Here is a 72,089-nt window from a genome sequence, read left to right as displayed (position 1 = left end):
AGAGGGTTTGGACCCTATAGGAACATCATCAAACATAGGACCTCTAGGTATGTTTCCAAATCCATGTTTGGTAATTCATTTTTTTGGCATGCTTTCTTTAGTGCTCTTTGTTGACTATCTTGTTCTACTCTACTGAGGCTTTCAATAGATGAAAAACAATCAAGTTTGTGCATATATTTCTTTGATAAATATGTGCACATCATAACCTCCAAAAGACGCACGTTGCAAAAAAAAGGTGACTCAGCGATTCGGGACCACTTTACACACTTCGGGCCAATTATATGACATGAGGTCAATCTAGTACAGTTGAACTCAAGTTGCCTTGGAGATATGCAGCCCTCAATGGAATCCTCTTGTCCTACTCATGTGTCTTTATCATACATATACCAACAGAGGGAAGAAGGATTCAAAAAAAATCTATATAAATAGGCAATGGGAGAACCAATTTATGAGACATTATTATGATGGGCAATTTGTTGTTTCAGAAAACCACCATTGCATTGTTGAAGCCAAAGAAGTGAAGACCACTAGCATGTTGGTCATATTGCTTCTAAGCAACCCATCATCTTAGTGACAAGATAGGAATCCACCATTGGATACTCTTCACACTTCTTTCAGAGATAGGCGAAATTTGCAAAGAGACTGAGGAAAAAAACCCCCTTGCTAAGGATTTTTGATCTCCATAGATCAAAGAATTCTCTTCAAGTGTCTAAGATTCATCTATTGTATTCAACCTCTACTGCCAGCAATCAATAAAGGGATATTTTTCCATATATTATTGATGTGTTTGCTCCATTTGAGCATTATTTTGTTTACCTCTTTCTTTAGTTTATGTTCATGTATGGATTGTTTCCACTATTTACAATATTGTGTTTATTTAATTCTGTCCACTAACAACACCAATTTTGACTGTGATCCTTTGTAGGGAACAATCCACTGCTAATGGGGTGTCTTTTGGTACACTTGTGCTCCAAAAACACTACAACAGGAATGACAACCATACTAATCTCTTTTCATTAATCTAGAGATTGTTTTTGCAGGACCTCCTCTCTGCACCACCATCCTACAAGGTGTTCTTCACATCTTTGGATATTTTACAAACCCCTAAGAACTATTTTGAGCCAGTGGAAGTGAAAAATTTTCCGATCTTTGTCGCCCATGTGAATTTTCCTCTAAAAAACATGAGTGTGCACCTGTTTCTATAAAAACCACAAGCGCATGTTCATGTCTGAAAAACCGCATGGTAAACATAGAGCAAGTAAAAGCCTTGTATTTTTCATTTTTCTTAAGTGAGTGGCAGCCTTTAGTGAATTTCCTTCACCTCTGCTTTTAGTAATTTCTATTTAGTACCCCTGGTTGCTTGACGAAGCATAATTTTTCAAGAAATTAGAGTTTATTTTTTATGTATTTGAAAAATTCCCACATAACTTAATTAGGGAGGAAAGTAAGTGGTCAAAATCCACATATGTTTTCAAACTACTTTTCTTAAATTTTCTCCAAATCACAAACCTTAATTAGGGAAGAAAGTAAGTGGCCCATTATCCACAAATATTACTACTAACCAAAGCATTTTATGGGACTAGGAGCAAATGTTACTAGAGAAAGTAAGTAATCTCTACTTTCTATGTGTCTCTTAGACGAAACTAGGATTGCATATGAAAACCTTCTCGAAGAAATTTGAATTTCCATCTCCCTTATTAAACTCCACATAGTTTATCATGAAAAAAGTAAGTGACCCATAATCCACAAATATATTTCTTTTTTCCATGTAAGGAACAATCAACACTCAGCATCATTAGAAGGATATTGAAAAAGATCAACTCATATCCACATCTTATCACATTTTGTATGTTCACTTGCATCACCCACTAAGCCTTCATATGCTTTGTAATCAAGAAAGCCTCCATTTTTTTGAATCTTTGGGTACTTAGTCTATTTTGTCTTACAAAATCTCTCCATAAGTGAATTAAGAGTCCTTAAAAACAACCATAACTTGAACTAATTAAATTTCCCCACAAGGGACACCAAAAAGTTTATAGTTCAGGTTACGACTATTGGGGGTAGGCATCCCCTAAGATGCCATGGCCATGTTACACCATTGAAGCATAGTTGATGACTTTCTAAGGAGCTTAAAATCATTTAATAATCCCATGGAAAGAATACCCAAGCATGGAAGAGACCCGATTCAGAGGGGATTCGGCTTAAGTCCCATGAATGTGGTACTCTTTGGGGCTACAGGGCCCATCTAGTGCTCGATGTTGGTAACTAACTACCAAGAACCTAAAGACTTGAATGCTCACATGGGATGAATGATCTGAAAATGAGATCTTAGATTACTTTTAAGGTATTATAGACTCATGTGCATGGATTTGCCTATATTATTTGGTGCAAAGGATTGATAAGATTGTGAATAATATAGACAGTGAGCAGTTAGAGAAAAATAATAGACAAAACAAACATAAACACAACAAGTTTAATATGGAGTTCACCCAAAACTCTTGGGCTACATGTCTTGGTCCAACCTTCAGCGGTGACCTCTCTATTATGTCTTCAAGAGCAGAGTTTTACAAAAATGAGCTCAAATTGAGTATCAACACACAAATACAAAACAACAGGAGTTGCTTGAATCCCTCAAGCCCTTCATAGTACACAGACTCGTTCCTTCACTCTCTTTCTCTATCTTTTCTCTATCTCAATACTGCCTCCCCTCTGTCTCTATCAGTCTGTGGCTTTAAAGCCAATCGGCATTGTCTATTTGTTTCCCCTTCTCGGGCTCCCTAGCTCCCAGCCTCTGTCCACTCGAATACCCTTTTGAGCATTAGCAATCATGGCATAACGTCTTCAGGGAAGGTGGCCACCTATTCTACAACGGAAGGGACCATCGGGCCTTTGAAATCCCCAAAAATAGTGTTCTTTGTTTACACAGAGAAACACTGTAAAACACGGGAAAAATCTGCCAAATCATTGTTCATCGCACTTCAAGTATTATGAATTCCAACCCATATTCCATCGGATCCAGCTTTAAATCGCAATCGCATGTCGCAAATGCCCGTCCCGTGGTTTCCCTTTGTATTTGGAAAAATACATTAAAACACTGAAAATATCGCAAAATGGCTTTATGGCAGACTTAAAATGCTATATATTTTCACCTATAAGTTCTATCGGGTCTGCTTCATTACATCTGGCGCATTTCCTTTGTATTTTGCTTATTTAATGAAAATGTGAAATACAAAGGAAAATGTCATTTTCCGGATCTCAAAATATATACAATATCATCTATAACTCCATCGGGTCTGGCTATCACAAGTCATATGTATATTGGCCCCCACTCCGTTGTACTACTCCGACGTGATATTGTGATGTGACAAATCACAATCGCATATCGCATAAGCCCCGGGCCATTGGTAAGTTCTCCTGTATGTTTCTCCAACACGATATTGCAAGTTAACCTGGGTCGTCGATCTGCGCACTTGATCGATGGTCCTCATTGGCCGCACTGATCGCTGTTGCAATATTTATGTGGCAGCCTCTGATGGCCTCCGATAGCCTCTGCTGATTGCGATATGCCGATCGGATCTAGACCATTGATCAGCCAGATCCGACAACTCTTGTGCATCACTGTCTAAGCCTCCAATAGGCTCTATTTCTGTCGTTTCCTTGTTTTTTTCACTCTCGATAATGTAATCCGCCATTTTTAAAGGTTCTTCTTATGCAATAGTTTTGGATGTTTGAAGACATAGAGGGTGTTTAGGATCTATTTTGGATCATGCCTTCCCACTGAAAAAGATTTTGGACCACCAGAAGATGGTTTTCAATCATCGATCAAGTGAGGATACAGCTTCCTCACTTGTCCAATTTCCATCCATCATGCAACTACTTGGTTTTGAACCTTTGAGTCCAATTATGAGGTACTCAATATCGCCTTTACACGTAGTTCTCACCTTCCTATCCAGAACTGTATCTTCCTACAACTCGTTGAGATATTCAGGAAACAGATCATCAATAGAAGGCAACTGACTTTGCTCTTTGGGATCTTCAATTAATGAAGGTTCAAACAGTCTCAAATTTTCTGCATTAACCACTCAATAGATGTGCATGTAAGCTGGCAGATTAAGGTGAAAATTGTTCTCACCAATTTTCTCAAGTATCTTGAAAGGCCCATACCTTATTGGCTTTAGCTCCTTACCTTCACCTTGCATTCTGTCTTTGCTGATGTACAACTAGACTTGATGACCAACTTGGAAGCTATGCTCAATACAATGCTTGTCATGCCTTGCCTTATACTTGGCCTAGCTTCTTTCCAGCTGTTCCTGCACTCCTTGGTGAATTTCTTGGATTTTTTCAATGAACTTGGTTTCTTTGTCCACATCACTGTGTCCATTAACTACTATGTCTTTTCCAAAGACAAAATCCAATGGAGACTTTGGTGTAAAACCAAAACAAGTCGCAAAAGGAGATCTTTGTGTAGAAGAGTGTTTAGCATGGTTGTAAGCATGCTACACATAACACAAATGTTCATCCCAAAGCTTGGGAAGCTTGCTACAATAGCCTCTGAGCAACTGGATTACTGTCGTATTAACCACCTCTGTTTGACCATCTATTTATGGACGAAAGGATTTTCTCTTCTTTAGTCTGGTGTCCATTAATTCCCACAGACTTGACCAAAAACTTCCCAACAAATCGGGAATCTCGATCAGATACAATGGAAGTGGGTAACCCAAAATGAACCTAGACATGCTAAAAGAAAAACTTCGTTGTTTGTTTAGTTGTAATCTGCTTATTACAAGGTATTAAAATACACATTTTGCTAAACCTGTCCACAATAACATATAAATAGTCATGACCTTTTATAGATTCTGGCAATCCCCTAACAAATTCCATGGAAACACTTTCCCAAGGACGAGAAGGAACTGGGAGTGGAGTGTACAAGCCTAATTTTCTATTGCTGGACTTGCTTTTAGCACACATGGTACACCCTTTAATATATCTAGAAAATGTTTCATGCATTCTTGGCCAATAGCAGAACCTTTGCAGTTGTGCAGTTGTTTTACTTACACCAAAATGACCTGATATTAGAGAAGTATGTGCTTCTCGGATTATGTTAACTCTTTCAGTTTGAGGAATGCATAACTTTCCCAAATGATATAAGAGTTGGTCCTTAACATGATAATCCAATTCTTCTACTTGTTTGCCATGACTTAAAGTTGCATATACATATTTAAAATCTACATCTTGAGCATATTGATCAATGTAGCTTTCATGCAATACTGAGTTATGCTTAAGTATAGTAGATGCATTTATAATTGGTCTTGACAACATATCTACAACTTTATTGTGTATGCCCTTCTTATATCTGATGACTAGATGAAACTGCTATAAAAAACCCATCCACCTATAGTGTCTTGATCGTTGCAATTTAGTTTGAGAGTGCAAATTGAAGTGGTTGATGATTTATATGTGTAATTGTTTGTTTTCCCATTAGGTAATGTAGCATATGGGTTTACCGTGTTGCATCTAAAATTATCCCATGGCATAGCCACTGGCATCTATTTCAATCTTAAATGGTCGTTGAAGATCTGGCAGTGCTAGTACTGGTGTTTTACTAATTTTTTCTTTCAAAGTGTCGAAGGCTTTCTGTTGTTTGCTTCCCCACTGAAACACCTTGTTCAATCCTGTTAAAGCATGTAAGGGAGTTTCAATCAAGGAAAAGTTAGCAATAAAATTTCTCCAATATTGTGCTGCTCCTAGGAAGCTCCTAACTCCTGTAGCAGATTTGGGTTTAGGCCAGTTCACAATTACTTCAACCTTAGAGGGTGCTATCATCAATTCACCACCCCCTACAATATGACCCAAATAATTTAAAGATGTTTTTCCAAATTCACATTTTGATAACTTAACATAGAGATTTTCTCTTTTCAAAACATTTAGAGTCTACTTTACATGCTTCAAATGTTCTTCCCATGTTTTACTGAAAGCAAGAGTGTCATCTAAATATACAATTACAAAATCGTCAATAAAAAGTCGGAGTACATCATTTATAACTCTCATAAAAGTGGCAGGAGCATTAGTTAAGCCAAATGGCATAACTAGCCATTCATACAACCCTTGCTTTGTTTTGAAAGCAATCTTCCATGCATCTTATTCTGCTACTCTGACTTGATGATAGCCACTACGCAAGTCCAACTTGGAAAAGTAAATTTCTTCTTTCTGCTGCTCTAATAGATCATCAATGCGAGGAAGAGGATAACGATTCTTGATTGTTATTTTATTCAGTGCTCTGTAATCAATGCACATCCTCCACGAACCATCTTTCTTCCTCACCAACACAATTGGAGATCTGCATCATGATGTGCTTGGTCCTAGGAACCCTTTCTCAAGCAGCTCCTGTGCCTACTTCCTGATCTCTGCATTCTCTAAAGCAGATAACCTGTACATTCCAATGTTAGGCAATGGAGCATCTTGCTGCAAATGAATATCATGTACTATTTCCCTTTTGGGTGGCAGACCTTTAGGTTCTTGAAATAGGATATCATATTCTAAAACAACTTTTTCTAAATCAGCTTTTTGTTTAGCATCACAGCCCTCAAATACATTGGTTTTATCAGGGTTCTTTTCCTTTACAACCATTAGTAAAAATTTCTTGCATGAATTTACAATTCTTTTCATCTGCCCTGAATTTATGAGAGAGTAATTATTTTTGAGTTGATGAGCTCTTACAATATATTCTATTCCATCTTTAGAGAGTTGATACTTATTTTCAGCTCTATAGAAAATGGATTTTCTATCATACAAGTAATGACTTCCTAAAACAATTCCACATATATCTAAGGGAACTATATCTTACTCAACCTCATCTACAAATGTTGACCCAATAGCAAACCTAAGTTTACGTTGTCTATTCACTTGTAGCTTTTCTTTATCACATACCCAACCTAACGGATATGGCTTCTTGTGAGGTTTGGTTAGTAATCTCAACTTCTTTACAATTGTTTTAGAAATCAAGTTTACTTGTGATCCATTATAAAATAAAGTATCAAACTTTTGATGCTTGGAAATAACTCTAATATGAAAAATCTCATGCCTTTTCCTCTCATTTTCTTCATTATCAATAGTTTTTGCAGAATTACTAGTAGATGCTTCAGAATTTTTACCTTTTATATCTGTGGTTGGGATTGTTGTTTCATCACTTGAGTCTAACCCCAAATCTTCCTAAATAGCAGCAACAATCTTCTTCTTCTTTCCATCGAACTTCTTGGGTTTCAACTCCGGATGCAACGACTAGCAATGTGCATCATCATGTCCATCCTTCTTGTAGTGAGTGCATGAAGGTTTGTCTTTCTGTACAGTGTTTGCCTTCCTCTCTTTCCATTTCTTCTTCTTCTTTTCCTTGTTCTTGTTTGCAGTGGGTTTTGATGATCCCCCAATCTCTGGGTTCACATTATTGCCTCTAGCCTCTAGATGTGTAGCCTGAATGGATACCTCATCTATGCTAGTGGGGTTAAACATGAGAATGGTGTGCCTCAAATAGCTATGCAGACCACCTATATACTTCAACAAAGTTTCAGGTGAGTCTAGAGAAATGCCTAGAGTTAAAGTTCTTTTTTTAAATTCCTGGGTATAGATTTGTACACTTTGCCCCATTAATTGGCGAAGAGTCTTCCAACTCATCATTTTTTGCTCCATATAAGCTAGTGGATAGAATTGTTTTTTAATGGTAGAAACAAATTCACTCCAGGTAGAAAGAATTTTACCATGTTTCTTCAAATCAGCTTGTGTCCTACCTTCCCACCACACTAGGGTAGTTCCTCCAAGGCGAAGACTGGCCAACTGAATATTTCTCCTTTTTGAATCGATGTTCTACACCCTGCAATATACATCAATCTATATAATCCAGTTATCTAGATTTTCTCCATTTAATTCTCCATCATATATTGGCAAATCAAATTTTACATCTAATTTAATCATAGAGGTTTTCTTCCTTTTCTTATCAGGGCTAGGAGATAAGGATGATGGAGGAGATGGTGGAGGAGATGATGGAGGAATCTTTTCCCCTTTCCCTTTGCCCTCTAGGGCATCTAGATAAGGTTCCCCTGCTCCTTCATCTTGTTTGGGTGTTGAAGTGGTTTCACCTCGACCCTTCTTGAATTCTCGATACATCTCTTCTACCATGGCTCTCATGGTCATGAAACTGTCCATGAATTGAGATTCTGATTCCAATGGGACTTGTTCTACCATTTTCCTCCTAGGATAGACTCTTCTAATTTATGGATTACCCTCAATGAGTTCTCCTTCTCCTAATTTGAGCTTTGACCTAGTTAGCATTCAACAATCCAGCACAAGCTTGTATAACCTTAGCAAACCTAAAGCTCTGATACCACTTGATCTAAAAATGAGATCATAGATTACTTTTAAGGTATTACAGACTCCTGTGCATGGATTTTCCTATATTATTTGGTACAATGGATCGATAAGATTGTGAATAATATAGAAATTGAGTAGTTAGAGAAACATAATAGACAAAACACACATAAACACAGCAAGTTTAATATGGAGTTCACCCAAAACTCTTGGGCTACGTCTCCTGGTCCAACCTTCAGTGGTGACCTCTCTATTATGTCTTCAAGAGCAGAGTTTTACAAAAATGAGCTCAAATTGAGTCTCAACACACAGATACAAAACATCAGGAGTTTTTCTTGAATCCCTCAAGCCCTTCAGAGTACACAGACTCGTTCTCTCACTCTCTATCTTTGTCTTTGCTCTGTCTCAGTACTTCCTCCCCTCCGTCTCTGTCAGCCTGTGGCTTTAAATCCAATCACATTATCTGTTTGTTTCCCCTTCCCGAGCTCTCTAGCTCCCGGCCTCTGTCCTCCTGAATCCCCTTCTGAGCATTAGAAATCATGGCATAACGTCTTCCGGGAAGGTGGCCACCTGTTCTGCAATGGAAGGGACCATTGGGCCTTTGAAATCCCCAAAAATAGTGTTCTTTGTTTACATAGAGAAACACTGTAAAACATGGGAAAATTTCACCAAATCATTGTTCATCGAACTTCAAGTATTATGAATTCTACCCTATATTCCATTGGATCCACCTTTAAATTGCTATCACATGTCGCAAATGCCCATTCCATGGTTTCCATTTGTATTTGGAAAAATACATTAAATCACTGAAAATATCGTAAAATGGCTTTATGGCAGACTTGAAATGCTATATATTTTCATCTATAAGTTCTATCGTGTCCACTTCATTGCATCGAGCGCATTTACTTTGCATTTCGTTTATTTAACGAAAATTTGAAATACAAAGGAAAATGTCATATTCCGGATCTCAAAATATATAAAATATCATCTATAACTCCATCGGGTCCGGGTATCGCAAGTCATATGTATATCGACCCTCGCTCTGTTCTACTGCTCCGACGCGATATTGTGATGCAACAAATCACAATCTCATATCGCATAAGCCTCGGGCCACTGGTAAGCACTCCCGTGTGTTTCTCTGACGCAATATCACGAGTTAACCCGGGCCGTCAATCTATGCACTTGATTGACGGTCCTCATTGACCACATTGATCGTTGTCACAATATTTATGTGGCAGCCTTAGATAGCCTCTGATAGCCTCCACTGATTGCGATATGCCGATCGGATCTGGACCGTTGATTGACCAGATTCGACAGCTCCTGTGCATCACTGTCCAAGCCTCTGATAGGCTCTATTTCTGCTGTTTCCTTGTGTTTTTCACTCCCAATAGTGTAATACTCCATTTTTAAAGCTTCTTCTTATGCGATAGTTTTGGATGTTTGAAGACTTAGAGGGTGTTTAGGATCTATTTTGGATCAATGAAGGTACTTAGTGACAAAATATAGGGAATCCTTTCCCTATAGGTGACAGTGCAAGAGACACTTAATCCTTATTACCATTACCTTAGTTGATTATTCTTCTTCTAGAAGGTGTCGCTAGTTCTTTCAGGACATTGCTCCAGGACCCACCAGAAGATATCTCCACAAGACCTAGTTACTTTGAGAGTGAACATGATGATTTCTACATAGGACTTTTTATCATATGCAATAAACAAAAACCTTTTTCTTTTCTGCTTGATCACATAGTTTGAATTAAAGGAAAATAAATCATTTATATTTTCTCTTTGTTTTATGTATGTGATCCAATTGCATTATCTCCTTCCCTCACCATACATAAAGTAGCACACACTCTAAATCGACACAATAGGGGACTCCACGGCTCACTGTCGATCTAGACATTTTTTAAACCTCCCCCCATTGCCGGGAGGCGTGCCAGGACTCCCACCATTTAGGCGGAGAGGACGTCACTCAGCCATAATTATTGGTTCTTTGTTTATTGGTGTGTTGGGATAGGGTCCCTAGGGTTAGTTTTGGGGTTAGCTAACCAAATTTTTGTATAACTTTTTGTAAAAGATGTAAAGTCTCCGTGAAAATTGGATGTGTAGTGTGCAAGTAGATAGGAGTCAAAGGGGTCTTAGCCTCTTGTTTGGATAAGTAAATAGGTCGGTTTAGAGACTCACCCATGGTCCATGGACCATGGTATTGTATTGAGAATGCTATATATTTGAGTCATAGAGAGTCTAGAAGAAGTAACTAAGTAACATAAGTCAAGATAGAGACTATTTTGGGAAAGTGTGAAGGCAAGAAGGCTTTGCTTCCTACACTTAGGCGAAAGGGGAAGACTCCTGCAGCTGACTATGCAGACCCTTGCAGCTAAGTGCACAGGGTGAAAGAGTCTGTAATTTGAATGTTGAAGATCAATAAAGGCTGATATTGAAGAATTATCTTGCAATCTGAGCATTACTGTTGATTATGTTTAAGTTATGCTTTGTTGCTTTATAATATGTTTTGTATGGAATAATGAATAAATGTTGCAAGAAACTGCTAAGCTATCTTATTTTTGCATAAATGAAGTAATTATCTTTGTTCACGAAGTTAAGGGTTAATTCTGTTATGATTTCTGATGAATTGGGTAGATCTGTGTGAAGACAAATCTATGGTTATTTATTGATGCGCGAAAGTAGATAATTCTCTTGTTTAGGGTCCACAAAGACCGATTGTAGACCTTTGCAAAGGTCTAGAATCCGTTTTACCCTAGTTACAGTAACAAGCCCTAGAAGGATATCGATCTGCACGAAGCCAAATATGAACTCTCAGAGCTTAGGAACCACTTATCACATGTCCATGGAAGCAGAAACCTAGTTCTAGCATCCCCCAATATTGCTTCGGGTGAGACTGCATCCTACACTATGCAAGTTGTTGCTAAAAGGCCATTAGTTATTGTTTTGTTGGTTGGCGTGAACAACTCTAAACTTGGATCAGACCCCCTTAAGCCAACATGGTGCATATTTTCTCAGAACTCCTCCTCGGAAAAGTACACCCTTCACCACTCAAGAAGGATCCCCACAACCTGCCCCCTTTGGGAGCACACACAACTCTCCTTCGAACACTCCCCAAGATACCCATCGAGGTAATTCTACCATGACATCCCCACAGAGGACTCTGTTGCATATAGTTGTCCAGAATCGGCTTTTGATGGCAGGTACTGCAAAGATCCCATTTGGAGCCTCGCTAAACCTACCATATTTAAGTAATCTAACCAATGACCCGATCACCCATGGCCAAAATTGGCCAGATATTCCCACCAAGCTCCCTTAATACATTCCAAAGCTCGAGGGAAAATAGGGTAAAGACCGAGGAATCCATTTTATGACATTTCAGTTGTGTTTTTTGTCTAATAGTATCATAGAAGATACTATTAGATTATCACTATTTCAATGCACTTGAACTGGGCCCACTGCGAAATGGTATGTGGACCAGCCCTTTGCATCGCACGGGAACTTTAGCTCATTAGCTACTGCTTTCCTCACCTTCTTCCAACTCCCAGTCCACCATGATTTGGGTCTAGAAATCCTCACCAACTTCAAACAAACACCCGCTACTCACATCTTAGACCATCTCCATGAATGGCAAAAACGTCATAGCCTATGCAAAACCCAATTTGAAGATAAAGTCCTCCTGGACATATTCCTGAGATCCCTCATATCTGAAATATCTAAGGACGTGGCAAATTCATCCCCGCAAACTGAGGAAGAAGCCATTAGTGAATCCTACCAGCGGGAGCTTATCTATACCCAGTATGGGTACATTTATCATGTTCTTCCAAACACCCCATGCCCGAAAAATTATAAAGAGATCCCAGGTGCATCCAACAGTGTTGACAGATTAATTGGGTCCCTACCCCAAAATCACCACAACAACAACTACCAAAACCCTGGGTATTCATTTAGTGACCAAGCATATGATGCTAGCTATAACAAACCCCCATTGCAACATTCAGGGTACTACAATGGTCAACCCGCATCTATGTAGAATATAGCCAACAGGGTTAACCAATATGAGCCCCCACAAGAAAGCTCGTATCCTCCAAATAATATGTATGCTCCCACGAGTCATTACGTTAACCAGGGATAAGGAAACTAATATTTTCCTTTCCCAGCACAACAACAGAACATCCTGCCAATGCACAATAATGCACCAGTGAATCTAGTGTAAACCTCTCTCGCTTCCCATTGAATTCAATTAATCCTTCCAAGGCTACTAAGACAAAATCAAAAAGAAAGAAAAATTGAGAACCTTAGTGGACAGGTAGCAATCAGTAGCAACCACCAACGGCACCAAGAAGGGATAACCCCAACCAGAACCAAAACCAGGGTATGACCAACAATAATGCATAGAAACATGGCAAGAACACTAGTCTATGGAATAATCATACATGTGTTATCTGTGGAGAGTATGGTCATTATACCCACCATTGTCCTCAACTTCTTGACTTAAAACGGATAAAAGACAGTAGGGGGCAAGGCGGTCAACAGGTTGTCGTGATGTTGGACCCTTCTTCCATTAAGGAGTCATTAACACCCACCAACAAACTCCCCAAACTCATCCATCTTGAGGGAACCTCCATAACACTCCTAATCATGATATTTTCATGACGGGGGAATATATCCTTTTGTAAATAAGGAATCGAAGTTATGAAGCTTCCCCAAATCCAAATCCATCCACCTCGGCTATGGAAATACCTATAGGGTCATTGACCATCCCTAGACCTTCACTATCAGCTATGTTAGCGCTTGAAGTCCTATAAATGTGCCCAACCCAACAGAAGGCCATACTTTCCACTCTAGGTGCAATCAACCCATCAAATTCCCACCTCATGGTCTTTGACTTGGACAAAGATACTCCATGGCTACCCTCAGATATCACTTTCCAAATCCCTATCTTAGTCTAGAATATCAACATCCATCATTACATCATTGATGAAGGGGCTTCCACATGCATCATGTCCAAATCCATTTGGAAGAAATTAGGATCCCTTAAACTTAAGCCTTCTGACATAACACTTAGAGCATATGTTAGACTCGTTTTAGCCCATGTCAATTTATACCTTAGTGTGCCAGTTAATTTGGTTGGAAAACCTATGTTAATAGACATTGAAGTACTTGATGCCCAGTTGGATTACAACATCTTAATAGGCCAAAGCTATGTGTACAAAATGCTCACAGTCACCCTATCAGTGTTCAGAATAATGATGTTCCCCCACGGTGGGAAGATAATTACCATTGATCAACTCACATACTATGAGAACACAACCTTACCCACACTAGATGGCGTGTTTCCCTTAGTATCATCTTCCCATGAGGTTATCACTACTTACACTGATGGGATGGGGTCAGTGGGCTTAAGTTTTGCTCAAAATTTTGGTTAATTGTTGTATAAAATGTAAATTCTCCATGAAATGTGGAAGTGGAGCACAAAGATGGTATGAGTCAAATGGGCTTTAGTCCCTATTGTAGGGAAAACCCAACATCCCCCATTATTTCAAATAATGGGGACTCTTTCCATTTATTTTTGACTAAGCATCTTTTATGATTTTCATTTAAGTTAATTGTGTTACAATTGTATCATTTTTTCATTTCCGTTAAATTTCTATTTTGATTATTTCATTGAATCTGACTTTTCACAAGCTTTCCATCAATACTTGTTTCGACTCATTTGATTAACTAGTTTGTAAATGGCACTCCTTTGAAGTTTCATCATTTTCTCGCCTCTACTAAAAATGTAAATAAATGTATAATATTTCGATTTTTCATAGCTAATTAAGTTCAATGGTCATTCATTGTAAATATTAAATCTTATTTAGTTTTTACTAATATTCTTTCATTCTTTCACTAACGGTCCTACAAAATGACCGAGCTAAATCATACAACAGCTAAAATCGTGTTTCAGAATCTTGGTAATTTACTCCAATTTATTATTTTAAAATAAGTTGCCAAGACCATATTCTCAAAATTGAAAAGAGGCTATAGTCCAATTTGTAGGATTATTAATTCCACGTGTGCCCCACTTCATATCACTTCCTTCCTTCCAAAATCCTGATGTAAGAAATAAATGCAATCAAAAATTGTGATTTTAAAATTGCAATCAACAATTTGCGATGTGATATTGCGATTGCGATACATCGCAAACCGCATATCGTAAATAAAATTGTTTTTTTTCATGTGCTTGTATTAAACCATCTGATATGCAATTTGGAAAAAATGCGGAGGGTTAAGAAATTTTAATATAAAGTTTTTGGTTTTTCCTTATGCCTCCCATACGTCCACCTCACTCACCCTCACGTCACCCCACCTGACACTCCACTCACCTTCGTTACCTTATCCCTCCATTCCCCATTTCATGTATGGTTCATATAATGTTAAGATGATTTGTAATTAATATAATTAATATATTATATTATTGTTATAATATATTATATTTTAATTATAATATTATATTATAATATTAATATAATTATATTATATTTTAATTAAAATTAAAATTTATTAATTAAATTTTGTAACTTAGACTGTGCTTCTACGTGCACCCTGTATGCAGGTGTCCTACCCATCATTAATTCATAACTCCGACAATTGCACTCATCATGACCCACTAATTGACAAAAGTTGTAGAAGAGCTATTGCGATGTCTGTATGAATTTCTACAGCAAATGGCAATTGTATGTCGCATGTTTCCCAGCCTCAGAGGCATTGGTCCCCCTACTGCAACATAATCTGTCCAAAGTGGACAGTGATCTTTGTCATGCCCTTGGCTTTTGCACTTTAGGGACCAAACTTCTTCGCGCGCCTTAGGTCGAGCTGTTCAATCTTTCTTCAAAGTTTACATTTTGAGGCAAAGGTTCTGCAATTGCACATGAATCTGCTGAATCCCCAGATTACCATCTTGCATTGGTGTCTCGTGCAATCTCGTCATGATTTCCAGAGCTTCCGCCTGGGTCCCAATCTTCTATTGTGATAGCACAACCCTTAGATGAGGCAGGAGTGAAGCCAAAAACCATTTGCGGTGCTACCGATCAGTCAGATTCATGTTAGCCTCATGGATCGTACACTTCAATCTCAGATCCAAATCCCTGGGTGTCTCACCAGGCTTCGTCATGATATCTTTGAATCCCACAATTGATTGCGCTTCAGATTTAGGTCTACTGAATTACTTATTTAGCGCAGTCTAGATATCTGCCAATGTGGACATCGGATTATCAGTGCAATACTTAATGTACCATGTTAGTGCGTAGTCTTGCAAAGCACTAACCAACATTGCTTTCTTAGTTTTATCATCTATGATACCTTGAGCTTCCCATATAGCATTCGCGATGAACCAAAATTGGTTTGGATCTTCATTTCCTATTTCCTTGAACATAGGTAGTTTTACGAAGTTCGCCATATTGAACGGTGGCAGAGGTGGCGGTGGTGTGGGCGAGGGTGTAAGCGGTGGAGGTGAAGATGGAGGCGATGTGGGTGGATGAGGTATTCGCAGGAACCCTTTTTTTATTAACTGAACAGTGTTCTATAGAGAAGATTGTGTTTCTCCCTCGCCGTCACTGAGAGGAGTTTCAATCAGCGAGCTATATTCAGGGATTTTTCTTCCTCCATCCCAGAATGTCCTTCCACTTCGCGTAGCCCCAAACATCAAGGTAACTGCATAACCTGTTTTTCACACAATAACATCTTAATCCAAGTATTTAAAGACCTTAAATACTTACCTCGTGGTCCTTTGAAGAAGTGCCACTCTGCTTCGCTATAACTGACTGAAGTATCGACCACGAACTCTGTCACAAATCCTCATATGATATGATCGAGCCAATGATCGATAGTGTGCGCGATCTTATCTTTAGAGGCTTCCAATCTCCACACTAACTATGGGGTCTAGAAAATCAGACAGTCAAGCCTCCACCTCCCTTAGCCGTCTTCCAACTTCGCGATCCACTCGTATAATTCAACCGAGAAGGGACATAAGAATATTTCATGTATCTCTGTGTACAAATATCTGTCCAACCATTGTTCTTTCATCAATCTTGGATTTATGTTTACTTGCACCGCGAATTTGTGGATCTTTCTGTCCAACCAGTCTTTAATCTCCTTAGTTGGATTCCAATGATGTGACATCACACATCTCATTATGCAGATCTTGGTCACGGCAACGAAACCATTTTCTGGCTTGATGGGCCCCAACCTAGGTTCAGCATTAAGTAGCCAGGAAAATCCCTATACTACTAGCCCTTTCAGCATCAATCCGCGAAGCATGCACTCAACTCTCACCCGAAGCGGTATGGGGGGTTGCAGGAACCAAGTTTATACACCTTGAGATGGTAGCGATGTTGCTTTTAGACCTTCACTCTACCTTATCCTAGATCGATAAGCCCTTTAGGGCTTATCAATGAACTTCTCTTATTTTTCCTTGAAGCCTTCATGAAAGTCTCTGATCATACTTCGTAGACCATAAATAGCCAATTCAGACGCTTACGTGCCTCTATAATTATCCTTACTTCTATGTCTACCCAGATTATCTTAAGTATTGATTAACTTTAACATGCATTATGGTTATCTTCATGTAAACAGATATTCCTACTTGTGTTCATATGACAAAGTAAAATACATAGATTTGCACATCAATATAACATTAATTCATAAACTCAGTATTCAACATAACATAATCACAACATTCATAACAAAAGTACAATAACTCATACATAGATATCTCCTTGAAAATTCTCTTTATTGATGGTTCAGAACTCCAGTACAGGCTCTAACTTTTATGTGCACACAATTGTAGGGGTCCACACACTCAGCTACGGAATTCTACCCTAGGCCTCTATGCACTCAGCTGCAGAGCTTCTTCCTACGCTAAGACTCTTTGCTCTTAGCTCTCACAGACTCAAACACTTACTTAGAACTCTACCAAAAACTTACCTTAGACTCTTATAAGACTCCCCTTTTATACATTCCCATGGCCCATAGACTAAGGGAAGATCTCATCAAGCTGACACGAACTATCTAAACTAAGGGAAAAAACCCTTTTTGACTGTTTATATCTTCGTGCTCCGTGACCAAAAAATGTGGAGACTTTATATTCTTTACACAAAACTTTGGCCTTTAGCCCCAAAACGTGGGCTTTTAACCCCAAAATTGACCCCAGGAGATCCGTTCCCCATAGTCATATTTTAAGTCATTTGGAGATTGAGATAAGGTAACTAGACCTAGTTAAACCAGTCAGAGCCACCATACCAAACAAAAAAGGAGATTCTTTCAAGGTCCAAACCGGGTGGTCATCCCCCAATGTTGTTGCAACGAATTTCAAGGCTTCAACATTTTTGGCGCTAGCAGGACAACCTGAAACTTGTTTTCTGTTAGAGTATTTTTATTCTAACATTTTATTTATCATGATGGCGCCTCTTAAACTTCCAATTTGGAGTTGTATCCATGGACGTGCATCTTCCAATACTCCACCTGAAGTGGTAAGACTCTTGTCTCAGGTAAAGTTTAATGGTAAGAGCAATATTTATGCATTTAATCATTCTTTACAAATCATTCAGAAATTTTCAAATTCTACTTTTCAAGGAATTGATGAAGGTATTTTATGCAACATTTTTACTCTTACATTCTTGGCAAAAGCTAGAAGATGGTGTCAATTGCTTCTAGTTCCCTCAATTCATAGCTGGGATCAATTTTTTACAATGTTCCTTTGTAAATTTGATGACTATAACTACGAACAAGCGTGTGACACTTTTGAAGATTTACGAAGGTTTGAAAATGAGTCTTTGATTGATTTTACCATTCGATTTCGTTTAAATTGTTTGAAATTTAAAATTGAAGAAACACCTACAGAAGATGAATTATTAGATTGCTATGAACATATTTTCTCTCTTCCACCCATTCATAATCCATGTGAATTATTCCAATCTTTGCTCAAACTCCTTCCAATTACATTGAGAATTCCAATATGAAGATGCAAACAAATGATCATGAAATGGCCTCTATTATGTACAATAAATTCCTTCATTTAGTGCACACTTCCTACGGTATTGATATTGATTTGGATGCATCTTCACATGTTAGTGAATCTCAATCACAAAGCTTGGAAAATTTTACTATTCCATTGCAAGAAGATACCAGCAATAACCGTGAAGAAAATATCGCTTCGAAATCTAAAAATTAGTATGTGTTAAATTCAGAAAATCAGAACATAAATCAGCAAGTACAAGCAGCAACCAAAGTTTCCAATAACACGCAGCCTTCTATACAAATTCATGAATTGTTTTATGATGAACAACTGCCAAATTCAGGACAGCAAAACAACATTCTTCAAGAAAGCACAAGTACACCAATGAATGCTCTCAAATCTGAAATTTGCAATGAGAAGAATGCACAAGAGTTCTCAAATAGAGACATTTTTAAATCCATTACTTCTAATTCTCATTTTTCCATTTATCCTGATATTTTTTCTTATAGAAATTTGTCCCCTCTTAAAATTAATGATATTCTTGAAAACAAAGAGGTTGATCTTAATGAATTGCCTATTATTTTTTATCAAGATAGAGAATTAATTATTGATCATTCTTTTGGCATTAATGAACATGTACTTTATATTCCTTCTTGTTTTGATACATTCGATAAGATCGAAGGGAATTCTAATGAATGTTGTGAGGTCATTTATGATAGTTAATTTGACATTGAGGACATTGATTTTTATACTTCATTATTGAATCTTCATAATCAAATTCTAATCAAATGTGAAAATGAAGAACACTCTAATTCAGAAATTGTTTCAAATAGTTCTCATTTTGAAATAATTAATCATACTCATGATTTCAGCATTCAAGAAAGTATTTCAATCTATGATCTATATGGCAATCAAGATCTCATTCCTATTCATAGTCATGATTCTCTTTCTAATTCACAAGTTGGTATTAGAAATAATCTGAATTCTATTATTCTGACCAAGTCTTGTCAAAAGGAAAATGTATTAAATCAATCCCAATTGTGTTGTTACAATAATTGTAACACTAGTGTAAACTATGATTTGATTTTACTATTTTTCCTTCACTTATTTTTAACTTCAGATTTATTTTATGTTTTTAATTTTTGATTTTTAGATAATTTGGGCTGGCATATTGAGCAGCTCAGTATTGAACACTTAATTGATGTGTTTTCTGAATGGGAAAATGAAGTTTCAGATTCTAATCGTGAACATCAAGAGCCATTTCTCTTCCAATTTCAGCTGATGTTCATTTCTTATTGATTACTTCTACCTTCTCAAAGGCAGTGTCAACAAGAGAGTGCATTTTGACAATATTACCAACAATTTAATTCAATTAATAATCTTCCACTGTATATAATAGATTTTCATCCATTTTTCAGAGACCCCTTTGAAAAATATTTGGAAAGTTTTCCTTCACAGAAGATTGTTAATAGTTTAACACTTGTACATAACACTAACAAATTTATGAAGGCCATTGTATCTAAAATCTTATTCTCACGATCTGGCCTGTCATATTCTCTTTTTAACATCTCCCAATCAATAATGTAATCCATCCATATTTCTATGATCCAATTGAAATTCAACTCGAAAGGACATTTCAAGAGAAGGTAATTGTAAATAATATATTAGCAATAACTGTACATTCTACTTTCAAGTTTATTTTCCATAGTTTAATTTTATTTGTATTTTTGTTACTAATGATTGATCTGTACATACATGTAGGAATTAAAATGAGAGAGTGGTTATATTGAAAGTATGACTATACCTAGTCATGTTTCCTTAATTATGTTAGAAGTAGGAATAGATTAGATTTAGATTAGATTTATTTTCTCTTAGCACCTATTTCATATTTCAATAAAGCAACTAATGAATCTGACTTCTTATGGGCATTCCCTTTCATTTTTGGAAAAGTAGCTGAGAATATTTTAGAAGCTCTTAGATCATACGCATTTGTGAAAAGCACTTGATTATTTTATTTTGCAAAAATTTCATCACGATGATCATACATGAATAAATTCCAAGAATTTGCTGCAACTTAACAATTTTGGATTCGTCTTCATTGCTTTGATTTTGGAGACTTGAAATAAGCAGGAAACTATTTTAAATCTATAGCATGCTCAGGAAAGTATTAGTTGTTTTGTCAAAATTTGAGGATTCATTAATTTTCCTTATATATTTCATTAAAATTATGTTTAGAGCTTTTATCGGGAAATTCACCTTCCATCATTATAATATCACAACTCTCCTCATGAGAAAGTCATAATAACATCTTCCTTTGATCAAATAATCTGATGGCTAATCAAGTTATTGAATGGAGTTTTTATAGAAAGGAAAATTTGAGTTGGGCACTTCTATTTTTGGATACTTTAAAATGCCCCAATCTCGTCGTATTGTCATATATCATTATCAGATCATCCTAATGTTGAGACATTTTATAAAGCATCAATTGAAGTATTGCAATATCCACCCAATTCCGGACCCAACGTGGCATTTAAATTTAGTTTTAAAAGATATCGCATCCATTTATAAATCAAAATTTTAGTTTAAGCACATGTTTTAAAAAGTTCTGATGTCCTAGACCCGATATGGCATTTAAATTCAGTTTTAAAAGATATCGCATTTGCTCATAAAATCACAATTTCGATTGGGACATACATTTAAAAGTTCTAATATCCCGGATCTGATATGAGATTGAATTTATTTAATAAAATGATCAGGTCCATTCCATATTACATATCAGTGTATCAACGATATTACATCCTGCATTCAAAATCTTCTGATTGTCGATTTCTTATAAAACTCAAAGTCAGTCCCATTAGTGAGCCATGTCATTTATCGTAATCCTATTATCACAAGAATCATATCGGAATTTCATTTTGTTAATAATTATGATCGTCGATATGACTATTCTCTGATATAGCAATCACTCCATCATAATTTCTCATTACATATGCTCATATCGCAAACTTGCCTCACAATACTTATATCACATCGCAAAACTCAAATCACATATTGTCTTGACATCCTCCGATGCGATAAACTCCGATATATGCCTCTCTACCAATGACTTTTAACTATTATATAACATTCAATCACATATCAACAAAGGTGAATCTCGCAGTTTGAAGTTATGCATGGCAGAAAAACTTGTGATGCAAAAAATTTGATAAGACATTGTGTTGTATAAAATATTTTAAGGCACTCTTGGGCAACCACTATGGTAATGAAGCAATTGATAACAAAATTGCAACATGGTTAAATCATTTTTATTTCTCTTATATTTGAGTTTTAGATATATCACTCTATATTTAATATATGAAATTCAAGACCTCCCCATCTACACATCTGTATTTCATTATCTTGGATTTGGTCTTAATTATGAAATATTTATGAAAATCATGGAGTTGATATGAAACTTATAATATTATGAGAACATTCATCACTACAATTCATTAAAAAACATCCTTTCATTCTCATCTCTGATGAATTCAGTTCACTTCATATTCCTGGAACATGAAACATTGTTTTCTTCTAGTTTGTTGCTTGTTTTAGTTTAGATTTAATAAGTGATGATTGTGGGTCAATAAGATTTTAGTCAATTCAACTTCTTCATCCTTTTAATTCTAATTAAAGGAAGAAGTTATCTTTTGTTGGAGAAAATGATACCTCTCAGGTAAGATTGAACGCAATTCTCCAAATGGTAAGTTCCATGTGCCCACTTTCATTTATTTACTTTTGGTTTCAGTTTTGTTTTTAATTTTTGTTGATATAAAACTCTATTTTTCAACTCCTCATAAAACTTCTCACATTTCCACTAGATCAGATTTGGAATTCAGTCTCCTTTTCTTAGTAATGATCCTCATCGAACCATCTACACTAGGGAGTTGTTGAACCTTTAGATTGTTTCTTTAAGCATTTATTTTGTTAGAAAATGGTTAAGATGATGCTTTGAAACAAAACAATTGACACCAGACAAGAATTTTTTTGTTGTCGCTGAATTTTATCATCACTTTTATCGCAATCCAAAATGCTTATAACTCTACAAGATAAAATTTATCTAAATCTCAACAAAAGAAGGAACATTCACATGATTATTTTCTTTTACTTTGCCTCATTGAGACATTGATATAAATTGTCTTGTTGGATTTTATCTTTTAAAAAATTGGATTTTTCTTTTACTTTTCACCTTCTTCATTTTCATTTTTGATTGATGACTTATTTTCTTACTTTAGCTTAGGAACCCTTTTTCTTTTCTTTTTAGTTTTTCTTTCATTTTGGTGACTCTACCATGGTATATGTGAAAAGACCTTTCTTGTTCAACAACAGTTGACATACAGGGAGAAATCTTAACTCTGCCTATATTAGTGAATTTCATTTATCATTAAAGGCATATCCTTATGGAACCATAATTACTCTTGCTTTAAATATTTTCATGGAGAAACACACATCCTTACAAAGTGATTGGGTTTAATTTTTCAAGGAAAGAATTGATTTGAGTTTAACACAATGAATCCCTCCCACCCCTCCACATAAAAGCCTCTAATTCATAGCTATAGGGAAAGAATTTGGAGAAAAATTTATGAAAGTATTATGTCCATTAAACATAAATCTCTATTACCATCTCACCTCTTTCACTCAAATACATCATAAACTAAAAGCTTGCAAAATGCACTTATCAAAAGAGTGATTAAAGAGGAAGCATGTGAAATACAAGTAAACTTGTCAGGGTCTATGAATGCCCGATAGTAGCAGGACTAGGATTGTATGGCATAAAAGACAACTTCATCTGGGTATTGTTTAGGCTTGATGGCCGTGAAGAGATGTCAGATACAATCATAAAATGAATATATGCTTTATCAAAAACTCCTATCTGTATCTTCTTCTATTTTTCATACGAGGTAGTTTTAAAATAAAGTTTCCCAAATTTGGATTAATGAATTTTACTTGACTTTGTTTTAAGTACTTCTCTTTACAAACTCATATTGCTTAATCTATTTAAGTGGGACCTATGGAAATGTTCTACTGTTAGATGATTTCGTGGTTTCCATTATTTTTAACCTTTGGGAAAATTAAAGTTCATTATCTTTAGCCAAATATAACTGGTTCTTCCCAGTGTGTCACCATTGTTTTAGGGAAAAACCAACACCCCATATTATTTCAAATAATGGGGACCCTTTCCATTTATTTTTGGCTAAGCATCTTTTATGATTTTTATTTCAGTTAATTGTCTTGCAATTTTATCATTTTTTCATTTTCGTTGAATTTTTGTTTTGATTGTTTCATTGAATCTGACTTTTCACAAGCTTTCCATTAATACATGTTTGACTCATTTGATGAACCTGTTTGTAAATGGCACTCCCATGAAGTTTGATCGTTTTCTTGCCTAGACTAAAAATGTAAATAAATGTATAATATTTTGAGTTTTTATAGCTAATTTAGCTTTTACTAATATTCTTTCATTTTTTTCACTAACGGTCCTACAAAATGAGCTAGCTAAATCATACAATGGATGAAATTGTGTTTCAGAATCTTGTTAAATTACTTGAAAATTTATTATTTAAAAACAAGTTGCCAAGACCAGATTCTCAAAATTGCAAACTCGCTATAGTCCAATTTGTAGGATTATTAATTCCATGTGGGCCCCACTTCATATCACTTCTTTCCTTTGAAAATCTCGATCTAAGAAAGAAATGTGATAAAATATTGTGATTTTAAAATTGTGATCAATAATTTCTGTTGTGATATTGTGATTGCGATACATCGCATATTGCAAATAAAATTGTTTGTTTTTATGTGTTTGTATAAAACCATCCAATATGCGATTTGGAAAAAATAGGAGGGTTAAGAAAGTTTAATATAAAGTTTTTTGTTTCACCTTATGCCTCCTGTAACTCCACCTCACTCACCCTCACGTTACCCCACCTGACACTCCACTCACCTCCATTACCTTATCTTCCCCATTTCACATATGGTTCATATAATGTTAATATGATTTGTAATTAATAATTAATATATTATATTATATTTTAATTATAATATTATATTACAATTTTAATATAATTTGTTAATAATATTCATATAATATAATTATATTTTAATTAAAATTTTAATTTATTAATTAAATTTTGTAACTTAATTAATTTTTCAATTAAATTAGCATTAATTAAATAATAACTTTAACTTAATTTAGGATTAAAATTTAATAATAAAAAAATTCAAAATTTTAGCCCAAGCAATAGAATTTCCAGAATTCTAGCAATTTTAATATACCAACTTCAGAAGCTCATAAGTGGAGTTTTACTTCGCCAAATGAGGCCCATGATGGCTCATTGGAAAGATAAGATTGTTTAGAATATTTTTGAAGTTGTTTCATTTCCATATTTGATCATATATTAGGTATAAGATCTAAAAGAAGATCAGGCTCCAAATTTTTTAAAACAAAATCAATTTTCTGAGTATTATTTTCTACATTCTCATTTGCAGATTCATTCACCTATGTTCTCCTTGGAAAACTAAATCCTCACAACGATCAATATAAAGCTATGATTTCTTTCTAAATTGTTTTTTAATTGAATTTGATTGGATTTCTTTTAATTCCAGATTTAGCATTTTGATTTTATTTTTCATTTTAATTTAGTTTTGATTTGTTTTTGTACAAAAGTAATTGAAGGTATAAGGAAAAAAAGATCTCAGTCAATGAGAATGCTCCAACAATTGAAAAATGGAATTTTGAGCCAATAAAAATTGATTGACATATTTCTTATTCAACAAACTTTCTTGTTAAGAATTTTTTTGTAAATATTGTAAAAAGTATATTGTAGAATGTAATTGGAGGGTTTCTCTCTTCTGTAATTTAGAATTCTAAAAGAACTACTATAATAGGGATTTAGAGTTGTAGGTGAGAGGAGAGAAAATCTCAGATCTGGGGATTATTGAGGATTTTTCTTTTGCATTTTGAATTATGTATGGAGAACAAAGTTTGCACTACTGCAACTCTTGTTGTAACAACAAAAGTTCAAAGATTGTAGAGGACTATTGGAGACCAGAGCTAGAGAAATGGATTCAATAAATTGGTATTTCTAATACTACTATTTTAAATAATAGTTTCATTTTATTCATATTTGTGCACTATTGTCGGGATGAGTAATTTTTCTTAATCATATGTTATTATTTATCTCTTCTCTTATGGTTTGAATTCTGATTTTTGAGTAACTATTTACTCAGAAATATGTCTTTTAATACTGGTTTAACAAATAGTGATATGGTGTGAACTACTTCCTCATATTAGTGTTTAATTATTCGAATTACTGATCAAACAATCAACATCATTTGTGAACTTCTTCCTAAATGTTGTTGGTTTATTACTTCAGTTAAGTGGTATTTGAATAGAATATGTTTTGGTATAAATAACGTTAGTTAATTGAAATACTGCATTAGCTTGATATTCATTATAAGCCAGACATACTGAAATCCCAACCATTTAAATATCTTTTTCTCAGTTGGGGTAGATCTATATCTTCTTAATTAAGATAGGATTGGGATTTAGTTTCTTTTTCTTACATTATAGAATAAGCTTTCATTTAGATTTAATTTTACATTCTTATAATTCCTCTTCCCAAAGAGGCATACCTTAATTGGGGCTTGGATTAACCCAGATCAGCTTAAGGATCATTTTCTTGCCTGATCAGCAAGAGGGCTGATCTAATGTCTCTTCCCCATTGATGGATGAAATTCATATTTTAAGCCATTTGGAGATTGAGAGAAGGTAACTGGATCTAGTTAAACTAGCCAAAGCCACCATACCAAACGGAAAAGGAGTTGCTTTCAAGGTCCGGATCGGGTGGTCATCCCCCAATGTTGTTGTAGCAAATTTTGAGGCTTGAATAGTCCCTTAGGTGGGTAAGTGATAGGAAGGTTTTGAGACCTTCCCATGGCTCATGGACCATGGTATTGTAAGCACATTATTATATATAGATTAGTCATAGTGAGTCTAAGAGATATCAATAGGATAAGAAATTTTGTAAGGGCAGGTAAGCTAAGGCAGGAAATGTTTGTTTCTTGTACTTAGTTGAAAGGGGAAGGCTCCTACAGCTGAGTGCGTGGAGACCTTGGCAAATCACAAGCTGAGTGTGCAGGCCCCTAGAGCCGAGTGCACAGGGAAAAGAAGTCTGTACTTGAACAATTATACATAATAAAGACAGTTTTGAACCAATTTGGATGCATTTGTGTATTATATCTTATTTCTACAAGTATCTATAATTTCACTTTGTGTTAATATTATCTAAATTAATGCTTATATGGTGTCTGAAAATAGTAGATCAATAATCTTTATGCATGTTATGAATGATTAAGGGCCTTCGTGAAGATCTAGAAGTTGTTTAAGCACAATTACAGTAATTGTCTATTCGGAAGGGTTAAGGGTTCGCGAAGATAGATATAAACCATAGGACTATAGAAACCTATCATACACGCCTCTCGATGCAGAAACTTGGTTCTGTTATCCCCCAATACTACTTCGAGTGAAATTGTAGCCTTCACTATGCAAGTTGTTGCTGAAAGGGCCAACAGTTAGGATTTTGTTGGTTGGCATAGATAACGCTGAACATGGGTCAAAACTCATCAAGCCAACAAATGGTTTCATTGTTGGGGCTGGGATATGTCTGAGGAATATGTGATGTCGAATAATTGGTTCACTACCAAGAAAGAAATTGAGAAGTGGATTGACTGAAAGCTGAACACTTTTGCAGCACAGGAGAACATAAATTTGCACTTATCCAAGGAAGATTGGCCGCATAAATACATGTACATGGACAAGCTTGAAGCCTTCTTCTGTTTCTTTCCTTGTGATTTTCTGAAGTGGTTTTCTAGGTTAGTGGATAGTCAGGGTATGTGGAAGTTTGGCAGCCCTATTGTGCAGACCCCTGAACTGGTAAAACACTTGGAAGCTTCAGAAAATAACATCGCGCGAGTCGTTGATCATTGGATTGATCGTATCTTAGGAGGATTCATCACTAAACTTGCGATCAATACGACCATCAGCTATAGTGAAGCAGAGCACAGATTCTTCAAAGGACTAAGAGGTAAGTACTTAAAATCTCTAAAGACCTGGATTAAGATGTTGTTGTGTGAAAAACGGGTTATTCCATTACATTGATGTTTGGGACTACGCGAAGTGAAAAACCCTTTAGAAGGAATGAAGAATCAAGCTCTAAATACAGTCTATTGTTAGGATCTTCTAATAGTGACGACGAAGGAACTATTCTGAGAACACCACGAAGTGCACTGCAAATAGTAAGCCAGGGTATCCCGGGGATACCCCATCCATCCACTCCACCGCCACCTCCACCTCCACCTCTGCATCAACCATTCAACATGGTGAACACAATGAATATGTTGATCTTTAAAGGGGTGGGAAGCAAGGACCCTGAGAAATTCTGGTTCATCGCAGATGCTGTGTGGAAGGAACAACATATTACTGATGATAATATGAAGAAAGCACAGCTAGTCACAATGGTGTAGGACAAGAAACTGACTTGGTATATCAAGTGCTATATGGATCAACCTGGTGCGACGATGGCGGAGACTCAGCAAGCAATGAACAATGAGTTTAAAATGCCTAAGTCTCAGGCATAGTCCGTAACGAAGTTTAAGGAAATACAATAGAGGATAAAAGAGTCTGTGTGGGACTTTGATTAGAGGTTCAAATACCTAATCTGGCAGGCTAATATGAAAATCATGGATGATTAAGAAGGAGACTGGTATATTGCTTCACTATTGCCTCATCTGAGATTATCATTATCACGACATAAAATAGGAATGCAAGCAGAAGATGTGGAGATCGCGATGAGGTTGGAAGCCTCACCAGTGCAAGATACGAATGTTGGAGTACAATAGATCTAGTTGCACTTGGAAATCCTACACATGGAGTTCCAGATCTTGAAGACAGGAAAGGAAGCTCAGCCTGAGATGCACGTGGAAGTTTGGTGCATAAAATGTAAAGATAAGGGACATGGTAAGGATCACTATCCTATTTATTAGAATTACCTATTTGGAGGAGTTCATGTTCCTTTGAAGCCTGTGAACATTGAAGGATTGAGCACAGGAGTACCCTTATGGTACACTATGTGCCAAATAGCTGGGAAGCATGCAATTGACCATTGTCACCTCTTGCAAAATTTTGTACAGACTCTACAACAATTTTTTTGTACCTTCTGTAAATCAATTGGGCATGATGAGAAAAAATGTTGAAGCTACGAACTAATGATGGATCGGACCCATATGTATCAGATGCATGCAAAAAATAATCCTTAGGATCAGGGCACAGGTGCAGCGCGCGGAGGATTCGAGGGCCATGGAAGAGGAAGAGGTGGAGGGGTTGGAAGAGGTCGTGGACAAGTTATTTTCCACAACTATGGAGAAGTAGAATATTTTTTGGGTGACTGTTAGAAACCAACACATCCAGCCTGTTAGTAATGTAGATAGTTTGACCATGTGATATAGGATTGCTCAGTGCTGATAGCTAAAATGTAGGAGAAAAAAATCAACAACCCATGCAAAATATACAGATGATGAGGGTGGAGCCTCACAGAGAGGACCATAGCATCAATGTCGTGATTTGAAGTGGTATTGCCATGGGAGACAATAAAGGAAAGAATCCAAAAACCAAAGGCTGGGTGCACAAGATTGCCAAAAAAGAAGTCGGATTCGATCTCAACAAGCCTAAAGAAACTTTTATGGAGGCCAAGAAACGTCGGGAAGTCAAGAGAAAATGGCTAGAAACAATGAATCACAGGACATGGATCCCTCTCTATTGGCTACTTTCCTAAAAAACTGTATGAAGTTGTTGCAGGATAGGAAGGCATTGGAAGGGCTCTAGGAGCTAATTGACAACTATAAAGGTAAAATGAAGACTCCTCCCAAATAGCACACTGTGAGAAAATTGGGTAAACATAAGAAGCGAACAGGGCGCGAAATGAAGCTAACTGCGCAGATTGGAGAGTATGAGATGGATCAAGTCATCCAGGATCGGGGATCTAATGTGAATGTGCTACCAAGGCAGACTTGGAAAAGGATGGGGAGACGTGCACTACAATGGTCTCATATACAATTATGCATGGCCAATCAGCAAAATATCATTCCTATGGGGCACCTGTATGAGGGTAAAAATAGACATTGAGGGAGAAAGTGCTCTGGCTGACTTTGAAGTAATTGAAATAGTAGATGACAACAATCTTTACCCTACACTATTAAGAATTGATTGGGACTTCGATAGGGATGTAGTAATTAATCTGAAAAAACCAAAGAATGACAATTGAAAGGAAGGAACTCTGGGTTATTGTCCTGTTGGATTCCATGGAAGGAGTGCGCTACTCTCAACCAGTCTATGACTATGAAGAAGAAGGCGATTTGGATCAAATATACAAGATCATTGTGTGCAATGAAGATTGGATCAATCCCACTGTAGATGGGTGAATTACATAAGATAAATATAGCTCATGCACCTTGGATTCAAAGGAAGAACTCAAGCATTGGCAGAATAGGTTGCACAAAGTTTCAACGCTACACTGCAATATGATGACAAAATCGCTTCGATGTGTATCCATAGAGGTAAGAAATAATCCTCATTATGATGGCTTAGATGATGTTAGTTTGTTTCTAGATAAGTTTGAAAGGGAGGTGCTATAAGAGCATCAATTCCAAGTGCTTGATCTGGTGTTGCATGCTACACCTTCCCATTGGTGGGGTACACATAAGAGTAGCTTTGTTGACTGGAAAGAATACAAGCAAATGATGAAGCTAAGGTTCAGGTATGCGAATACCTACCTCACATAGAAATATTTAGGCAAGGAAAATCTACGTGAACATTTGGTGCCATAGATTAAAGCTTGGGGGGACGACCCTCAATTGGAATGGATACATATATTTTTTCACACCCTATATACTATTTTGATGAACTGGTACTTGGAAATGGAGCTATGCCATGGGATGATGGAGTGGAATATCCTGAGGGAAAGTCTCTTGTTAACTTTCAGCTTTGAGGATGGATTTGTGTGCATTGATGAAGTGCTCAAGGAAATTAACGCAACAATATTCAGAATTCCTGAGGAGCCGGTAGAATGGGTTCAACCAAACAAATGTGCCATGCGCTAGAATGCTACAACATGACTGCAGAATAAGAAGAGGATCCAATAAATATAAACATTCCAGAGTCTGAGGGACAGAGCGAGGTTAGAGGGCCCAAACCAGTAAACCCTGATATAACGGAACCTTTGAAGACAAGGTAACTGAACATTGGATCCGACGCGCAGCCTAAGTTTGCAAAGATAATCGATTATTGGGATGAAGATACAATTGATAAGGTTGCAGAACTACTGCACGAATGCCAGGATTTGTTTCCTACCAACTTCTTAGACTTGAAAGGAATAGTAGAGGATCTAGGTGTAATGAAGATCACTCTAATACCTAATGCAGAGCCTATGAAACATAGACTCTACCAGCTAAATCCCAAATATAAGGAGAAGGTGCACAAAGAGCTGGAAAAAATGCTAGAGGCTAGAATCATTGAGCCGGTGGAAGAATCTGATAGGGTGAGCCCTATGGTTGTTCAGGAGAAGAAGCAACAATATGAAATTAGGATATGCATAGATTTGATAAATCTCAATGATGCATGCCTTCATGACCCATTTCCAATTGCATTTATGGATGAAGTTTTGGAGAATGTTGGCAGGCATGAAGCATATTCGTTCACTGAGGGATTCTTAGGGTACCATCAGATTAATATCACACCATAGGATCGCATCAAGGCTACCTTCGTGATGGAGTGGGGATGCTTCCAGTACACAGTGATACCATTTGGGCTGAAGAATGCGTCTGCGGTCTTGTCAAGGGTCGTAATTGCAGTTTTTAAGGGATTCATCCATAAATTCTTAGAAGTCTATTTTGATGATTGGACTATGTTTTGGTTGGTAAAGAGCCACGTTGCAAGTTTGTGCCTTATGTTGGATACTTTTCACAGATACTAGATTTCCCTAAATTTGAAGAAATGTATCTTTTGTGTGCCCTATGGGATATTTCTAGGCCATGTGGTCTGCAAGTAGGGATTAATGGTAGACCCTATGAAGATAGTTGTTATTTTCAAGTTAGAGGCTCCAAAGAATGTAAAGCAATTGCGCACAACATTGGGCCACAGTAGATACTATAGGAATTTTATCAAAGCTTATGCGCACATAGCTGTGCAAGTGGAGAAATTACTAAAGAAGGACATGAAATTCTGCTGGGATGAGGAGTGTTAGAACAATTTGGATGTTTTAAAGGAAAAGATGGTGACTACACCCATTTTGGTGTTCCCAAATTGGTAGAATGAATTTCATGTTCATGTGGATGCCTTCTGGATTGCATTAGGTGTGGTATTGATCTAGCCAGGTAAAGATGATATTGATCACCCTATAGCATTTGCAAGTAGGAAGCTGACAAAGGTAAAGAAGAACTACTCGACAACAAAGCAAGAAGAGTTGGCAATGGTCTATGTACTACAAAAATTTCAGACATTACCTGTTAGGCACACACTTCAAAATGTATACAGATCACTCCGCTCTCAAGTACCTAGTCAACAAGCCTGTGTTAGGGGGGAAGATTTGTCAGTGGTTGTTTCTCTTTCAAGAATACAATTTTGAGGTGATTGTGAAGCCTAGAAGATTGAATGTGGGATAAGATCACTTGTCCAGAATTGAGACAGGCTAAGAGCCCACTAGTTTAGAAGAAGGGTTGTTAGATGTGCAACTCTTTGTTGTACGTTTCACAGATGATCACTTTGTTGACATAATCCAATTTTTAACCTTTGGCATAGTCTCGGAGGGATATTCTACACAACATAAAAAGGAATTGGTGGTCCACACGACTGATTTTTTTGTGATCACTAGAAACTTGTATAAGATGGGCTACAAAGTTCCTTTTCAAATTTGTCTTGACTTACTTTGGGTGTCCTAAGATACTGATGAGCGATAGGGGTATGCATTTCTTAAATGAGACAATTGTCACAATCCTTGAATAATTCCAGGTTTAACATCAGAAGAGTACGCCCTATCATCCTCAAGATAAATGTATTGTTGAAGCATTCAATAAGATCTTGGAGAGAATGTTTATGAAGGTTCGCAACGCGAAAAGGAATGATTGGGATGTATGCATACCAGCAGTCCTATGGGCATATAGGACAATGTGTAAAATGTTGACAGGCCAAACTTCATTCAAGTTGGTATATGGGATAGAGGTTGTGATGCCCATGAAGTATATTGTTCCAGGTCTACAGATTGCATCGCTGACTGATATGGTTGATCGCGAGACTATGGAGGAATGCCTTGCACATCTAATGGAATTAGAGGAAGATCAGTTTTTAGCAAGATTTCACCAATAGGTGCAAAAGGAGTGCGAGAAGGCATGGAAAGATCGACACATAAAGAATTGCACCTTTCAGGTGAACGATTTTGTTTGGTTATATGACAGCAAGTTTATGAAATTTCCCAGGATGTTTCAATTGCATTGGCTGGGACCCTATGTAGTCAAGGACATTACAGATGGTGGTGTAGTTTAGCTCATGAAGCTGAATGGAGAATTGTTTCCGGGAAAAGTCAATAGTAGTCGATTGAAGTTGTACAAAGCTGATCCTGCCCCTGCGTAATGACTACATGATGGCGGGATAGTCTTAGTACTCCAGGAAGCTACAAGGAAGTACGGGACTATAAGCTACACTACACGAGAATTCGAAAGACAAAGTAAGGGGGGTGCGCAATGGAAGCAAGAGAAGTGCTAGGAGGAGTTGTGCCATGAATGTTGGTTCCACACAGCGAGGTTGAAAAGTAGCCATTGGATGCACTATAGATGATTGGATGGCTAAATTTTCATTAGGAGGAGAAGGGGAGGCTGCATTTATGGTGAAAATATTTGGAAATATGCTACGAAAGATGCATTAATGACCGAAAATTGGAGGGAATGTTTGGATTCAAATTCGAAAACTCCTATAAATCTGGCATCCTACCCTGTGTTAGAGCATTTCTCTTTAAAAATCGATTGTGAGCTATATAGCCTTGTGTTACGCCATGAGCTGAAGTCTATGAACGAGCCTAATTGCTCACCCCCATAGTTAGCTAATGTATTCGAAAATTTATGTAAGGCCTTCCTGGAAGAAATGGCTGAAACTCGCCCCACAACCAAAGCCACAATTTCTGAATCCTTAACCACTGAAGCTGTAACCACTAAAGTTCTGCCCCCTATTCCAATGGTATCGAGGTCTCCCAGGCCTAATTCGTCTACCATTGAGAAGAAACAAAAGATTTTGTAGCAAGTTCCAGTGAGACACTCACCGCAGAAAAACCCCAATAAGGTTCGTGAAAAGGGGAAAATGGATAAGTCACAATAGCCACATGAGCCCCTTGATCTTGATGAAGAAGAGCTTCATTGAGGAATCGAGGAGATGGAAGTTGAAGAGGGTGAGCTTATGACACAACTCTCGAAGTATATTGCACAGTAAAAAGGAAAAGTGGAGGTGTGGAAAGACCTAGATTCTCCCAAATTTATGGTCTCTACAACACTACTACTAGAGAGGACGGTATTTGAAGGCACGTTATGAGGACACATTCCCCCACTCAAGTTGGAGGATCGAGACTTGGCAGATCATCAGAGGTTCCCACATCTTGCGTGGAACATGTATTTGGTGAATATTTATTATGATGAGATAGGAGTAACACGACCGGAGCCAATGAAGTGGGTCACGGGGGTTGAGAAAGCAAGCCCGCTGAGTATGCTCTGCATGCAACATTTCAGCAGAACCAACATCAACACAGTCTGTTTTCGAGAACTTCTCACCTTGGTGCATGATGGGTATCTCTGGTTGGGATAAACCATCCTTATTACAGATATGCTGATCCTTTGGATCACTATGTTGCCCCATCAAGGGGGGGATCCAGAAGAGGCATTTGGAGGAAAAACCAAAGAAAAACAACTCGCAGACCAGATGAAGAGTGAGTTCGTCTTGTTGGAGAAGTCACAAATATATTCCATCCACTCCATTATAGAAAAGGTGGTATAGTTTTCCGCATAGATCTTGGCCTATAAGATCATGTGGAAGTGTCATGCGGATGAGGTTCCAGCGCCATTAATTTCATTAGTTGCACAATGTGCTAAGGGCGTGCAATACAACTGGGCATAGTAGCTTTGCAAGGTGTTTTTGGCAAATTGTCGGGAGGCCGAAGACAAGCGAAATTCATTTCATTATGATTGGATGCTACCATTGATTGTGCTAGTCGTGTGGAGGTTGCTAGAAGATAGTCAATTCCCTTCACAAGAACCTAATTTACCAAAAGCTGTGAAGTTCGCTTCACTGTGGGTGACAAAGGACCCCGTGCGGGTCATGGAGACTAAAATTTTTTCGGTGTTGGTCATTATGGATCTCCGCATGGTGGTAAGCCAAACGCTGAGGCTCTCACTAACTCTATATGAATAAATGGAAGCTTATGCAGAGTTCAATGCAGACTTTCACAATGTGTTTATCCATGCGAGATGTGATCCGAAGAAAAAAAGGTACAAGTTACCCTACATGGTGAGTGAGGTAGATGTGCAGGAGGTCATTGGGAAATGGCCAGGGGAGTGGCTGAACCCCTCAAACGCTTGTGCAGGTACAAGCAAGGTCAAGGAAAGCTCCTCTGCGTAGGCAATAGTAACACAAAATCAAAAGGAGGTTGACCTGGCTACAACTCAAGAGAAATCTACACAGTAGAAGAAGGAAGTTGCTACAAGGTAGCTACTATTAAGGAAGCTGCTAAGAAAGAGCGGGTCGCCAAGGAGACTATTATCGACATTGAGGAGTCTGCTTTTCAGCACATCGAGGACCAGGAGGAGTCTAACGTTGAAGGATGTGGGGGCGTAGAGTAGGTCACCCCCTTTAGAGTATAGAAGCACTCCAAGGAGACAACTTTAGGACCTTGGAAGAAATAGAAGTCTGATAGGCATACGCATGTTAATGCACTGGTCCTCATTAAGGGGAACTTAGACGAAAGCTGGGATAATGTCCACAAAATTACAACAAAACTATGGACGTAGTTCGAGCAGCAGTACCAACAGGCATTGGGCAATCTGCAAAAGGACCTACTCAATATGCAGATTCAAACGGGGCGGCTGAAAGCGAGCGTGGGCCAAGCGAGCAGGATTTAGGCAAGCTTGTAGCAAGTGAGTGTGACTGTGCTAGATATAGATCAAACTCTGGATCTCAGAGTCATTCAATTTCCAGAGGGGTCCCTGCATGCAAAATTAGGGGAAGTAAACACCTAGCTATCACAGCTCAAAGATTCAATTTTCAATCTCGTGGAACTCCCTATCTAGACCCTCCATAAATTACACCAAGGAGTATCCGACGAGCTATGGGTTAGGGAGTAGCGCGCGCTGCTGGTGATCAGCTAGGTAAAGACTAACAATGAGTAGATATTTGTAGAAAAGGCATAGGTACTGAAGGAGAAGGAAGAAATGGCCATGCACAGCCAGAACATGGAAGCAGCAATTACACAGGCTTGTAATATGCTGCGAGAGTTCCACATTCCTGAAGATGCAGAGTTAGTAGCAAATATTCAAAAGTTGGCTACAATGGTCAAGAAACCAAAGGATGAAATTGGTCAAGTCCGATTTGAACTTTAGCTGCAGATCTCAAAGTTGCAATTGAAGTTGCATCCGACCACTCCGCTAGAAGTCTGGGAGCAGTGCGGAGTAGCGATTAAGAAGGGGATGGCCACATTAGACACAACAGTCAAGGACTGAACCAACTTATTTGAGTAGGCCATGGAACATTGGACATATCTTCAAGAGGACCCCACTCTATAGAAGATTGGTACTGATATTAGGGAGAAGCAGTAGTATTTTGATGAAATGCGGTTGGCTGTGCGCACTTTGGTGCTAGTCCAGCGCTTCCCATGACTACAATAAGGAAAATAGTTGCGGACAGAGATTAAAGAGTTTCATCGTAAATATTCCATCTTGAGGTCCAGAACATAGCCATGGATAGAGGAAGCAAGCCATCTTTCTCTATCAGTTCAAAACAAGTTGAAATCGATCCAATAAACACACAAAACAATGGTCCTCACGATGGAAGGCCCTACTACAGAGAATCTAGTCAAAGACGTACAACATGCCACTTTGCAGGATACTGTTGATTTTTAGGCTCTAAATATTGAGCTACATGAACTACAGAACAATATTGCAGTTCCAATCGAGCGACGGGACAGCAAGTCACCCAATTTGTGTTGGGGGCTTGTTGGGATGGGGTCCCTGGGGTTAAGTTTTGGTCAAATGTTGGGCTAATATTTGTATGTAAAGTCTTCACAAAATGTGTAAGTGGAGCACAAATATGGCATGAGTTGAAGGGGCTTTAGTCCCTTAGGTGGGTAAGTGATAGGAATGTTTTAAGACCCACCCATGGTCCACGACCATGGTATTATAAACAAAATGCTATATATTTATGAGTCATAATGAGTCTAAGAGATGTCAATTGGATAAGAAATTTTGTAACGGAAAGTAAGTCTGCAAGATCAGTGCCTGGGCCCTTGCAGCTGAGTGCGCAGGGAAAATAAGTCTGTACTTGGATGATTATACTTAATAAAGATAGTTTTGCGCCAATTTGGATGCGTTTGTGTATTATCTCTTATTTCTGCAAGTATCTATAATTTTTCTCTATGTTAAACTTATCTGAATTAATGCCTATCTGGTATGCGGAAATAGTAGATCGGTAATCTTTATGCATGTTATGAATGATTAAGATCCTTCGCGAAGATCTAGAAGTTGTTTAAGAACAATTATAGTAATTGTTTGTTGGGACGACTAAGGGTTCGCGAAGATAGATCTAAGCCCTAAGACTACAGAAAACTATCACACAGGCCTCTGGATGCATAAATCTAGTTCTGTCATCCCCCAATGCTACTTTGGGTGATACTGCAACCTGCGCTACGTAGGTTGTTGCCAAAAGGGCCAGTAGTTAGGGTTTTGTTGGTTGGTGTAGATAACGTTGAACCTGGAACAGACCGCATCAAGCCAACATACAGTAAACTCATCCCAGGCCATTTTAAGCCATCAATCCTCTTAGGAACATTCCCAGGAGAACCTCCTGTAAGACAAGAACTTGTCCCAAATATTGGAGCACCTGTGTGCATGATGACTTCGTCAAACACCACCCAAAACCTGGAACTAGTTTCGGATACCACACCCACTGCAACTGATAATGTCATTACTTTACCTCTCTCCATTATGAGAACCCCCTTTTTATGCCCCCCATCTAAGTTTTTCTTGCACCAAGCCATGGTAACTATTACAATACCAAATATGTCTCTCGCGATACCAATTTGGTACCTTGTCCCCATGATCATGTCGGCTGAGACAGGACACATTTCAGTAGGAAATATCCTTGTACCTCCACCTCAGGAAATGACCCTTACTCAACTTTGTGCTACACCTACACCAACGGAATTGTAAAAAAGGAGAGTCCTCAAACTTATCCAGGGCCCTGCAACCCTGTGCATTATCTAAAGAATTTGGGCACCCAACTGACATATGCCATGAATTAGATGAGTTAGAAACTCTCATGAATTCCACCAAAACATCGGCAACCATATCTCCACCAAAATGATAAAAAACCATACCTTTTCATAACAAAGAAATCTGTACCATCCATGCGTGAGCTATATGCGAAAAACATGGGCATTATACTCATTATTGTCTTGATATCTCTCGATACTGAGAAACATTAAACACACTCATTCAAACCAACATGAATGATACAATAGCACCAACCAACCCTCAAATGGACAATAAATTCCAAAACATCCTCTACATTCAAGAAGAGGTAGCTTCATGCTCTAAAAAACCTGCCTACAACACACGAAAGAAGCATAAGCAGCAACATTCATCCTCTACTTTACCATGTGCTATGTGTGATGAACCTACACATCTAGTGAACCTCTACCCTAGATTATGGACACATTACCAAAACCACTTACCTATCTAGGTTTCTCAAAAAAGAAAACCTACATGCCAACAACATATATGCATGATATACGAGGAAAACCATCATACGAAGAGGTGCTCACACCTTCCAGTTTCGTACGTAAATTTGAACGGAAACTCTAATCTGTTTGACTCAGATAAGAAGTTCGTAGAACCCACTCCCCCACCTGGTGAAGAAGGACCCTTAGATATCTTATGTGTATTTGAGCAAAAAGGTGGCCCGCAAAAGTAGACCCCCATCATTTCATCTCCCATCACCATCACCAGGCCAAATCAAGCCAAAAGCAACCCAAAACAACCTGGAAAAGAAAATCGCCCATCACATGCACCCTATTTCATAAACCCAATAATTTGATCAATAAATGTCATGAAATAACTAGGTTCAATGACATTTTCTTCTTACTGGCCCACATCCCCCACAAGTACCTCTCCAACCAAGAAAAAATCACATGATGTTATTGTCGCATATGATCTCAATTCCACCACACAAGGAATTGTCAGTACCTTCCATGGTTACATGCACCAAGAGCAGTACTAAAACCAATCTGTACCAACCAACCACACCGTACCAAGTCCGCGACTCAAAGATAGATACCCCCACAGGATATTATGTCATGCAACAACAACAAGGCATCAACATCCCATACAAGAAGTAGTACTGCCTCTCATACAATATATTGAGTTAGTACCGAACCACTATAGGTAAACTCTACCAAAGCTTCTCATAGCACAAGTGATACCTCTATAACACATGCCTTTCCAAAAAAACCATCCTTGGTAAAAGAGGCTAAAGGCCCTGTTCGATCGCCACATCACCCCTTAGATATTCACTGAGGGGGAGTTAGTCCTCCATTACGATGTCATCCAAGAAAAAATAGGACCTAGAAAGTTTGAAACCATTTGGAAGGGCCCATACATCATTAATAATTTCCTCTACAAGGGGGCATACATACTATCCCAGCCCGACAGGACTTGGCTAAAAATTCTCGCCAATGGTCTCTACCTCAAGAAATTTCATTCATAAAATGCTAGAGTAAACATGTATGTACAATGAATTATTACTTATTATGGTCAACTCATCATGCATTTATTCTAAGAAAACCATCCTCTCATCGCATGCCAATAGATGGATCTTCCTCCAATGTATCACCAGAGGTTCGTTGATGGTGCATCTCGATGGTCACAAAATCACGCTACTGTAGCATGGGCCATATACTCTCCTAACCAGACACCTCAACTCTTCAATGGACCTTTTATCGGGTCATCCACCAATAGTCAAGTAGAATATGACATTGTCATAGGCCTCTTGGTTGATACCCACCACCTAGGTATCCATCTCATGCATGTATTTCTTGATTCCCAGCTCATAGTATCGTAGTTAAACAAGACTTTTCATGTCCATGATCCATGTAAATTTCAGAAGTATCTGCATGCACAAAGGTTAGCTAGATATTTTGATCAAATCACATGTACACATATACCAAGAGATCAAAATCATATAGATGATCACATCGCTAATAAATTCTTAGACTGGCATGCATCACATATATATAACCATCAAGATACATAAAACATCAACATAAGATACATCTAGAAACATAAATGCAGAAATACACCAAAAGTATAAACACATGTATCACATCATGAGAGCCACCAAAAAATGATCTCATATATACATCAAAAAATATATTAGCATGAAATAACTAGCCCATGACCAAGAGGAATAAGCCAGCAAAATACAGGGGAGAATCCTCATAAATGGTTGCTTTCCCTGGTACATACATCATCTCGAAAAAAATAAAAAATAAACAACAAGTCTTCCTAGGGCCCTGGTGGCCCAATCTCTACATCCGGAGAAAAAATAGGACAAAAAGTAGTTGTATCCATAGCAATACAATGCAAAATCGGCCGATGTGCTTGCTCCATGGACATCGTAATCTCAACCAAAACCTCTGGTAGGTTGGCCCATCCATCAAAGGGAAACCGTCTGGTCAGGGACTTAACTAATCCACAAGAATCATGGTAACTTTGTAACTTGACCACAACAGCTCCTAATTGTGACTTGCATCATCACCATTCATAAGCAATCTAGCTACATCCTTGTCTGTCGCTACCCCTCAAGATAGCCCACCAATCTCAAACCCACACTGCTATGTTGGGCACTTTGCACCTCCCCGAGGAACAATCAGTGGCCTCGCCACCCTCAGTTTCTATGGAATAGGGGCAACCCATGCAACACCCAAGTTCCTCAGATCGTGGCCTACCAAATAGGCTAATGGACACCCCCGCGGCCCCACATCTGCAAGTAAACAAAGAATAGTTTCAAAATCATAGTATATGAAAAACAATGAGAAAATACATGAAAGCACATATATGTATACAAGTTTAGAAACAAAAAATATACCTGTTAGTCCCCAGGCAGCACTTGGAGGAAGCCCCTATTGGGATGGGGTCCCTGGGGTTAAATTTTTCCAAATTTTGTAAGTCCTTTTTGTAAAGATGTAAAGTCTCTATGTTTTTTGGAAGAGGGGCGTGAAGATAGTAAGAGTCAATGGGGCTTTAGTCCCTTAGGTGGTTAGGTGATAAGAATGTTTTGAGACTTTCCCATGGTGTGTGGAGCATGGTATTTTAAAATCAAAGGCTATAAATAGAAGAGTCATAGTGAGCAAGCTAAGGCAGGTAAAGTTTGTTTCCTATACTTAGGCAAAGGGGAAGGCTCCTATAGATGAGAGCGTAGATACCTTGGTAAGTCCGCATGTTGAGTGTGCATGCCCCTGCAGCTTAGTGCACAGGGAAAGAGATTATGTACTTGAACGAATTCATCTAATAAAGATAGCTTTGATCCAATACTTGTGCATCTGTGCATTTATTCTTACTTTTGCAGTTTTCTGTATTTTCGCTTTGTATCACAATTTATATGAATGAATGCTTATCTTATATGTGAAAGTGGAAGATCAGTATAATTTATACATGTTATGAATGTTGCATGACCTTCACGAAGGTATAGATACCGTTTAAGTGAATTACTCTAATTATCTGTCTCGATAAGGTTAGGGTTCACGAAGACAGAATTGAGCCCTAAGAGCCATAGGAAACTATCACACAAGCCTCTGGATGTAAAAACCTAGCTCTATCATCCCCCAATACTACTTCGAGTGATACTGTAGTTTGTTTCTGAAAGGGCCAACAGTTTAGGGTTTTGTTGGCTGGCGCAATTAACTTTGAACCTGGGTCAGGCCCCAACAATCCAACAAATGATTCCATTGCTGGGACCAAGATCTTGCTAAGGGATATGTGTTAAGAGGTTCCCAAGTAAGAAAGAAATTGAAAAGTGGCTTGATCAGAAGTTGCACATGTTTTCTGCTCATGGGAATAGAAATATGCACTTGTCGAGGGAAGAGTGGTTGAATAGATACCTATTCACAAACAAACACGAAATATTCTTCTGCTTTATCCCCAATGAATTTTAATGAGTGGTTGTCCAAATTAGCGGATAGTCAGGGTACATGGAAGCTTGACAACCCTATTGTGTGGACCAACTAGTAAAGTGCTTGGAGGCTTCAGAAAATAACATCGCGTGGGTCGTTGATCATTGGATCGATAGTTTTCTGGGAGGATTCATTACTGAGTTCGAGATTGACACATCCACTAGCTACAGTGAAGCAAAGCATGGGTTCTTCAAAGGACCAAGAGGTAAGTACCTAAATCTCTTAAGACCTGGATTAAAATTCTATTGTGCAAAAAGTGGGTTATGCCTTAAAATTGATTTTTGGGACTACGCGAAGTGGGAGAGAATTCAGAAGAAATGAAGAATCAGGCTTTGAATACAGTCTGCTCTTAGGATCTTATGATAATGATGACGAGGGTAATATTCTGAGAACACCATGAAGCACACTACAGATCGTAATTTGGCGTATCATAGGGATACCTGATCCATCTAATCCTCCTCTGCCTCCACCTCTACCTCCACCTCTGCCTCACACACCTACACCTCCGCATCCAGCTCCACCTCGATCAGTCAATATGGTGAATACAATGAAGATTCCTTTGTTTAAGTGTGTGGGAACAAAATACCCCAAAGAATTTTGGGTTGTCGTAGATGATGTATGGACGGCACAGCAAATCACTGATGACAACATGAAGAAAGCACAACTAGTCACATCGATGCAGGATAAAGTGTTGAGTTGGTACATCAAATTTTGCACAGATAAGCCCAACGCGACTATGCTAGAGACCCAACAAGTGCTAAATAGTGAGTTCAAGAAGCCCAAATCTCAGGCCCAGTTTGTAATAGAGCTCAAGGAAATATAGCATAGGGTAAACGAGTCCACGTGTGACTTTCATATCAAAGATTAAAATGTTTGATTCAGCAGGCTAATATGGCCATTACATATACTCAGCATAGGGACTAGTACATTATGTTGCTCCTACCGCATCTAATATTACCATTATTACAATAGAAAATAGGAACCCAAGCGGAAGCAGTGGAGATCACCATGAGACTAGAAGCTTAGCTAGTGAAGGATACAAATATAGGGGTATAACAGATTCAATCATAGCTGGCAAGCTTGCATATGGAATTGGAGAACTTGAAGAATGGAAAGGAAGTCTAGCCTGAGGTATGTGTAGAAGTTTGGTGTGTAAAGTGTAAAGGCTAGGGTCATGACATGGACCACTGCCCTGTTTATTAGAGCTACCTCATTGGGGGGGGGTCTTGTCCCTCTAAAACTCAAAAACATCGTTGGACCGAGCGTGGTGGTAACCTTCTGGTGTGCTATCTTTCAAATAGATGGGAAGCACCCGACTAATAACTGTCATATCCTACAAAATTTTGTGGAAACACCACAATAGTTATTTTGTACTTTTTGTAAGTCAGTTGAGCATGATGAGCACAATTGTTGGAGATACGAACTGATGATGGAGAGGACTCCTACGTATAGAATGTAAACACAAAATCAGCCTCAAGATCAAGGCGCACTTGTAGCACACGGAGGATTCTAGGGCCAAGGAAGAGGATGAGGATGAGGGGATGGAAGGGGTCATAGACAAATCATTCCTTATAATTGTGGAGAAGCCGACCATTTTTGACGTGACTATCAAAACCCGATGCATCCATCCTGTCATTATTGACGAAAATTTGATCACTTTATAGAAGATTTCCCAGTATTAATAGCCAAGATGAAGGAGAAGAAGGCTCAAACACATACTTAGAATATTCAAATGATGAGAGCAGAGCCTAGTATTAATATCGTAACGTGAAGTGGTATTGCCACAAAAGAAGATAAAGGAAAGCAGCGAGAAAATGAACAATGGATACACAAGGCTGCTAAGAAGGAACTTGTATTTGACCTAAACCAGGCTAAGGAAATCTTTATGGAAGCCAAAAATATATTCACTGAGGCCTCTACCTCTGAGCTTAAGGAGAATTCTAGCGGAAACAACGAAGCACAAGACATAGATCCTTCACTATTAGCTACCTTTCTGAAGATGTGTATGAAGTTGTTACGAGATAGAAAGGTGGTAGAAGGGCTCCAAGAGTTAATTGATAATTGTATAGGTAATTTCAAGCCTCCTCCAAAACAACGCATTGTACAAAAAGTTGGAAAAAGAAAGAAATGAATGGGTTGCGAAATGAGGCTAACTGCGTAGATTGGAGAATATGAAATGCATTAGCTAATTCTCGATCTACAATCTTATGCGAATGTGCTACCAAAGAAAACTTGGGAAAGAATGGGGAGACCTGCACTGCAGCGGTCTCCTATCCAGCTTTGCATGGCAAATCAATAGAAATTCATTCCTATGGGGTGCGTACATGGGGTTATGGTGGATATTCGAGGAGCAAGCACCTTGGCCAATTTTGAAATAATTGAGATAGTGGACGACAGTAATTGTTACCCTCCACTATTGAGAATTGATTGGGCCTTCTACATGGATGCGATCATTAATCTTAAGAAGTGCAGGGTGACATTTGAGAGAAAGGCGTTCTGAGTTATTGTTCCATTGGATCCAAATCAAGGTGCGCGATACATAGAACCAGTTCACGATTATGAAGAAGAAGACAATATGGACCAGATATATAAGATCACTGCACGAGATGAGGACTAGATCAATTCTATAGTAGATAGATGAATTACATGGGATAAAGATATCTCCTACACCTCAGGTTCTGATGAAGACCTTGAGCATTGACATAACAGATTACATGAAGTCTCCTCGCTGCATTGCAACATGTTCAAAAAATCGCTTCATTGCGTATCTACGAAGGTATGAAATCTACCTTACTATGATGGTTTAGATGATTTTAATTTGTTTTTGGATAAGTTTGAAAAGGAGGTGCAAGAAGAACATCGGTTCCAAGCACTAGATCTAGTGTTGTGCTATGCCTGCCTACTAGTGGGGTACGCATAAGGACATCTTCATTGACTGGAAGGAATACCGGTGAAAGATGAATCTGAGGTTTGGGTACGCTAATACTTGTATAACAGAGAAACGAACTAGAAAAGATGATATGCGCAAGTGTTTGGCGAGGTGGACTAAAGCTTGGGGAGAGGAACCTCAACCTAAATGGGTGCACATTTTTTTTCAAAATTTTGATGCCATTCCGATGAACTGGTACCTAGAAACTGAGCTATGCCATGGGATGGATGAGTCGGACATCCTCAAGGAAATTTTCCTATTTAACTTTAGCTTTGAGGATGGCTTTGAATGTATTGATGAAGTTCTCTGAGAAATTAAGGCTATAATCTTTCGAATGCCTAAGGAACCGGTAGAATGGGTTCAACCAGATTGGAATATGCAGCTACACCATGTGCTAGAATGCTATAACATGACCGCAGAAGAAGAAGAGGATGACCCTAGAAATATCAACATTTTGGAGTCTAAGGGACAGCATGAAGTTGAAGGACCCAAAGAAAAATTCCCTCACATAGCAGAGCCTTTGAAGACTAGACAGGTAAACATTAGATCAGATGCACAACCAAAGTTTGTGAAGATAGGTGACTATTGGGATGAGGATACAATTGATAAGGTCTCAAAACTGTTGTGCGAATACTGGGACTTTTTTCCCACCAAGTTCTCAAATGTAAAAGGGATAGTAGGTGACTTGGGCATGATGAAAATTACTTTGAAGCCAAACGTGAAGCTTGTAAAACAGTGACCTGACCATTTGAATCACAAATATAAGTAAAAGGTGCACAAGGAGTTGGACAAAATGCTAGAAGCTGGGATCATTGAGCCAATGGAGGAGTCAGACTGGGTAAGATGAAATCTGGATATGCGTAAATTTGAGGAAGCTCAATTATGTGTGCGTCGATGACCCATTCCCAATGCCATTTACAGATGAAGTCCCAGATAATGTTGGAGGGAATGAAGCCTATTCATTCACTAAAGGGTCCTTGGGGGACCATTAGATCAAGATTGCATCAGAGGATCACAGCAAATCCACCTTCGTTATGGAATGGGGATGTTTTCAATACAAGGTATTGCTATTTAGATTGAAGAATTCTCCTGTGATCTTTTCATGGGTAGTAATTTCATATTTTAAGGAATTCATCCACAATTTCTTAAATGTTTACTTTGATGATTGGATTGTATTTGGGTTGGTAAAGCACCATGTTGCGATTCTATGCCTTATGTTGGACACCTGTCGCAAACATTAGATTTCCCTGAATTTGAAAAAATGCATCTTCTGTGTTCCTTATGGAATATTGCTGGGTCATGGGGTTTTCAACCAGGTATTGATTGTAGACTCTACAAAGATAGTTGTTATTGTCAATTTGGAGGCCCTGGAGAACGTAAAATAGTTGCCCGCAACACTGGGCCATACGGGGTATTATCGAAAGTTTATCAAGGCATATGCACAAATCACTGTGCCAATGGAGAAATTATTGAAGAAAGACATGACATTCTGTTGGGATGAAGAGTGTCAGAACGATTTAGATATTTTGAAGAAAAAAATGGTCACCACGCCCATTCTGGTATTTCTGAATTGGAAAAAGGAGTTCCATGTTCATGTGGATGCTTCTTGTATTGCTCTAGGTGTGGTGCTGACCCAACAAAGTGAAGGCGATATTGATCATCCTATAGCGTTTTCAAGTAGTAAGTTGTCTAAGGCGGAGAAGAACTACTCGACTACAAAGCACGAAGGACTAGCAATGGTGTATGCATTACAGAAATTATGGCACTATCTGTTAGGTGCTCACTTCAAGATGTATACATACCATTACACTCTAAAATACCTGGTCAATAAGCCTGTGTTGAGGGGGAAGATCTGCATATGGTTGTTTTTCTTTCAGGAGTACATTTTAAGGTGATTGTGAAGCCTAAACGATTGAATGTTGGTCTTGATAATCTCTCCTAGATTGAGATGGCTGATTAGCCTACTAGTTTGGAAGAAGGGTTTCCTGATGCACATCTCTTTTTTGTTCATGTCAGAGACAATCACTTTGTTGATGTAATCTAGTTTTTAACAACTACCACAGCCCCAGAGGGATATTCTACACAACAGAAAAAGGAGTTGGTGGTTCGCATTGCTGATGTTTCTATGATCATTGGACAAATGTATAAAATGGGTTGTGATGAGATATTGTGCCACTAATTCCCAGAATTTGAATGACCAACCATCCTTGCAGAAGCACATGGAGGAGTAGCGTGAGGCCACTATGTAGGAAGAGCAACCGTGCAGGACTTTGATGGCCAACAATGCATAAGGATTCAAAAGAGTATTGTAGGGTGTGCGGTTCTTGCCAAAGGACAAGGAAACCATCTCAGAGAGACGAATAGCCCTTAAAACCATAGATAACATTCTAGGTGTTTGATAAGTGGGTGATTGATTTTGTGGGTCCAATCCAACCACCAGGGAAAAACACTGGAGTGCAATATATCATTAAAACAACTGAATACTTGATGCAATGGATGGAGGTTCAACTGAAAGGATTATAGCATAGCTACCATTGCGAATTTTATTTTTGAATTTATCTTGTCCCGATTTGTCTGCCCTAAGATATTAATGAGCATGAGGGGCACCCACTTCTTGAATGAAATGATTGCCACGATGCTTGAATAATTCCAGGTCTATCATAAAAAAAGTATGCCCTATCACCATCAAGATAATGGTACGGTCGAAGCCTTCAAAAAAACCTTGGAGAGGGCTTTAAAAAAGGTTTGCAACACCAAGTGGAATGACTGGGATGTGCATGTGCTAGCAGTCTTGTGGGCATATAGAACCACTTGTAAAAAACTTATAGGCCAAACCCCTTTTAGGTTGGTCTATGAGCAGGAGGCTATGATGCCCATGGAATATATTGTGTCGATTCTATGGATTGTAGGAGCACCTCGCACAGCTGATGGAATTGGAGGTGGATCGGTTTTAGCAGGCCTTCACCAAAAAGTGCAAAAGAAGCGTGAAAAGGCATGGCACGATTAACATATAAAGTAGCACATCTTCTAGGTTAATGATTTGGTCTTATTATATGACAAAAAATTTACGAAATTTCCTAGAAAGTTTCAAGTGCATTGGCTTGGACCCTATTGTTGTTAGGATATTCTGACACATAGGAAATAGTTAAGTACAACTTGGTCTACTATAGAGTTAGGTAAAGTGTGTTTCTTTACTATGTACATTTTGTAACTTACAATCTAACGGTCATGATATGTAGTGATCTGACAGTTCATTCTCTCCTCGGTATTACCGACACTTTATCCGTGGCTTAACACCCGATTGGTCCATGATCTATATTTAAAGAGCATGGAGGGTCATTTGTAGGGTAATCCATCTATGAGAGAAGCATATGTAAATTTTCATTCTTTTATTAATAAATTTCCTGAAGTGGCCACGTTGGCTCATGTCGTGGACTGTTTCCCTCTTTGAGGGTTTTAACCACGTCAAAATACTGGTGTATTGATCTGTGATCTATTTGTGAGTGGTGTCCTTTGGTGTTCTGTATTAGGAACTTACCCTGTAAATTCCTACATGGTATCAGAGCTATTTGAGGGTCGCGTCCGTTGGTGATCCAAATCTGAAGCCGGTAGAAATGCATCCGACTGCCGTTTCCAAGATCTACGGTTTCTGACTGCTTTCGGGCTGAGAGGACTACTCTGTTGTGTTGGGAGCATCTGTTCCAGTGAGGAACCCCTTTCGTTTCATGCGAAAAGGTTTCCGGTAACCCTAGCTGTGTCATTTTTAAGATCTAGAGGTATACAATGTTTATTTGCAGTTTACAGTTATTTTCTCTCTGTTTATTTCGGTTTCGGTTTATTTAGCTTTTTTTTATTACCGGATCTATACCTTTCATTTCTGCATATGCTCTTTGCCCTGTGACTCTGTGCGATCTGGGCAAATCAGAAACAGAAAGGAAGGATTTTTCTCATGCGTATGCTCTTTTCCACTGCACCTTAGTGTGATCTCGGAAAATCAGAAACATTGAGGAAAAATATTTAGTTTCCGACTAAAGCTAACTTCAAGCCGCAAGGTTTGTTTTTGAAAATATTTAGTTTCCAGCTAAAGCTAACTTCGAGCCGCAAGGTTCGTTCTTTTTTGTATGTCTGTGTTGGGTTTTGTGTTTTTTTGTTTTGTAGGGAAAAAGAGCTGTCTCAAAGCAAGCACGCAACCCAAAGCATCCAAACCCCCCCCCTCTCTCTCTCTCTCAAACTTTTTGTATAGCTCACTTGGTGCAAAGCTAATTTATGAGAGTAGAGGTCTTGGGTTCAAGTCTCCATTTTGTGGGGGCAGATTTTTTCATTCCCGCACTTCATCGGTGACTTTGTCAATTTATTTCGAAAAGCCATAACTTCTTCATCCGGAAGCCGTTTTCATAACCGTTTTTTTTTTAAACGGCCTAATTTTTCGAGATCTTTCCATTGGTACACTTAGTTTCAGCATCTATAGCTTCAATTTCTATTAAAAATGGAAAGTCCATGCCAAGTCATTCTTGATAGCACTAACTACTTCCAATGGTGGTCCTACATTGTGGATTTACTTAGAAGTAAAGGTCTTTACAGAATAGCCACAGGCCAAGAGACCAAACCGAAAGATGAAGATAAGGCAGCTAAATGGGAAAATAGGCAATACCAAGCACGTGGGCTGATAGGGATGTCTATTTCTCCAGATCTTAGATTCCATATTGCAGAACTTGATACTCCTGATGAAGCACTGCAACAAATTACTAAAGTCTTTGGAATTAAAAATGAACTAAAGCCCATCAACTTGAAAATGAATTGCTTACATTGGACCCCAATAATTTTTCTTGCATTGAAGATTTTTTGTCCAAGTTCAAGACCCTTAGACTTCTCTTGAAAGGTGTTAAGGTTAAGAAAGAAGATAGTAGCCTTATCTACTCCATTCTTACTAAGTTGGGACCAGCCTATTCTGTGTTTGTTTCCACCTTCCATTCTACAAGAGAAGCCTTCATTTCTCAAGGGCAAACCTACAAGTCCCCTTCCTTTGATTCCTTTTGTGATTCTTTAATAAGACAACAAGAAAAACTCTTACACCTTGGTCTTCTTCATCTTGGAAACTCTTCTAGGAAAGCGCTAGCCACCCAGCAGCAACCAAATCCAAAGAATCCTAAGAAGTGTATCCTAAAAGGAATGGTCCTAAACCAAACAAGGGTCCTAAGCAATTTCAGCCTCAAAATGAAAAATCATTTCAACAAAATGATAAGACAAATAAAAATAAAGGGAAGAAGACTGATAAACATTGCAACTTTTGTAATCGAGATGGCCACTTAGAATCCAAATGCTTTAAGAAGATGGAAGCCTTGGAAGCAGCAGTGAAGAAGCATAACATCCATTTGGAGCAATCTTCAACTTCAACTTCATCTTCAAGAATGGCACTTTCTGCATGTGGTTGTCAAGCATCTCGGTCTGGCTATGCACTAAATGCATCTTCTTCTTCTCATTCTCATGAGTGGCTCATCGATTCTAGAGCTTCTTATCACATGGCCAAAAACAAAGCCATGTTTTCTTCTTTAAATGATTGTAACACCAAAAATATATATGTTGGTGATGATAGATCTCTTAGTGTTGTAGGGACTGGAACTGTTCATCTAGACAATGGTCAGTTTAATGATGTATTATGTGTTCCAACCTTATCCTGCAACCTTCTATCTGTATATTAGATAACCCATTCAGGTGAAGGTAAAATCGTTGAATTTTCACCTCACGATGTTGTAATTAAGGACCTAATAGATCCTAGACAGATTTTAGCTACTGGCATTGCTGATGATTCTACAAGGTTGTATAAGTTTCACAACTTTGGGTCATCAAATCTTCCCTCAGTATTTGTTGCTCATAATGATGAAGTGAGCAAACTTTGGCATGAGCGATTTGGTCACTTAAACTATCGCTCTCTTCAAAATCTATGTAAAGAAAATATGGTGACAGGTCTTCCAATGGTATCTTGCAGAGATGGTGTTTGTTCCGGATGTGTACTCGGAAAACATCATCAGGAAAGTTTTGAAAAACATTCCTCTTGGCACGCCTCAGCCCCTTTACAGCTCGTGCATAGTGATTTATGTGGTCCACTTCCAGTTGCTTCATTCTCTGGCTACAAGTATTTCTTAACTTTCATTGATGATTTCTCTAGACACACTTGGGTATACTTCTTAAAACTCAAGAGTGAAGTATTTAACATGTTCTTGGCCTTTAAGGCCTTTGTTGAAAAACAATCCGGACATCAACTTCTTAAGCTAAGATCTGATAATGGCGGAGAATATGTTAAAAACACATTCATCAACTTTTGCACTGAGAATGGAATTCAAATGCAACATACTGTTCCATATACTCCACAACAAAATGGTGTAGCTGAAAGGAAGAATCACACCTTAAAGGAAATGGCTAATTGTAAGCTTCAATCTAAAGGACTTAGTCTTAATTATTGGGCAGAAGCAATTAACTGTGCAAATTACATAATAAATTGCACTCCTACTAAGGTTTTAAAGAATATCACTCCAGAAGAAGAATGGAGCTCAAACAAACCAAATGTAAGTCACTTTCGTGTTTTTGGAAGTGAAGCATGGGCCCATATTCCAGATGAGAAACATAAAGCTTTAGAACCAAAGGGTGAAAAATGTATTTTTGTTGGATATTCCGAAGATGTCAAAGGATATAGACTTATTCCACTTAAGTCCAAAAATGTTATCATTAGAAGAGATGTAAAGTTTGATGAAAATATATCGGCCTGCGAGCCTAGTTCAGTTGATGTGCCACCTCTCCCTATCTCTTCTACTTTTAAAAATATTTCTTCTTCAGATGATGAAAGCGAGGATGAAAATCCTCCCCCACCTTCTCAGGATCCTCATTCAACTCCTCAGCTTCCAAAATGGGTCCTTGCTACTCAGGATGCAGTAGGTGATCTTGCCAGTGATCCTACAGATCAGCGATGTACACGTTCCCAGTTCGAGAGAGCCTCTTCTTTACTGGCTCAAGCTTCAGTGAATTATGATCCTGACACCTTTGCAGAAGCTTCAGGCCATCCAGATTGGGAAGCAGCTATGAATGAAGAATATCATTCATTATTGGCAAATGATACATGGGATCTTGTTCCTCTACCAAAGGGACGAAAACTTGTTAGATGCAAATGGGTTTACAGAACCAAGTATGGACTAGATGGGAAAGTTGATAAACATAAAGCTCGTCTTGTTGCTAAGGGTTTTTCACAAGTTGAAGCCATTGACTATACTGAAACCTTCTCCCCTGTTGCCAAAATGAACTCTATCCACCTTGTTCTTTCCCTTGCTACCTCTTTCAAATGGGAAGTCCATCAGATGGATGTTAAATCCGCCTTCTTGCATGGGGACTTGCATGAAGAAATCTATATGGAACAACCTATTGGCTTTATACAAACAGACTCCAGCCTTGTATGTCGGCTTAAGAAATCCCTTTATGGTCTCAAGCAAGCTCCTCGAGCTTGGTATGCCAAAATGGATAACTTTCTTTTAGAATCTGGCTTCTCTAGGTGTCATTCTGACAATACTGTCTACACCAAGAAAGTGGGCAAGTCTCTTATCATTCTTGTTCTTTATGTTGATGATCTTATCCTGACTGGTAGTGATCCCAACCTTATAAACCATGTGAAGTCTAGCCTTAAAAGGAAGTTTGAAATGACAGACTTAGGACACTTACATTATTTTCTCAGTCTTCAAGTCTTGCAATCCAAGGAAGGTATTTCCCTTTCTCAGTCCAAGTATGCCTGTGATATTCTACACCACTTTCACATGGAAGACTATAAGCCAGCCCCCTCTCCCTTTCAGTCTAGAGTCAAACTTTCAGTCACTTGTACTTCTCCTGAAGTTGATGCTACCTTATACCATCAACTTGCAGGAAAACTTTTGTATCTAACCCATACTCGTCCTGACCTTTCCTTTGCCATTGGCCTTGTTGCTCGGTTTATGCAAAACCCACGTGAAAGTCATTGGAAAGCAGCTAAAAGAATACTTCATTATGTTCGAGGTACAGTTCAATTTGGGATTCATTACAGTGCCGAAGCAGCTCCTCTATTGGTTGGTTTCACTGATTCTGATTGGGTTGGTGACCTTGATGATCGGAAGCCTACTGCAGGTTATGTGTTCACTCTTGGTTCAGGACCTATTACATGGGCTTGCAAGAAACAAGGTGCCATTTATCTTTCTTTAGCAGAAGCAGAATATCGTGGTGCCGTAGAAGCTAGTAAGGAGGCCTTGTGGCTTCATCAGATCCTATCAGAGTTTGGTTTTCAGCAGCAGCATCCAACTACACTTTGGTGTGATAATCAAAGTGTCGTTCAGCTATGCAAAGATCCAGTCCAACATCAGCACAGCAAACACATTGAACTGCACATGCACTTCATCAGAAAGCTAATTCACGACCATGTTCTTGAAGTGCAATATTGTTCAACAGATGATCAAGTTGCAGACATCTTTACAAAGGCTCTCACAGAGGCGAAGTTCACTAAACTTCGATTTATGGTTGGAGTTCAGAAAGCTGTCACTAAGGGGGGACAGGCTCTAGTGCCTCCTTCCTTCTCCTATTGTGTCATATTGGTAAATCCTTCAATCCTATCCCAAGTTGTTCTTAAGGGGGGATGTTAGGATATTCCGACACATAGGAAATAGTTAAGTACAACTTGGTCTAGTATAGAGTTAGGTAAAGTGTGTTTCTTTACTATGTACATTTTTTAACTTACAATCCGATGGTCACAATATGTAGTGATCCGATGGTTCATTCTCTCCTCGGTATTACCGATACTTGATCCATGGCTTAGCACCCGATTGGTCCATGATATCTATTTAAAGAGCATGGAGGGTCATTTGTAGGGTAATCCATCTATGAGAGAAGCATATGTAAATTTTCATTCATTTATTAATAAATTGCCTGAAGTGGCCGCGTTGGCTCAGGCCGTGGACTGTTTCCCTCTTTGAGGGTTTTAACCACATCAAAATACTGGTGTATTGATCTGTGATCTGTTTGTGAGCAGTGTCCTTTGGTGTTCTGTCTGAGGAACTTACCCTGTGAATTCCTACAATTGTGGTAAAGGAAATCATAGATGGTGGCACAGTTTAGCTTGCGAAGCTGAATCAAGAATTGTTTCCATGAAGAGTCAATGGCAGTCGATTAAAGTTTACAAGGGTGATCCCGCCCCTGCGAAATTACTATATGATGGTGTGATAGTCTTAGTACTCTAGGGATCTGCAAGGAAGTACGGGACTATAAACTACATTACCTAAAATTTGGGAAGTCGAAGTAATAGGGCTGCGTGATGGAAGAATGTAGGGCACTGAGGGGAGTTGTGCCAAGGTCAAAAAGTAGTCATTGGATGCACTATATAGGATTGGATGGAAACACTTCCGTTAGGAGGAGTGGGGAGGGTGCATTTATGGGGAAAATATTTGGAAATCTATCGCCAAAGATGCATTAATCATAGAAATTTGGAGGGAACAGTTGGATTCGAAATCGAATTCGCCTATAAATCTGGCAGGCCACCCAGCATTTGAACACTTTGCTTCCAACGATTTTTCCTTAAACTTTGATGCCAAAATGAATGTTGGATGTCTGAGAAGGTTTTGGAAAAAATTCTAGCACAACCAAAGTTTGTCAACTTACCTTATTGGCACTGAGAGATCATGCTTGAAATAATGACAACAGCTCCACCTACAACTGAATTTGTGCCCTTTGAAGCAGCACCCTTTAATTGAAGCAACACCCTCTATTCCTATGGAATTATGACTATGGCACCAAGACCTCCTAGGCTTAAACCCTCAGCAACTAACAAGAAAACCATAGCAGGTTCCGGTGACGCAGTCACCGCAAAAATACCCCTTAGAGGTCTCCCAGAAATTGAAGATGGACAAGGCGTAGTAGCCACATGAGCCCCTTGATTTAGAGGAATAAGAACTTCAGAAAGGCATCGAGAAGATGGATGATGAAGAGGGTGAACCTATGACTCATCTCCTAAGGTACATCCCACCATGCAAGGGCATAACCAAGGTGCCTAAAGACCGAGATAATTCCAAATTCATGGTCTCGACACTAGTGTTGCTAGAGAAAGTGGTGTTTGAGGATGCGTTGTTAAGCCACATTCCATCACTCAAGCCAGAGGATTTGGATTTACGAGATCACCAAAATTTCACTCAGCTTGTGCCGAACAAATATTTGTCAAAAATCTATTATGAGGAAACCAGGGTTATGCGTTTAGAACCTACAAACTGGGTCACGAGAGTTGATAATGCGGGCCTTCAAAACATGCTATGGGTGCCGCACTTCAGTTGTACAATAATTAACACTTTATTTCTTAGGAAATTACTCACCCTGGTGCACAATGGGTGTCTCTGGCTGGGAGAACCCATCCCTATTACTGATATGTTGATCCACTGGATCACCTTTTTTTCCCTATCAAGGTGTGGATCCAGCAGAGGAATTTGGAGGGAAAACAAAGGAGAAGCAACTCACCGATCATATGAAGAGTGAGTTTGGGCTAGTTAAGAAGTCACACGGATATTCCATTTGCTCCATTTCAGACACTGCAGTGCAGTTTCCTGCATATATATTGGCATGCAAAATCATGTGAAAGTGTCATGCTGACAAGGTTTCGGTGCCAGTGATCTCCTTGGATGTGCAATGTGCCAAAGGAGTCTAGTACAACTGGGCTCAGTACCTATGCAAGGAATTCTTAGCAAATTGTTGAGAGGCCCAGGATGAGGGAAATGCATTTCATTATGACTGGTTATTACTTTTAATAGTCTTAGTAGCATGGAGGATGTCAGAGGATAGCCAATTTCCTCTTCAAGGCCCAGACATTTCAGAAGCAGCGAAGTTCACTTTGCTTTGGGCAACAAAAGACGCAACGTATATCACATAAACTAAAATGTTTTGGGTACTAGTGGAGATGGATCTGCGCATGGTTATCAGCCAAAGGTCGAGGCTGTCACTTACCTTACATGATTGATAGGAGCCCTATGCCAACCTCAAGGTTGACTTCCATAATGTATATATTCATGCATGATGGGATCTAAAGAAGATATTGCATAAGTTTCCTTACCTTGTTGGTGAGGCGGATGACCAAGAAATCCTCGGTAAAAGGCTAGGGGAGTGGTTGTACCCATCAAATATAGGCGCGGGAATGATAAAGGCAATAGAAGGTACCGTCTTGCAGTCCTCAGCAGCATAACAACAGAAGGAGGCCCAGTAGGGCGCAGCGTGGAAAAAAGCTGCGCAGCAGAAGGAAATTGCTGCTAAGGAAGTTGCTTCCAAGGCAACTGTTACTAGGAAGTTGTTGACAAAGAGAGGGTAGCCCAAGAAATAACGATAGAGGTTGAGGAGTCTGACTCTCAGCACACTAAGGACTAGGAAGGGTCAAATGCTGAAGAGGGCAGGGGTGCAGAGTAGGTAACCCCCATTGTGGTTAAGAAAATACCATAGTAGACAACCTAGGGGCCGCGAAAGAAGTAGAAGTCAACTAGATTCTCCCAAGTAGATCCGTTAGTCCTCATTGAAGGGAACTTAGACAAAATCAGTGACACAGTACAGACACCATGACAGAGTTATGGACCCAATTTGAGTAGCAATAAAAGTAGGCACTGGGAAATGTGCAGAAGGATCTGTGTAATCTACAGATCCAGATAGGCCAACTGCAAGCGAGCGTAGGTCAAGCCAGCGGGATTCAACCAACCCTGCATCAAATGAATGCAGTAGTATTGGACATGATTAGACTTTATATCTCCATGTGATTCAGTATCCAGATAGGGCCCTGTATTCCTAATTAGATGGGGCCAACTCCCAACTCTCGCAGATCAAGGATATAGGCATCAACCTCGCGGCACTCCCTATCCAAACCATACGTGAGCTACACCAAGGCGTTTCAAATGAACTAAGGGTTAGGGAATAGTGCGCGCTGATGATCATTAATGAAGTCAAAACCAACAACATGCAGATATTTGAATAAAGGGCATAGGCACTGATGGAAGAGGAAGAATTTTCCACATGCATCCAACACTTAGAAGCAGTAATTACACAAGCGTGTAATGCGCTACCTAAAATCAACATTGCAGTGGATGCAGAATCAACAGAAAAGATCCAAAAGCTGGTTCTGATGGTCAAGCAGCCTAAAGATGAAATCGACCAAGTCCGATTTGAGCTATAGTTGCAAATTTCAGAGTTACAATTGAAGCTATGGCTGACGACTCCGCCAAAGGTTCGAGAGCATGGCGAATCTGCTATATAAGAGAGAATGGCCACACTAGATGCAGCAGTCAAGTACTGCACAGAATTGTTTGACCAGGCCATGGAGCTATAGATGTCTCTACAGGAGGACCCCACTCTATAGAAGATTGGCACTGACCTTAGAGAAAAACAACAACAATTTGATGAGATAAGGTCGACTGCATGCACTTTCACGCCAGTACAATGGTTCACACATATATAGGAAGGGAAGCAACTTCATCCTAAAATTGAAAAGCTGCGCCGGAAATAGTCCATTCTTAGGGCCAGGAGACACTCTTGGACAGAGGAAGCTAGCTAGCTCACTTTGTCAATACAAAGCAAGCTCATGGGAATACAATAGATGCAAAGGATAGTAGGCCTCACGATGGAAGGCCCCACTATAGAGAAGTTAGTTGAAGAAGTGCAGTAGACAGTTATGAAGGGAACAACTAATCTGCAGGTTCTGAAGTTGGAGTTCCACGAACTCCAAGAAAATATTGAAGTGCGAACTAAGTGACTCAAGGAAGAGTCACCAAATTATGTTGGGGGCCCGTTGGGATGGGATCCTTGGGGTTAAATTTTACCAAATTTTGTAAGTCATTTTTGTAAAGATGTAAAGTCTCCACGATTTGTGGAAGCAGAGCGTGAAGATAGCAAGAGTCAAAGGGGATTTAGTCCCTTAGGTAGTTAGGTGATAAGAAGGTTTGAGACCTACCCATGGTCCACAGACCATGGTATTGTAAAAGAAAAGGCTATAAATAGAAGATTCATAGTGAGTCTACAAGGTAACTAATTGATAGAAATAATTGTAAGGGCATGCAAGCTAAGGCAGGAAAAGTATGTTTCTTGTACTTAAGCGAAGGGGAAGGCTCCTACAACTAAGTATGCGGAGACCTTGATAAGTCTGTAGGCTGAGTGCGTGGGCCCCTGCATCTGAGTGCACAGGGAAAGAGAGTCTGTACTTAAATTAATTCATCTAATAAAGACAACTTTGATCCAATACTTGTGCATCTGTGCATTTATTCTTACTTCTTCAGTTTTATGTATTTTCACTTTGTATCAAAATGTATATGAATGAATGGTTATCTTATGTGTGAAAGTGGTATATTAGTATACTTTATACATGTTATGAATGTTGCATGAACTTCATAAAGGTATAGATACTGTTTAATTGAATTACTGTAATTATCTGTCTCGGAAGGGTTAGGGTTTGCAAGGACAGAAATAATCCCTAGGATCCGCAAGAACCTATCACATAGGTCTCTGGATGGATAAATCTCATTCTGGCATCCAAAAATACTGCTTCAGGTGAGACTATCACCTCCACTATGCATGTTGTTTCCAAAAGGGCCAACAGTTTAGGGTTTTTTTGGTTGGCACAGTTAACTTTGAACCTGGGTGAGGCCCCAACAAGCCAACAACCCCTTATCTGGATCTCCTTGGAGGTTGACTCCATGGTACGAAAAATCCAAGATCAGCTGATGGTTGGATTTAAACCAACCATCTACCATGGAATTCCAGTAATGCCCCACCACTCCACCACCCCCTCTCGGCATTGCCCCTCCCTAGTGGCACATGCGATGGTTCCAAGTAGGTCTCAATGGAACTGCAAGAATCAAGTGAAGCATAACCACCCACTCGTAGAGTATGTTCTAGAGCACACTCCCATAAAAAAAACTCTTCAACATCTCACGATGAACCTGTGTAAGATTGGACAACATCCCCTGATGAAAAAGTCTTGCCTAGTTAAAAAATTTCCCCTCATGGAGCCACTGTAAAACTGTGATGTACAACCCCAAACACTAGTTGGGGGACACCAACCCCACCATTCTGAAAATCATAACTAACATTTCTCACTTGACTAAGTCCACAACTACTGTCATCCTAACGTAGCCCTCCTTAAAAGGGTTATGGCCACAGTGACCCTCCCCCACAACCCAAACATGAATATCCACATGCCCAGCTGGTAGTGGATAGGGAAGCACCTCCCCGCGTGGCATCAAACCTGTCACAAAGTAGATATCAGTTTGCACCAATATCGAGAGGTTAATAAGCCATATGGCCATCATCTGATGGTGTGCGTCCCAACATCGCACCAAAAATTGTAGGAACCTATCATGCAACCTCATTAAAGGGTTCTAAAGAAACTTTAGTAACCCCCACTAAAATAACTATTGGCTCGTTGTGGGATCCTATGCCACAGTAGCCTGAAGGGTCACCTGGTCTCTCTCTCTCTCTTGCCAAGTCATCCTTCCACCCAAGATACCACATGTCAAAATAGTGAACCCCTCAAGTTCTCATAAGGGAAAAAATGGGGGAAAATCATCAAATTCCCCCGACCCCACATCTGTTTCCAAAATAGGCGCACAGTGAGAGCGCATGTCGTCCAAACATTAGGGGATTTTTGAGGTCTAAAATGGGCCTCCTAAGAAAAATGCACAACCAAAATAAAGTTTATAAGAACCAATAGGATTCAAGATGATGATATCAACCATGGGGGATGATTCATCATTTTTGGAGTAAAAAAGTAAAAATATTAAAAAATAATAACATAATAAAACTACTTTTTCAACTAGTATTTTCAACTTATCTCCCTAAGGTTTTACTCAAATTTTGAGCGGGAGTACTCGTTGGATGCAAAATTTAACTATTCATCCAAATAGTATGCATGTTGCATACTTTTGATGGACCCTGCTAGATGAAAAATAAGATATCTATATATATCTATATATATCTATATATATATATATATATATATATATATATATATATATATATATATATATATATATATATATATAATGTTATTGCAATCATGTTTTTCATGTATTTCTCATTTTTCATGTAGCAGGGTCCATTGAAAGTATACAACATGGGTATTCCTTGGAGGAGGAATCAAATTATGCATCCAACGAGTGTTTCCGCTCGAAATTTGAGTAAACCCATAGGGAGATAAGTTAAAATTACAAGTTGAAAAAATAGTTTTTTCTTTTTTCCCTCTAAAATTGGATGATGTCATCTAATCTTATTTTATTATTTCCACTATCATTTTATAATTTCCTTATGAGTCCCATTTTAAACCTCAAAAATCCCCTAATGAAGCGCATGGTGCGCGCCTGTATCTTGTACAGGCGTACCCACATCACACAAACCTCTGATAAATGAGCGGCAAACCCTGAAAGGGTTTCTTGCGTAATTCCCAAACTTAGATGCACAGAACGCACATATGAGTATAACGTTTGCATGAAGTCTTTGCAAAAAACTCCAATATTCAAGCGAAGACCACGTGACTCATAACGAGTCACCCACGCAACCAACTAGGTTAACCATAAAAAAGGTCATACATGGGCCCCCTGTACGACCTAGAAAATCCAAAATTAAAAAGGATAAGGCTCAAGCTCTTACCTGGATCTCTCCACATGAAACCCGAGTACTTTGATTAACAGCAATGGAAGGAAAAGCTCTAAGAATGATCTCTAACCTCCACAACTCAGTAATGCAAATAAGTGATATTTGGGCCCCTTTGCCTTATCTATCACCCTTTTCACCATCTCTTGGGATAAATTACAGAAGCCTAGAATCTCCTTTGAGAAAACCGGAAGAGGCATGAAGATCAGTCCCATGACATATTCATCATGGAACCCTTCGTTTCGAAAAATCAAAACAATCATTTTTTGGCCTATCACACATGTCAGGTACTTCTCCATCTCTATAAATCCATAACATCTATTATATACATATGTATTGAAAAATCTCTCACTTTGGGTTTTGGTTGTATCCATTGCAAGAACACCAGACATGGTCAATGACCCGACAAGAAAATAAAATAGTAGGTATCATTCTCCAATCAACATGACAAGCTTCACCCAAAAAGCTTTGCATATCCTGACATCATTTTTCCACAATGCACCATAAGTTCTATCATCTCTACCATTTTTATCACCATCTCACCCTTGTATATGGTAAACATTCATGTTGGTCAATAGAACCCCCCTCCCTCTTCATGTCTCCCTTCATTGTTGTAGACCCTTATTCACTAAAAGGAGCCATGACTACTCACTTTAGCACAGGAACCATCTCACTTGCATGTCTTGAAGTTTAGTCTCATTATTCTACATTCACTATGCATACACCCCATTTCCCGAGAGCTCCCACAACATTAAATGGATGCACCTCCTCGACCTACATTTGGCCTATCATTCATCCATATCACATAGCCCATTTGTATCACTTCATCTGCCTCACCCACCCGACACAGAGACCAACCAATGGGGCTCCCACCCTCAGTAGATACACCACACCTCTACATAGGTTACTGTCATCATGGGGCACCCGTCTTTGTGGTTGTACATCCAAACCACCCCTATTCTTTTGGCAAGTCTACAAAGATATTTCAAAAAAAAATCAAAAAACCTCCCATCCACATTTGATTTTTACAATTCATGGCCTTTTCCTGCTGGCAGTCTCTAATCACCTTTGGTCACATCTCACCAGCAAATCACCCCCCATTTCACATGTCCATCAAAAATCACTTACACCCATCCTAGAAATCCTACTGACTCTAGGATCATCAGAAAGCATGTTTTGATCGTCACCATTTTCATATCAAGTTCTGAACTCAGGATAGCTATCCATATACTCCTATATTAATAGCTCTTTCTATCATTCCTATATGACCCAAGTTATCACAATATGTTCCTGTCTCACATTGATTCCCCAACTCACCATGTTGGGCAGTTGACACACCTTTCCTATGGACCTCAACAAATGTATTCTATGAAAGAGGTAGTACCTTGGATACTCCCCCCCCAATAGGGATATCCTTGGGTGGCACATTGGGAACCATTATTGCCAAATGATGTCATCAATCCCCTTGAAATTCGACATCAACTCATGCATTCATTTCAAGGTGGTGCCATACTTAGTTACTATTGTAGTTCAGTCATTTAGTCGAAGACCCCTGCATCACAAAGTACCTCATTCAATAGTTCTTACATTATGATACAGGAGAGGTACCCGTAGCCAAAGACCTCTGCATACCACATCACCCATCAACAATGCTTCACGAGGGTTATGCATATGGGAATGATATTACACCTATTTGACCAAAAATCACCCTTGAGGGCATCATCAATTATCATCATCAGCTATCAGTACATCAACAACCACCATGTTGACTGGACAAAAATCATTCTTTTTTCGATTGTAATCAGTTCTGATTAGCCATCATAATGAGCATGGGACATGCCCCCCTTGTATAGACACACAATTTTTTGTAGGTTTTCACCAGAGAATGGGTATCATTGATACTCAGTCAAGGGGTTTTTCTCTACTCATCTTTGCAACAAGCTATCCTCTCTCTTGAAAAGTTGATCAGATTCTCCATAATAAATTAAAATGTGATGTATTTCGGATATACGTTTTCTCCTAACCTCATACATCAGGGGGAAACTATTAACACCCAAAAATCATACACCTATTAGTACAATCCAAAAGACATTAAAAGTGTCCAACAGAATGCACAGGTGGACATTTTTCTAGCTGAATACATTATGAAGTTTAAAAAAAACAAAATTCTCCTAAGGTACAAAGTTTATAAAGGATGACTCATCGATTCGAGACCACTTTACACACTTGGGGACGATTCTATAACATGAGTTCAATCCAGTACAGCCCAATTTGAGTAACCTTGGATATATGCAGCCCTCAATGGAATCCTTTTTTCCTACTCATATGTCTTTATCATACACGTACCAAGAGAGGGAAGAAGGATTCAAAAAAAATCTATATAAATAGGCCATGGGAGAACCAAAGTATGAGACATTGTTATGCTGGCTAAATTTTTGTTTGAGCAAGCCACCATTACATTGTCGAAGCCAAAGAAGTGAAGCGCACTAGCATGTTGGTCATATTACTTCTAAGCGACCCATCATCTTAGTGAGAGAAGAGGAATCCACCATTGGAGAGTCTTCACACTTCGTTGAGAGAGGAGAAACTTGCAAAGAGATTGAGGAAAGAAACCCCCCCTTGTTGAGGATTTTTGAGCTCCATAGCTCAAAAAATTCTCTTCAAGTGTCTAATATTTGTCTATCGTATTCAACCTCTACCACCAACAATCAATAAATAGATATTTCTTCCATATATTATTGATGTGTTTTCTCCATTTGAGCATTGTTTTGTTTATGCACCTCTTTGTTTAGTTTATGTTCATGTATGCATTGTTTCCACTATTAACAATGTTGTGTTTATTTAACTATGTCCACTAACATCACCAATTTTGACTCTGATCCTTTGCAGGGAACAATCCACTGCTAAGGGGGTGTCTTTTTGTGCATTTTTGCTCCAAAAACACTACAACAATTATCATCAACACTATGCCATTACCACTAGAATCATGGTGGGTTGGGTAGGTGATATGAATGCTACAGTCAGCCATGCATAGTTGGTGTAAAAAAAAATCATGTTGAATGCACCAGCTATATGATGAATGAGACCAACATTGTGTTACATACTATGATGCAACAACCAATGAAGCCTTCCCTCATCCTCTCACTTTCTCTACAGTGACATTCGATTTCCTCTTAGAGGTGCATCTGAATATTTGAGTCTCGATATTTCTCTCTAAATATTCTGATGGGTGCAGAGAAAAGATCAAATAGAATGGGAGCTTGAATCAAGCTTAATGGAACAATATAATAATTTGAGAAGATAAGAGAAGGAACATATGGTGTGGTTCACAAAGCCCATGATCTCTTGACAAATGAGACCATAACTCTCAAGAAAAATCATTTAGAGCAAGAAGATGAGGGTGTACCGTGCACTGCAATTAGAGAAATTTATCTTCTTAAATAAATGCAACATAAGAACATCGTAAGGTTGCGAGATGTTTTCCATAGTGAAAAGAGTTTCAATTTAGTTATCAAATATTTGGATTTGGATGTCAAGAAGCATATGGATTCTTGTCTTAAGATAGCAAAGAATACTCATCTAATCAAAATGTTTTTGTGCCAGATTTTGTATGGAATTTCCTACTGTTATTCTCATTGTTTTCTTCATCATGATATGAAACTACAAATACCACGCATTCAAACTTGTCGACTTTGGATTTGTGAGGGATTTTGGAATTCGAGTGGTTAAATTGTGGACTTATGAGGTGGTTACATTTTGGTATCGTGCATTAGATATCTTGATTGGTTCCCAACATTATTTCAAACGTATTGGTGTGTGACACATTGGGAATGATAACGAGGCACATCCTTTATTTTTGACCTCTAGTATGGTGCACTTTTAATCTGTGACCTCTCACTAAGTCGCAAACTTCCAATTGTAAGCTTAAAAAAAGGAACCCAAAAATGTGACCTAGACTATGTTCTGACTGTGTGACATGCCTTACTTAAACAAAGTGCGACCTGGATTTTGTCACCTCTCCACAAGTTAGATCACACTTCCATTCAACGACCTCTTCAAAGGTCACAGTTCCTTTTTGCAATCTCATAAGTCACAATATTTCCCATAGGTCACAAAATTGCACTATAGAGCCTTTGATAAGCAACTAGAAGGTGTGAATTTCATTATACTGCGACTGTGTGACCTTCCTTGGAGTTAAAATTGTGACCAAGCCTGAAGTGGGATTCACATATGGAGAATGCAACCCGCCTTCTCTAGTGGAACTACACTCCTTTAAAGGTTGAAAATCACATATTTAAGATGTACTTAAATTTCTATTAAGCCCTCACACTGTGATTTGTGACCCTGTATGAAGAGCACTATCAAGGTTCAAATTAATGTGTTGAGTGTAGCCATTTGCATGGCCAAAGAACATGTTTAGGGTGGAATGTTAGAGGTAAGGAATAACATTTTAGAGATGGTACTCAAGTTGATGCTAGTTCTATAAAAGAACACATATTAGTATAGTGTTGTTCATTGAGTGTAGGAAAAAGAGTTCAATCAAAATAAAGGAGAAGGTATTCATTGTCTAATTATAATCTTATTTGTAGGAAGACTTTATATGGTGTTAGTTACAATGATGGTGCCTAGAGCATATTTCCTGTGGAAAAAAGGGAAGATATCCTTGCCATTGTCTCTTCAAGAAAGAACATTATCATGAGGAATTTGTAAAATTAGTAATCTACCAAAGTGGAGGATGGTGCGAATTCAAGGAAGCATTCAATTCACAATACATATAATCAAGTCATGCCATAGTTATATGAAGACAAACACATGTCAATATCACAAAATTGATGTTGGATGTTGTGTGATATGTTAGATTCCATGTTGAATCAAATTCATGTGATGAAGCTTCCATCATTTCTAAAAACATCAATCTAGAATTGGAGTCATCATTCCCAACACATGTAAAACTTCATAGCAAGAAAAATCATGGACAAGAATAGGATTCCTTCCAGGAAAAACAAGACATAAAAAAGGGTTTTTAGAGAGGAAGCTAGGACATGCCAGTGGTTTGTTTTGTCGCTGGATTGTGATAGAGGAGAGAACATATATTTTTTCTTTCATGCTACTAATCCTCATCTCACCATATGGGGAGCTCGTTTTTTTGATTTGTTTAAAAGAGATATCCATGAAGTTGTGCAAAGGTTGTTCCATCCAAATCACTTTTCACAGATGTAGTTGACGCCACATAGGAAATTGATCTTTGAATTGATTCCTCTTTCTCTTAGATTCAAATTATGCTACTGAGATATTCCTTCTTGCTTCCTTTTTCTGATAATGAGAGAAGGCTTATGTTAAGCCATAGAACCTTTTAGTTTTGAACTCTTAGTTTTACTCTTGGTTTTGTTGTTGAAATGTTTTGGGAAAGACAAGCACATGGGACATAAGAATATTGGACCATAAGTTGCTCCCATAATTTAAAGGATGGTATGAAAATATTCAATTGGAAATAGGGGGAATATACATTAGGAGTGACAATCTATGAATTGTGTGTAGAGGAACCCACTGTAATAGTTATAAAAGATTCAACAAGAGCGGCATTACAGGACATTTTGCATGAACAACAACCATATCCTTTATGAGATTCATATGCACAATGACTTCTTGACCCTGAAGAATATATTTGGTGAAATACTAATAATGGTTGTCATGATAACAAAGCACATCCACCTTTATGTCCAACAAAAATTTCATCTGTGGAATTTTGTTGGAGCCAAGGTCACAAGAGGATTTATGATTTGGTTGTTTTTCATTTCCTCACTCTTGTCTCACAACCTTCCCTCGGGGCTAAAATAACAATTAACATTGATATTGTTGGTGAAAATTTTATAGCTTCTAGTCTCATGGTTCTAGAGAGAAATTTCTTGGAGATTTCTAGGTATGAATCTTAAGGAGGTTCAACTATTCTAACATTTGTGATAAGACAACAATTTGTTCCAACAATATTGACACTTAATGCAAGTAACACAAGACCAACCCCTTTTTCAGTGAAGTTTATTTTCTTAGTTGCATGGATGAGGTAGGAATTGGCACTAATGGAACTATGCATGATCACACTAAAAAGCTATTATATCTATGTGATGTTACTAACGATGCAAATACACAATTTTATACAACAAACTTGGGCGAGGAAATTTTTATACACCATATAGAGTTCCAAAATTGATCTTTTCCCTTCATGAATATGTCACATTTCTAATGTTATTATTTGACTGCAAATATGTGTTTTACCAATGTAATTTGTTTGCAGGTAGAAGAAAGAGAATGAGCATGATGACCTATGTGGAGGAAGATAAGGTTCCTCACAAAAGTTGTGCAATCGAGGTTTTCAACAAATGTGGAAACTAGATCCCCATAGCTACCTATATGTTATATCAACCTTGATTCTAGGTGTAGTAGTAGGAAGATAAACATTCAATGCAACAAATGGATCACAACCCTATTCAATAGCTCACCATAATTTCAAAACAACATTAGGGTTTCCAACAACCTTCTTTACTCTCATCATAGCTTCTCTTCTATCAATATGTCAACAATTATGTAGATATCAATTGAGTCTGTAGAAGTCATTAGACATAAGGGAGAAGTGAGGAAGTTCAAGAGTCATGAGGGTAGGCCAAGGGCCGCATTAGGTGAACAATCACCTCACTTCTATAAATATACCCTCATGCCTCATTTATGGGGGCCTTTTATAATTTGAGCTAGGACTAGCATTAGATAGTTGATTTGTACTTAAGGAGCCAAAGGCACTCAACTCTTGGCATCTAGTAGGCTGAGTAGTTGTGAGACTAAGGCTTTTCATTGGATAGTGGTATCAGTAACCCATGTTCCACTCTTGGGCTTTGGTCGATTGCAAGACATGTACTTGTATTTGCAATAGCATTAATAAGAAGTTATTTTCTCTCAGTATGGATTATCATGCATATTTATGATTGTTGTACTAGCTTCCTTGTATTTCCATCATGTTTGTATGTGTCCTTAAATGCAATTATATGTTAATGAACTAATTCTTAGCTTACAACTTTCATGTATGCTTTGAAACTATGGTTACTTATTTTACATCATGTTAGTAACCTATTGTGAAATAATTTACAATTAACATTTGGGATGTTCCCAATCATGTATATATGAGATGGTCTTAGTTCATTGATACTTCTCATGGCATGCTTCTTCTTATTGTTGTTGTTACTTTCCTGTATCTCATTCTATAGTTTGTCAATCTTGGGTTGACCTTGTTTCTATTGGTTGGGAATTTCATTCTTGTCCTTGCTCTAGCATCTCCTCATTTGACCTCCAAGAGCTAAACCAACATGATTGCAATCAGGCATACATATTGAATGGGACTCCTATCACAAACGGTGTGAGCTCTAATTAGGACTTCACAAATGGGAGACCCCCTAGCTATTCATGGTACATTCCATCCTGTCAAAAAATAACTAGATATCCCCATATGTGTGAGTAATAAGCATTGATGTGGCATCCTCTCATACTATGGTTGTCATTATGGTAGGTTAACTTGAGGGAATCATAACATTTTCATATGAACCTTGACTGATGTGATATCTGTACTATTGGAAAGTACATGATGAATATATCAGCATCAATAGTTTTGAACTAATATTGGGAAATTTTGTCCCCTGAAAATGCCTTTTGATGGCTCAAAATGGATATAGAAAGTTTCGAATCCTTATTTTCCAATTAATATGTGTGACTAGTTTTCCTTGCAAGCTTATTCCTCTAATTTTCCCACTCTAAAATATTCAAGATAGATGAAAAAAATATAATTAACTTATTAGTTCACTATCAAATATTAGATACACTCTAATGGGAAAGAAATCTAATGTATATACTAATCATTTACATTTCAAGTTTCTTAAATACTAAAAAAAAAATTAAAATTTTGAGAAGCTCAACACATGAAATGAGAATCATATTTGCAACATTTTATTTTCATTATCAACTAAAAAAATGTTATCACAATAAAATTGTGAACTATTTCATCTAATGACCATCATTTCATGTTTTAAAATATCTCACCAATTCACATGTTGGATCTTAAACTTGGACTAAACAATACCCAGATGATACAGAATTGAGGCACATTTATCAAAGAGTCTAACATACAACTTCTTCAAACATAGTTTCTTTATAATATTTTCATCTCAATGAAGAATTATAATACAATTCTATAACTTATGTGTAGCTCATAGCCACTTATTCCATCTACTAAAAGAGAAATATTATACTCTCTATAGTCAACACTTTTTTACAAGAACAAGACTCTATCATTTTCAGATTTTTCTCTACTTTCCTCACATGTAGTAGGCTGTTATTTATTTCTTGAGACATTGTGTGGTATGTTTTTGGTCTAAACCAACTAATACAAACCTTAGTGTGAGTTTCCTTTTACCCATTCCTTCTTGTGCCTAGGAAAGAACTTATCTAGGTTTTATTAGTAGTTTTCCCATCATTATTTCCCCCCATTAGTTATTTTTCTCATTATTGATCAATTTGCTAAGAAGGTTGAATTTACTCCTTATCACAAAACCAGTTTGTATAGTGACTTAACTCAACTATTATTTGTCTTTACTTCATGATCCTTGGGCCTTTACTATAGTATTATGTCTAATATTGAAGCATGTTTTGTAGGACATCTTTTGCATTCCTTTTCAAAATTATGGGGAACATCCCTCGAATTTTCTGGCACCTTTTATCAATATAATGATGGCCAAATAATATTGGACAATCATACCTTAGTGAAAAATCATCACATTTAGCATCAAATTTTTCCATCAAAATGGGATTTGTCTCTTACACATAGTAGGCAAGTACATAATTGAGTAGTTCAATCCTCCAATGGTATTTCTCAACTTGAGTTTTGTCCTCATTTTTATCCTTTATCTATTTATGGGTTACTCTTCCCTCTACTTTTCCATCTACATGTTGTGTCCAAAAAAAGAAATATGAGACGCAAAGTTTTGTTTATCCCTTGTAGTCTCTCCAAATGAAAGTCATGTATGTTATTCTTAAGAAAGAAGAAACAACTCATGGCGTAGCTTTTTGTTGCACACCATTTCAAAGTTGGTTTCGGAGTATGGTTGTATTTGGACAATTGTTAATTTCAAGAAAAGGCATATAGTAAGATCAAATCCATTTAATATAATCCATATTTAGCTAGACAAATGTATTTGATAACCCTCTCTTCCTTGATCTTCCATCTTACTGGGAATTCATGATGTGGTTAGTGTTAATGTTCTCAAACCATATATGTGTCAACATTGGAGATATATATTTTGATGAGTCATCATAGATACATTCTTCTTTATTTTCAACCTTTGCTTGATGCAGATTAGGCTTTTGACTAGAGAGATTGCTAGAATCATCATGGATATACTACCTCCTACCACATTAAGCTCATGAGATTTATTGCTAGCACATAAAATGACATTTTTCATCTTGTGTAAGTCCATTAAAGGATAATTCTCCCATTCATGATAGAAACAATAGGTCTTTTATTTAGTCTTAGCATAATAAGCATATATATTACATTATTACTAGTGTGAGATTACTATTGTGGATTTATATGGGAAATTATCTTGGTTTCCTAGTCTCATGGAGTAGTTGAGAACATTTCTATAAATATAACTATTATTATGGTTGCTTATTATTTCACTACAAGAAAAAAGGTCACTGGTGAGGGTCATACTTGTGACGAACCTTTAAGGTTCGTCACCAATGTCGCATATGGTGACGGTCTTTAAAAAAGCATTGTTGTAAGTGTTTATAGTGATGGTCCTTTAAGGTTTGTCACCAAAGCCATTTTCAATGACACTTTTGGTGAGGGTTGTTAAAGGCCCGTCACTAATATTCTCTTTGGTGACAGTTTTGGTGGGGGTCGTTAAAGGTCCATCAATAATTCTCTCTTTGGTGACACTTCTAGTGACGATCTTTTATTGATCGTCACCAATAATATTTTTGGTTAATTTTGGTGACGGTCAATAAATGTTCATTATCATTGATCATTCCAATGAGTTTTTTGTGATGCTTCATGCCTGTGAAGGACCCTTAAGGTCCGTCACCAATGTCGCATATGGTGACGGTCTTTAAAGAATCATTGTTGTAAGTGTATATAGTGATGATCCTTTAAGGTTTGTCACCAAAGCCATTTTCAATGACACTTTTGGTGAGGGTCGTTAAAGGCCCATCACTAATTCTCTCTTTGGTGACACTTTTGGTGAGGGTCGTTAAAGGCCCATCACTAATTCTCTTTTTGGTGACACTTCTAGTGATGATCTTTTATTGACCCTCACTAATGCTCTTTCTGGTTACTTTTGGTGATGGTCAAAAGATGTTCGTCATCATTGATCATTCCAATGAGTTTTTGATGATGCTATGTACCTATTATTATATTTTTTGACAAAAGATAATGATTTAAGACCATTGTTGTGGATTCTTTTTCATTATGTGTCCAAGGTCATAGTGGTTATAATAGTCAGTCAAATTGTTAAGAAGTAATTAGTGTGTATCATTTCCCTCAAGTCATAAGAATATAGTTTTCCTATGAGTCAACACATGATTCATCTCTATTAGGTTTATTATCTAGCAAATTTCCTTTAAATAAAATTCCACTAGTGTGTGTAGGAACTATGTTATTTAATACATAATCAAGCTCTATCAATTCTATTAATGAGAAAGACCTAGCACTCCTCAACATTCATGGCACACCTTAAAATGATTTGGAATAGTACACTAACATTCCTTGGCACCTTGCATGTCTTGGAACATCTTTGTACCTAGAACATCTTGCCATGAGTAGGACGCCCAAGCACATGTTTGCATGCCATAGCATAGCATAGCACTCCCCTATCATGTGTTGGCATGCCTTGTAGTCCCTAACATTCCTTGGAGTGCCTTGGCATAATATTTCATTGACAAACATTAACACTTGGCACACATTAGCACTTGGAATGTATTGGAACATATTATTAGTGTGCCTAGCATGCCCCTTTTGAAAAAGATAAAGTCCCGACTTATTAACCCTCTTATGTGTTCATTTCATTGCATTTTAGCTTGGTTATTCCTTTTGTTTCCTTGAAAATCCTTGACGCATATTGGCATACTCTGGCACCATGCATATCCTAGCATGTATTAGCACCTCGCATTCCTTGGCACTATTTGGCACATGTTAGCACACCTTGAAACTACCTAACACGCTCTAGGACTTCTTGACATTCCTTGATATTCCGTAGCATGCCTTACCCATTCTTAGCATACCTTTTCACTCCCTCCTTGTCATGACAACTAGCACTCATTGACACTCCTCGACACACCCTCATATTCATTCAGTTCCATGCATTTCGACCTGGTTGTCCCTTGTGTTGTCCTAATAATCCCTAACACTCCTCAGCATGCACTGGCACTCTCTAGCACACCTTATCACTCTTCAATATTCTTTGCCACTTCATAGCATGCATCACACTCCCTGACATACATTGGCACTTGGGGAAAGTCTTAGAATGTTTGGCATGCATTGAGATGAC

General features: G+C 38.2%; 1 pseudogene; it reads left to right on the top strand.

The window, feature by feature from the left end:
• Window positions 1-35,474: 35,474 nt before the first annotated feature.
• LOC149232536 (DNA topoisomerase 3-alpha pseudogene) lies at window positions 35,475-66,715 on the top strand (annotated as a pseudogene).
• Window positions 66,716-72,089: the final 5,374 nt, after the last annotated feature.

This window comes from Pinus tabuliformis, chromosome J (assembly GCF_031772625.1).
Source record: "Pinus tabuliformis cultivar Carrire ecotype Pingquan chromosome J, CPIR1, whole genome shotgun sequence".
Lineage (NCBI taxonomy): Eukaryota > Viridiplantae > Streptophyta > Pinopsida > Pinales > Pinaceae > Pinus > Pinus tabuliformis.
The sequence above is the reverse complement of the archived record's forward strand: the minus strand, read 5'-3'. Positions and strand labels throughout refer to the sequence as shown.